Source organism: Arachis hypogaea, chromosome 3 (assembly GCF_003086295.3).
Source record: "Arachis hypogaea cultivar Tifrunner chromosome 3, arahy.Tifrunner.gnm2.J5K5, whole genome shotgun sequence".
Classification (NCBI taxonomy): domain Eukaryota; kingdom Viridiplantae; phylum Streptophyta; class Magnoliopsida; order Fabales; family Fabaceae; genus Arachis; species Arachis hypogaea.
This window is the reverse complement of record NC_092038.1, coordinates 8505833-8577921: the sequence shown is the minus strand read 5'-3', so window position 1 is coordinate 8577921 and position 72089 is coordinate 8505833. Positions and strand designations below refer to the sequence as shown.

Below are 72089 nucleotides of genomic sequence, written 5' to 3'. Positions count from 1 at the left end.
ATCGTGATTATGTTTGGTTTCTTGTTACATGCTACTCTTATTTATTTATTTTTTCTCATTTTCCTCTGAATTCCATTGATCCGATTCAGGTTGTGATGCTTGGTCTTGATGCTGCTGGAAAAACAACTATACTCTACAAGCTGCACATTGGAGAAGTTCTATCAACTGTTCCTACAATTGGTGCGTTTTCCTGTATTAATAGGATCCTTATTATTATTCCTTTTTGTTGAATATAAATTGAATTTGTTGTTTGGTCCTCTTGCATCTACTCGGTAGTTGCTAAAGGTAAAAAAATGTGTGTTTTTTATAGGCAAACAGTGTTAAGCTTCTTCAATGTTATTTATCTTATCTACTGTTTCAAGTAGCATGTATATGTGAATTTTTTTGGGTAAAAAACTGTTTGGTGAATTTTTTTTCTTTTGGTAATGGAGCTGGCTGGTTTCAGTATAAACAAGATTTTGTTGCAATCACTATTGGTAGGGATGATAACTATAAGTAGTATGTATATGTGAATTGAATGGATGGAAGCATGTTTGAAGATTTCAGTTTAATAATAATCTATACATTATTTTGGACTTATAATTTTGCATGGCTTTGCAGGTTTCAATGTGGAGAAGGTTCAGTATAAAAATGTTGTATTCACAGTTTGGGATGTCGGAGGTCAAGAGAAATTAAGGGCACTTTGGAGGCACTATTTTAACAACACAGATGGTCTGGTAAGGATTAGTTTACGTTCGTGTTCCATTTGGTTTCTCTTGTGAAATGTTACTTTCTGTTACATTTATGGAAGAGGACTGACAAGCAAGCTAGGCGTTTAAAGTGTGATACTGATATGTGCATGTTTATGCAGATATATGTTGTTGACAGTCTTGACCGAGAGAGACTTGGGAAAGCAAAGCAGGAATTTCAGGTGATAAAAATAAAATCCAATACCATACACACAATGTTTTTCCAACTAGAATTTGAATTGATCCATGGATTACTTGCAGACAATCATAAATGACCCATTTATGCTCAACAGTGTCATCTTGGTGTTTGCCAACAAACAGGATCTGGTATGTCTTTGTTACTTATTAAGCTATGGTCTTTAGGCCGAATGACCCCACATTTAAGGGTAAAAGAAGTAAAGATAAGTTAGAACCAAAGCGTTTAAATTGGTCGAGTTTGTTGATAGTCAATAATAATAATTATGCTATAGTGGTTAGCAGATTGTTCTATATTGGCATGTGCACAATGTAACTAATTCATATATCACTGTTGCAAGTATAGTAGTCTTCTTCATTTACTGGTATTAGTGAAAGTAAAAGTAGTTCAAATTAGTCACTCTGTGAAGGGTTTGGCTCTAAAATCATTTCCAAAAATTTTTTTGATTTGAATGTGGGGCCAAACTAATCTGATCTCCTAAGATATTTGGCATGGTGGGTTATCCTTTTGTAGGTTTTCTTATGTAAAGACTGTTAGCATTGATAGTGTATACGACTCCATCAAACTCTTCTTATCCCAGTATCTGTAGTCTCGTTAATTTCTTCACTTTCATTGAAATCGACCTGCACATCTATACATTTATCAGTTTCATATAATCTTAGACTACTGTTCCTGTTGAACTCCAACAATTTATGGGGTTTTGCCTTTTTTCTCGAGTGAGTTTATAATTGTGAATATCTTATTTTAATTGTTCAGAGAGGAGCAATGACACCAAGGGAGGTATGTGAAGGATTAGGTCTCTTTGACCTCAGGAATAGAAAATGGCACATACAAGGCACTTGCGCGCTTAGGGGAGATGGCCTTTATGAGGGCTTGGACTGGTTGTCCTCAACTTTGAAAGAGAGACAGGCTGCTGGATACTCTTCAATAGCACTAGGAACCTCATCCTTCTAATTTTCCAGGTTTGAACTTTGATGAACTACCGTCTTTCATTCATGACTTGCTTTCGCATATATTTATCATTAACTTAAATTAAATGTGTATTTCTCTATTGCAGGTATTTTGGCCTTAGGCTTTGGCGATTGATGCCATGATGCATGGTTGTAGGGTTTGGCCAGTTCATTCTAAAATGTTGTGAATGTTAATCAAATTTTTTTTTAGACTCACATCTGGAGCTCGTGAGGTATATATAGTTGGTTCAACTTTTCAGGGTATTTGAGATATGACTTGCTCAAATTATAGTAAGTTTGTGAATTAACTAGATTAGGTTGCCGTATTTGAAACCTCTCATTTAAGTGCTGCGTGGATCATTTATTCATTCTCCCCTGATTTCCTCCTTGCTCTGATTCTGTGTGTGTGTGTCTGCGTTCCTCAAATATCATTACCCTATAAATAATTATTCTGAGTTTCTGACACAACATTGGGAGCTTGTCATGATCTCTTTGTCGCCAACGTTGTTAATAATTTTTCATGTTTTGCTTATCGGGTGAACCAGCCTCTATTTTATTTATTTATTTATTTTTGTTTATCATGTTATGCCACACTCTACTATCTCGATACTTAGTACTATCTAAAAGAACAAACATCAAGTAATCTTGATTGTTGGAATCTAGTGTAGAATGACACGCTCTACCGTAATTGAGCTTTTAATTTGCGCCGTGCGAGTATATATTTTGTTATTAAAGAGAGAAATAATGTTCCTCATAGGCTCATACAAATATACAATAATTTAGAAAATGTTGCTACAATAATGTGTGTAATTACTAGTTACCAAGAGCCTTTTTTTTTTGGTCGTGAAGACCTATATTAACTCATAATGTCAGAATGAATTGGTGGTTCGAAAATACAAGAAAAATGTTTAAAATGTGTAAAAGTCGTGGATTTCAGGGTTCTGAAAATCAGATTGATTTGGCCGGTCGGACCAGTCCGACCGTGAATGGAAAGTAATTATGGTTCGGTTTATCATATGAAACCGCCTATCCAAAAACCGGATGCGAGCCGTTGAACATGGTCAGTGACTCGGTGATGCACGGTCCTCGTGTCCTCATTCTCCTTAGTCTTCAAACGAAGCGTTTCCAGTTTTTCCTCCAAATCAAAAAAGAAACCCTATTTACAGTGGCCTCCCCCACCACCGACTCATTGATGCCGTCCGTTCGTCTAACCGTCGCCGCCGGTCGCGCGATTGCCACCTGGTTCTTCGTGCTCGAAGGCCCGCCACAAGTTTGCCAACGCCAGCATCTCCAGGTCCTGCTCCGCGGCTCTTCGCCCGTCGTCCTCCGTCGCCAGCGTTCTTCGCCAGCTTCCGTCGTCCGTTACTCTCCCTCGAATCTCTGCTCACTGCCTTCGCCGAAGGTAATGCCTCGATTCTTTCCCTTAGTCAGTCCTCAGTGCTTGTTCTTGGAATCTTAGTTTGATTGGATTTGTTGACTTGGCTCCCTGTTTGAGCTTGATGATAAATTTTAATTTGATAACCCCTGTTACTGATTGAATGGATAATGTTGTCTTACACACTTTTCTTCTCTCGTGTAGCTTCTGTTCTCCTACCGCTCTGATCATGGATATGATCTTCGAGCTCGGCTTTGTCTCGGCCAGCTTGCAGCTTGTTAAGAAGAGGAGCTATTTGTTATACTTGGTGCTGACGAAGAGCTGAAGAAGCTGGAAAGGATCCTGCTGAAAGTTCAGGTTCTTTTTGATAGTGTGAAAGCAATGCACCACTACCCTCTCGATTACAAGATGCAGCAACTATGGCTTCATGACACTCAGTGTGTGTTACTTGATGCTGAGGACTTAATAGATGAGATTGCCTTGGAAATCTCAAAATTTACTCCCGACGACCTCAGCTATCTCATGGGTGATGGCAACCGGTTGAGAAACTCTGTCTTAGCTGGGCTTAAGCTTAATATTCCATCTTCCATTGTTGATATGAGACAGCAACTGGAGGATATTGAGAGGAAGGCGGATGCCAATTTTATGAATGAGTTGTACAAAATCAACCAGTTTCAGTCTGTAAGCAAGCTGCAATCCAGTTCCCTGGTAGATGCATCCTGAGTAATTGGAAGGGAAAATGACATGGAAAAAATTCTATCATTGTTGTTGGCTAATGACATAATGAATGAAATTTTTTCCGTCATTGCATTAGTGGGAATGATGGGAGTAGGAAAAACTACACTAGCCCTACAACAATGATGATCAAGGTTCTGAAAACTGGTTCGAATCAGTCGGTCTAACCGGTTGAACCGTGAACCGATGCCAAATGCGATTTGGTTAGAAGCAAAAACCGTCAAATTCAAAAACTGACATTAGACCGTTGAACCGGCCGGAAACCGGTCGGTCAAACCGAACCGTGAACCGGCCGGTTTTTGAAATGGGACAAAAATAAAAATAAAAAAACGGTGCGTTAAAGCTTTGTGAACCCTAATTCCTAACATTTGCAAGCACCTCTCTCGGCCTCTCCTCTCCAGCACGCAGAAGTAGAAGTGCAGAACGCGAAGCAGCAGTGCAGCAGTTGGAGCTTCTGGCGCAACTTTTGTCAGCCACCGCCGCCGCCGCGCAGTCCGTGAGGCTAACGTCAGTCACCTCTGTTCGCGGCTTTGCGCAGCCACTTTCCGTCGCGCAGTGAGCTCGGAAATCAGAACCACCGCCAGCGCCGCTTTCCATCGCGCAGTGTATTCCCGCCGGCACCAGGTCTGTCAGCCACCGTCCCCGCCAGCTCTGTATTTTTTCAGGCTTCCAGCTTCTAACCCTAGGTATAATTTTTGTTCTAATAATAGTTGAAGTCTTTGTCAATCTGTCTCCCTCTTGCATGCTCTGTTGAAGGAACTGTGAACTGAAGGCGTCTTGGTCACTCTGCTCCTTGTCTCTGTCCCTCGTTACAATGATTGTTTGATTGAATAACTGTTGCATGTCTCTGTCTCCCTAATGAATATGATTTAATAATTGTTTGAATCTATGAAGCTCTGTGAACTGAAGTCACTGAAGTCTGATATACTAATAATCTGATATAGTGATACTGAACTGTGAAGTGTGAACTGAACTGTGAACTTCGTTTAAGCCTACTTGATTCATAAGCGTACTTGATTTATAATTCTACTTTCTTTGCAATTGTCTCTATGCGTACTTGATTTTCTGGATTTAGAGATATTTTTTATTGAATTTCTAGATTTGAATTTTGAATTCGTGTTTGATCTGCAATTTCTGTTTGATTCTTCTTATTGTTGTTGTGGTTGAAATTCAAAATTGAAATCTGATTCCTCTTCTTCGTCAATTTCATATTCTAGACTTGTTCATTATCTTTGCATTTAAGTGAGCAATTATAATCTGTTATCTGGTTATATTACTCTTCTAGGACAAACTCTAGCAAAGGCCCAAGGCAGGAGAAATATGGAATGACTAACAAACCCCGAGGAGAGCTTGAGGATGCGGTTTGTAAAACTGATTTTTGAATAGGTTCAATTTTTCATGTTTTATTTGTTAGTAAAGTAAAGTGATTGATTATAACTGGGTGTGGTGCTTTTATTAGCAACGATCGAACAAAGGTGAAAGAGGTGTCTTCCGAAGTATCAAAGTATATCCAGTGGTAATGTACTAATCTTATGCTTGTATTTGAGATGTGAATGAATCATTCTGTGTATGTTTCTTATTTGAATTCCTACCCCCTCTTTCTTTCTTTTGTCTTTATAGGATCCAAATGACGAGACTTAATTATGAACCACCTACGGATTTACTTAGCAAGGTATTTACAAACTGTATTCCATTTTTCCAATGTTAATATGATCCATACTTTCTTTGATATATATTTAGCTAATATTTGAGCCTGATTTGCAGCTATCCCTGGTTTCTGAAGTGAAAAAACACGCAAAACTACTATCTAAGGTGCAACCAATTTCCTAGGTTCAGCTATCTCAACACTCATATAACAACTTAAGATTCTTTTGAGTGGGTAAAGGTTTATTGAAAGAGATTCAGAAAAGCATTTTCTTTGAATGATATTTTAAAGCTTACATTAGACTATAATTATATTTTCATGTGTTTATTTATATTTTATTTATTATTTTATTATAAAATGGTTTTTTGGTTCAACCACAGTCGAACCGGTTGAACCTATGAATCAGTGAACCAGTAGTTAGAGCAGTTTGATGACTGGTTCGATTTTCAGAACCTTAATGATGATGTGGCGGACAATTTTGAATTAAGAATCTGGATCTTCATTTCTGGTGATGAAGATGCAAAAAGAATTATAAGGTTGATGGTTGAAGCTTTTTGCGAGAAAAACTGAGTCGTCTATATGGATCAAATTCAAGTTACACTTCAAAAGGTACTCCGGAAAAAGAAAGTTTTAATTGTACTAGATGGCATTTGCAATGAAGATGCAAATGATTGGGAGATTCTTTGCTTGCCATTCAATGTTGCGGCTAAGGGGAGCAAAATATTGGTGACTACACAAGGTATGTTTGTTTCAGAGATGGTTGACACAATTCCTATGTACCATGTACACATTTTATCTGATCAAGACTGTTAGAGAATAATAGAGAAAAGAGCATTTTCAAGCCTTATTCCGGATGATTTCAAACGCTCGGTGTTGGAGGAAATTGGATTCAAAATTGCACAAAAATGTAACAAATTACCATTAATAGTAAAGATGTTTGAAAATATTTTGCGATTTAATCACGATGAAAAGAAGTGGGAAGCTATATTGAAAAGCAAACTATGGGAACTTCCAGCATCTCGAAATATACTTTTAACATTGAAATCGAGTTATGACCAGTTGCCTTCCTGTTTGCAAAGATGTTTTGCTTACTGTTTTATTTTTCCACCAAATTATAAATTCAGCAGAGATGATTTGGTCAAGTTGTGGGTATCTGAAGGCTTCATTCAACAAAGCGGAGTAAGAAGAGCACAAGAAATTGGTGGAGAATATTTTGATATGCTAGTTCAGAGGTCATTTTTTCAACCCTCGCCAGTGGATTACGGTAACCATCAAGTATTTAGAATGCATAACCTCATTCATGAATTTGCTGAATTTGTTTCTGATAGTCTATGCATTAGAGTGGAAGATGGCATGTCATCTCTAATTTACAATCTTAAAGATGTCAGACATGCATCTTTAATCTGGGACGACGTTCAAACAGAACACTTGAGCATTTTTAGTAAATGTGGTTGAATGAGGACTCTTATTTTATTTTCTAAGGGTGGTGATACCCTTATCAAGATGATTCCTTCGGCGAAATCAATTTCAGTTATTTGAGGGTTCTAAACTTGAGTTTTTGCGATATCAGAAAAGTTACCTGAAGCTACTGGTACAGCAAAACACAACATGCGCCATCTTGATGTGTCCAGCACTCCTATTAAGGAGCTACTTGAATTAATTACAAATCTGAATGGGATGGAAACGGTTAAACTCAACTGCATGCAGTTGTTGAACTTAAGCATTTCCATATCATTCAGATTTATAATTGATTCAGGTGGCTCCTTAATAGGAGTGCTGGACACATCAAGATGGCGCATGTGTTTTGCTGTACCAATAGCTTCAGGGAACTCTCTGATATCGCAAAAACCCAAGTTTAGAATCCTCAAATAACTGAAATTGATTTTGCCAAAGGAATCATCTTGACAGGGTATCATCACCCTTAGAAAACAAAAGAAGAGTCCTCATTCGATCACATTTACTAAAAATGCTCAAGTATTCTGTTTGAACGTCGTCACAGATTAAAGATGCATGTGACATCTTTAAGATTGGAAATTGGGGATGACATGCCATCTTCCACTCTAATGCATAGACTATCAAAAGCAAATTCATGAATGAAGTTATGCATTCTAAATACTTGATGGTTACCGTGATCCACTGGTGAGGGTTAAAAAAATGACCTCTGAATTAGGATATCAAAATATTCTCCACCAATTTCTTGTGCCCTTCTTACTCCGCTTTGTTGAATGAAGCCTTCAGATACCCACAACTTGACCAATTATTCTCTGCTGAATTTATAATTTGGAGAAAAAATAGAACAGTAAGCAAAACATCTTTGCAAACAAGAAGACAATTGGTCATAACTCGATTTCAATGCTGAAAGTATATTTCGAGATGCTGGAAGTTCCCATAATTTGCTTCTCAATATGACTTCTCACTTCTTTTGATCGTGATTAAATCGCAAAACATTTCCAAACATCTTTGCTATCAATGGTAATTTGTTGCATTTTTGTGCAATTTTGAATCCAATTTCCTCCAACACTGAGCGTTTTGAATCATCCGGAATAAGGTTTGAGAATGCTCTTTTCTCTATTATTCTCCTACAGTCTTTATCAGATAAAGTGTGCACATGGTATATAGGAATTGTGGCAACCATCTCTGAAACAAACATACTTTATCCGTCTTTGCGAACTCTTACATTGTGCAATATGCAAGACTTAAGAGAATAGAGGACTTTGAAGGCGGGTGACATGGCTAAACTTGAGAATATAGAATTTTCTGAATGTCCCAAGCTTAAATGCTTACCAAGGGGACAACTACCAAGCTCGGTGAAATGTTTAATCATCAGAAATTGTATCAATTTAAAAGCTCGATGTATGGACCGTGGGAGTGAATATTGGAATACGATACAATCAATCCCTAAAGTTGAGATTGACCAGCAGGATTGTCAGGGCAACATCTGATATAGGACAGATAAATGCCAGGTAGTAACTACATATTTATCATCATGATTTTCTTTTAAATTTATACTTGTCTTCATTGTTAATACTGATGTTAAAAGATTTTGACACTCAAGGGAGCAGACCTTAGATAAATTCAAAGTTATTTGTATGTGCTTTGAATAAAAAACCTGATTTCTCTATAATCACCCTTCTCCATATCAGTTATGTTATCTTTTATTACTTAACCTTTGATTCTTGCTTCATCTTTATAGAATGGAGCATAGGCGTATAATTTATACAAAAAAAAACAGTATGCTTTTGAGCAAACCATACTTGAAACTGCATGTAGTAAGGGTTACAGACGTGACCTACCTTCCTCCACTCGATTGTTTGATGATCTTGCAATTGGGTAGTTTTATCAATCTGTCAATTGAATTCGCCTTTTACCCTTTGTAAAAGTTGCATCTGATTAATTGTCATTATAACTGCTGATTGTTCATGTTTTATATGGTGTAACTACAGCCTTGTTGGGTGGAGAATATGCTGCAGCAAGTAACTCTCTTTATTGGCCTAAAATCAATGAAAGACTTGTAGGATTATCAGATGCTGTGATGAATAACAGTTGCCCTGTACTTAAATGAACTTGCTGAAGCAGAGATGCTTGTCAAAGAAAGAAAAGGTTAGACTCCGATGTAACCACCCAAAATTTTTGCATAATTTGTGATTTATCTAAAATCAAGATGTTATAATCATTTTTTTTTGTGACTAGATGTTATAATCATTTATTTAGTGCATGTGCATATCTATATTACACATTTATTTTGGATCAAAACTCGTAAATATTAATGATAAATGTTAAGTGACTAACAACATACTTAAAATGTTTTGAAAATAAGTTAGTGTCTAATAGCTATATAAGAAATTTTCCTTTTGCTCTAAGTCGCCCAAAATTATGTCATATACGTGTATGCTCTATTATATTTTTATTTTCATTTATTTAGGTTTTTGTTTTGAAATATCTCCCATTTTCATTTTTCTATGTTATATATATGTGTGTTTTTTTTGGGACAAGTATTTTAAATGTTTTTCTGTAATATATTTTTTTGGATTACTCTTAATTTGTAGTTTTACATATTTATTTTTAATTATCTTTTATCTATCATCATTATACATCTGCTTATTGTCTACTTCTACTATGTATAATGTGAATTGAGGAAGGATTTGGTGCACATAGCATTTTTGAATTTATATTCCTAAAATACTCTCTGTCATGTATATTTATAAAAAAGAAAATAAATTTTCTAGCTATTGTTAAGATTGAAACCTAAGAACTTTAGACTCCAAAAGATAAAACCTAACAACTTTAGCATACCATGAAAAGTATCTACTATCATCTTAACTAAACTCACAGGTATTAATGTATACATATTTAATAAATGAACAGTTGAATTAATAGGCACTAATGGAGATATGTGAGTTCTGAGAGTTTTTGTGTACCGATTTCTTTTTCTAAAAATATTTTTCATCGTATATAACATATAAAATAAAAAAACTCACGATCTTATCTAATCCCACACTTGTAAATATCACACATATTTTATGACTAGAATTCTAGAAAGATGAATTAATAGACATGCTTGTGTTACATATATAATGGGGAAGGATATAGAAGGATTTTGGTGCTCAAATTTCGTTTTCTAAATTCTCATTCATTATAGACAACTTATAAAAATATTTTTCTACTATTTGATTCATGAAAAATACATTTCACTGTGTTTTTGTAATTGTTACACAGTGTTGCTGTTCATGCATTAGTTCCGTTACTTTTTTTAATTATATTTTTATTTTTAATATCAGGTTGAAGCATTTTGGTTTGTGATTATCGTTGTTGCGCTAGATGCAGGGAGCAATTATTGGTACTACAAGAGTACGGCATGTAAAAACTGTTTCAAAAAAGTAGATATTGGACAAGAATGTTATTGATTTTGATTAAATAAGCTGTGGTTACCATGTGAATTTCAAACTCCATTTAAAGTAGCATATTAGGGGTGTTCATGGTTCAGTTTTTTCGTAAACTGAACTGAAAGTGTAATAAACCATTTTAAATGGTTTAAAAACTGAACCAAATTGTTTTGTCACATAAGAAATTGGTTTTAAACCAGTTTACAATACAGTGTACCAGTTTAAACTAGTTCATAAAAATAAAATCAGTTTTAATTGGAAAAACCAGTTTAAACTGGTTTATAGACTAAAACTAGTTTTAACTTTTAACATATATAAAATTAGTTTTTACATTTTTTTTCTCCCTCTCTCTTCCACTCTCTCTCTCCTTCTCTGCCTCTCTCCCTCCCCCCTTTCTCTCTCAACTTTCCCTCTTCTTCCCTCCCTCTCTCCCCTCCTTTCTCTCTCTCCTACTCTCTCCTTCCCCTCTTCCTTTCTCTCTCTTCTTCTCTCTCTCCTCTCTCTTTTTCTTTTATCTCTCTCTCTTTCTCCTTTTTCTTCCCTCCTCTCTCTTTGTCTTCCTCTCTCTCTCTCTCCTTCTCTGTTTCTCTCTCCATTTTTTCCTTCTCTATTCCTTTCTCTCATTCTCTTTCTCCTATCCCTCTTCCTCTCTCTCTCTCTCCTTCTCTTTTTCCCTTTCTTTTTCTCTCTCTCTCTTTCTCTCCCTCTCTCTCCCCATCCTCACTCTCTTTCTCCTTCTCTCCCTCCTCTCTCTTTCTCTCTCTTCCTTCTCTCCCTTTCTCTCTCCTTTTCCTTTTTCTCTCTTTATCTTCTTTACTCCCTCTCTTCCCCTCTTCTTTCTCTCTCTCTCTCTCATTCTCTTTCTCTTTCTCTCTCCCTCCTCTCTCTTTCTCTTCTCTTTCGTTTGCCTCTTTCTCCCCCCTTTCTGTCTTCCTCTCTCTCTCTGCCTTTTCTTTCTCTCTCCCCCTCTTCTGTCTCTCTCCCTTGTCCCTCTTTCTCTCCCTTTCCTTTCTTTCTCTCTCCCTTTTCTCTCTCTCCATCCCTCTCTCTCCCTTATCCCTATTCCTCTCTATCTCTCCTCTCTCCTATTCCTTTTCCTCTCTATCTCTCCCTCTTTCTCCTTCCCTCTTCCCCTCCTCTCTCTCTTTCTCCCTCTCTCCTCTCTTCTTCTCTCTCTCCTTGTGCTTTTTACCCTTTCTTTTCTCTCCTCCTTCTCCTCTCTCTTCTCTTTCCTTGTCTCTCGTTCTTCTCTTTTTTTTTCTCTTCTTTTTCTCTCTTTTATTTTGGAGAAAAGAGGGAGAGAGAAAGAGAAAAGGGATATAAAGTGAAAGAAGGTTGAGAGAGAAAGAGAAAAAAGAAAAAGAGAGAGAAAGAAATAAGAGAAAAAAATGAGAAAGAGAGAAAGAGGAAGAGAGAGAGGAGGGAGAGGAGAGAAACAAAAGGAGGATGGGAGGGGGAGAGAGGGAGAGGGGAGAAAAGGAAAAAGAGGGAGAAAGAGCGAGAGAAAAAAGAGAGAGAGAGATGAGGGGTAGAAATAGGAGGAGAGAGAGAGAGGAAGAAAGAGGGGAGGGGGAAAGAGAGAGAGGAGGAGAGAGAAGAAGGAAGAGGGAGGGAGAGGGAGAGGGAGAGGGAGAGGGAGAGGGAGAGGGAGAGATGGGGGTACAATAGAAAACGTGCAATTGCGATGAAAAAACACACATGGTTTTTGTTTTGTGGGGGTACAATAGAAAAAATAAAAGAAAAAGGAATATGAAAAGAAAAACAAGAAATTAATTCCAATAACATAGTCAGCTACTCTAACTATTAATATTAAATATGAAATTTTCGTATCTAATAGTCCAATTTTACTAAGTAGTATTTGAAAATTATAAGAGAATGGGATCTCAATGCCACAATTTTAATTTGTCATTCTTTTGGGACCTTAACGTAAATTATAAAAGTTATATAAAGAATGACAACCACAAATAGAATATTTTGAGTTGGTCCTCCAAGTTCCAACTTTTAGATTTTCCCACCAAACACAATGGACTTTCAAATTTAATAATTAATAGTTTGTATTGTGATTTTTTTGTTTTTTGTGTTAGATGGATTAGATATCCCTCTTAAGCATTATAAATTTACCCACATTACACTCACATACGTAATACTTAAAAATTTCGTAATTTCGTCCACCATAATGATGTCTAGTCAAGTTTTAAATTGAGGTGCACTTATTGCAAGGAATAAATGATAACTATACTAGTAAGGATAAAGTGTCTTTAAGGTACTATATCTATGATGTACGGACACTTGAGACAAATACGAAACATTAAAAATATTTTTATTTTATTTATATTAAAATATAAATTAAAAATTTTAATTATTTTTAATGTCTTATTTTAATTATATCGAGTATTTAAAATATTTTTTGTTTTAATAAATAATAATATATATTATATCTAAATTTATTTTAAGAATATATGTTAAGAATAAGATTGGACACGCTGACACATGATGGTATTTAGGCGTGTTCGGAGAAAAAAATTTTATTTTTTATTAAAACACGGTTGAACACAGCAGACATGCGTGATTGCGTGTTGGACGAGTGTCAGTAAGTGTCGTATCCAAAATGTGTCCGACACGCGGACACAAAAACTCAACGAAATGTCTGTGCTTCATAGCACTATACACCGTGATGGTTTTTCAGTGGCTAAGAAAAGGGGGAGTTCAATCTTAGCCCCTTTTTTTCTTATTAAAACTTGCTGGTCGTTGAAACAACTTCTGCAGACTTTTTGATTTTGTCTCATACCCAGTCACGAGACTTTTCTTTTTATCTCGTTACCCGGCACGAGATATTTTTTGGTTTTATTTCCTATGCAGCAGAAATAGAAATGGAGTAGAAGAAAGAGAGAGAATCACAGCACGATATATCCTGGTTCAGCTGCCTAGTGCAATGCAGTCTACATCCAGTCTCCATCATAATAATGATGGAATTTCACTATAATCTTCATGATTACATACACCAATTCTCCCTAGAAACTACCCTTCATATCCGGGACAAGTCTAGAATCTAAACCCCAATCCTGAACTTGACTTGGTCACAGCCAAGCTTTCAACTACTAAGTGCTAACCCAACTTGCAAGGAGATTCTCACAGAATCATGAAACACAACAAAGATGTACAAAGGACCTCTAAGGACATCTATGGCTTTTTCTTTTAATTTTGCACTCTCTGCCTTTTTTCGCTCTATGACTTTTTCATACAAACCTCACTATTTGCCTTTTTTTATGAGACTCAAGACAGACAAAATTAAACAGAAAATTACAAAACAAAAAACATTGAAGGAGAATAACTTCTGTTAGCTTAGGTAGCTATGAGAACTCTGTGCCTTGTACTCTCACTCCTTACTTCAAGCCCTGACTGTTCTCCCTTATTTATAGAAGGGGAAGCCTCCAAGATTGAAGTTCTTGAACCGAGCCAACTTCTTCTTCTTCATGCAAACCGGTTCGGCCAGAGAGAGAGGTGAGGAAACTGAATGTAAAACCCAATATGCAATTACCTCTGTGTCTTTCTTTTACACCAAGCTTCATCAATCCGAGCCATCCATCTTGACTTGCACTCCAAGAAGGATCCCTAGCCCTTGATGAGTTCTTGATGATGACAGTTTCTTCTGCTCTAACTTCTGCATCTTCTCCACGTAGCCACAGTGCTACCTCCTGTGGTGGTTGATCAAAAGCTGAGACAAGCCTTCCCTTAAGGATCTTCTTCCTTTGACCGAATGGATCTTCTTCCATTTTTTGTATGGAGAAGTTGAGATCTCTTCACCAAATCTTACCATTTGTGGTGAAGATTTCAGCCACAACATACTTTTTATTTTCTTTTTCTTGCCATCATTACAATGGTCTTGTTACTTGCTTCTTCTTCTCTTCGGTAGCTTGCCATAGCTTTCATACTTTCTCTATGAAATGACCGAGAGTGAGAAGAAAGAGTAGAGAGAGAAAAAAGAGAAGAAAGAAAAGCATTCAATAGATTTGAACAAATGAATTAAACTAAATTCATTTTCTTCCTTTTTTTGCTTTAGGTAGCGTGTAGCATTGATGATCACAATCAAATCAAATGCTAATTTCTCTCTCATGATTTCAATGTCTGCATTTAACTCTTAATAAAAATTTGAATTCCATCAAGTAAAGGGTGTAGAATCTATTGGACAGCATTATTATTAAAGAAAATGGATTTCATTAAATTAAAAGAGTAAAGAAAGTATTATGCCCCATTTTCTTTTCTTTACTTTCGGACCAACTCTTTTGGTCTTGTAGCAAATAGTAGTTCTTGGGCTTGTTTAAATCAATCTAACCCAATAAACAAAACAATGATTCAGCCACACATTTTATTGCAAATTTTGGACAAAGTTAAATGTTTCGCTTCATGTTGGGCTAGTCAATTTTTCGGTCCAACAACAAAATCTGCACAACAAAATTACTAATTAGTAAGTGTGAATTAAAGATTAAATTAATAATTTTACAGTTAATTATGTTAATAATATTTGATCATCATTAATTTTAATTTAAAATTTTTCAAACTCATCACACTGGATTATCAAAACAGTCAGAATTTAGGAATTTCTTCATACACCAACTGTATCCTATAATGTTCTTCGCCTTGTCTTTCCCTTGCATCCAAACTACGTACAGCAAATTGCTTCACCGAACCTGGAGATTCTAGACAAAAATTGCCCCTTCTAATTGTTATGCTACATTAGCATCTAAGGCTTGGCTTGATAAAAAAAATTTAAAGAGGTATTTGTGTTTTTTAAAAGACAAGCTCTTCATCTATATTTAATAAATTAAAAAAAATTATGTATTTTTATTGGTTATTTTTAAAAGATAGAAATATTTTTAAAATTTGTGTTTATCAAAACTAAAAAATCTAATATAATTTTATACATTAAATAATTTTTAAATTTAACTTTTATATTTATTATGGTCCTTTTTAAGGAAAAGTCTAAGGGGTCAGCAATTTTATTGCATTTTGCCCAGCATGTAACCAGCAGAGAAAGGTGAGCCATTAGATGAAATCTCACACCAATCTCACACCATCAAATCATCATTGATGGCTAGTTGATGGCTACCAATTATAAATGTTACTGGCCCCTAGCATTGCTCCCTTTTTAATTTTAAAAGTTGTTTTACTCAACATAATTATGATACTTGTACTTATCGAAAGTTGTTCAACATAAAAAATCAGGTCCAAAAAGGTTGAAAGTCCATCCAATAAAAGTGGTTTCTTTTAAGGCTGCTATAGCTTTCATAAGCCATTTTCAAAAAGTAAAACGTGTATCAAATCAAGTCTTAGGGTGTGTTTGGCAAACGCGTTACAAGAGAAGAAGCACGTCTTGAAAGCTTCAATTTTTGGTTTTGGCAAACTTTTGATTCACGAATGCAGAAGTGATTTTGCTTTTAAAATCACGTTTACAAGAAGCTACAATTTTGAGCTTCTGCGTTTCACCAACGGGCTTTTAGTCATCAATATCCTTTATGCATGTTACTAAAAATATACTAAAAAATAAGAGTAATAAGAGTACTAAAAATATACTATATAAAAAATATCATAAAATTTTTTTGATTTATTTCAATTACTACCAAGATAAATATTTAATTTTTTTATTATTCTTAGTACTCTCTAAAATTTATATTTTGTTAGTTTTAATTAAATATATATTTTGCCAATTTTTATATATTATTTTTATTTTAATGTATAAATATTAATTTTATCATAGAATTAATTAATAAGATCTATTCAAATATCTAAATTAAAATGATAAGATAATATACAAAAATTATTTAAGTTGGTGTCTATTTTAGTAATTTTCTTATCTAAAAGTGATTTTGAGTAGTATAATCCAAACAACATTTTTTTTTGCTATAATTTATTTTGATGCAAAGATTGCCAAATATAAATCACTTTAACACAAACTTATTTTTCATGGTAATCAAGTTTGCAAAATCAATTTTATTCAAACTCCCATTTGTAAACTGTAATCCAAACACACACTTAATCGTATTAATCGTTATGTCACTACTTAGGGTCCGTTTGGAAAAGCTCGAAAGTTACTTTTTTCGACTTTTGACTTATAAAAAGTTATATTAATAGTGTTTAGTACAATTTTTTATATATATGCTTTAACTTCCCAAAAAGTTATTTAAGAGTTTTTGAAAAAGTTAAAAAATTTGACTTCTCTCTTTTTTAAAAGCTATTTTATCATTCTTATTTAATACACAATTTTAAAATAAGTACTTCTATAATAAATTTTCAAATACAAAATAACTTATTTATAAATTACTATTAATAAAAGTTCTTATACTTTAAACTCTTTTTTCAAAAGAGTTTATTTAAAAAGTTTATCCAAACTGTGTCCTAAACTTAGTTTAGTAAAATTTTTACTTTTTACTTATAAAAGCTAGTTTTTAAAAATTAGCCTTTTGAAAATTGTAGTATCTGTGTTTGATAATTTAAATTTAAATAACTTTTAATAAACACAAATAATAATAAATGCATTTGGTAAAATAACTTTTTAAATTTAAAATACTATAACAAATATTAATGTAAGAATTAAATTTAGATATTAATTAATGTATGAGGTTATATTAGATTTTTTAATTTTGATAAGTATAAATTAATTTTAAAAGTTTCTCCTTAAATATTTTTAAAAATACTCCTAATTTTTAAAAAATGTAAGTATAAATACATAAACTTTTTTATTTACCAAACGTAAAACGAATATTTGTGCTTTTTAAAAACACAAATACCTCTACCAAACCAAATCTTAATACGAGAAAAGAAATAATAAAAAAAAAATTTTCGAAACCAAAAGTATTTTTCTCCCTAGGAGAAACTTATTTAAGCTTTTGCAGAGAATAGTATTTTTGTGATTCTGTGACCTGATACCATTCTGTGACCTGATACCATTCAACCACCCGAAACTAGGAAAACAAATTTCAAAGGCAGAAAGAGAAAGAATTCTTATATTATTATCAATGATTGAATCCTAAGAAATTTTGCTTTACATCCGTAAAGTACAAATCAATGACTGTCCCAACTCCCAAGTCAGAACACCCAACAAGGGAAGCACCGCTCAAAAAACTACAACATAATTTTGCCCCCTCCTCTTTTCTTCCCTCACTGTGTGCGTATGTATAATTTGAATGTATACACAAACTACAATGTTACCAGCCTAGAATTTGCTGGGTTAATCAAACCAATCAAATGTTACATAAGCAGAAAAATAGAAGAAGAAAACAAAAAAATCACCATCTTTCATCTCCTGTCCAATTGTTTTTCTCTTTTGGCCCTGTAGGACCTTCCTCACCATACAGCTCCACTGGAAGCTTGTTAAAGAAGTTCTTCACTGAGAACCGAAGCATTCGCGGAAGCGCATCGATTATCCTATCAATCTCAGTTCTCGAATCATAAACGATTTTTGGCCCCCACTCTCTCATATACTGCAACCACAGAGGCTCCTTGACAGCATCTCCAAGATATTCAGCTGCAACAATCTCATAGTGAACACTTGAATTCACATAAAAGTTGCTTCGACACGCATCGTTTCTGATCCCAACTCCAAGTTTTGAAGAACCTTGGATAAAGGTTCCAGGATGAGGGTAACTAGCATGCCCATTTTTTGAAGAGTAAACAATAGCTTTGTTTCCATCAATGTATTCTAAATCATATGCATCAACCCATTCTCCCCCACTATGCTGTGAGTAGTATATACTGTATAATTCTCCATTGAAATTGCATATTCTAAGTGTGAAATGCTCCCAATCACCAACATGCTCTCCAATCTTGCTTAAAGGTATGTTTTTCATTCCAATTTTAAGAGTGGCTGGTCCATTGAATGGACAGAAAATCCACATTGCAATGTCTGTGAAAGTTCCACCAAGTGCCGGCTTCACATGAACATAAAGCCTTGCACTTTGCAAGTCCCCACGTTTGAGAAAGTCCTTTCTATCATCACTTGGCAAGTCTATCCAAAACTCCTTGTCATTCGTTCCTCCACGAGGTAGATTTGAGCCGGTTTCATCAATTGCCTCGCCTGTAGTCACACCCTTTCTGTACAAGCAAGCTCCATTGTTGAAATACCAGACCACAGAAGATGGCAAGTAAACTTCTTCCGGATGAAAGAAAATGGTAGGACCATAATGCTGGATAAGTGCATGTATCTGTTCCAGGTTTGGCATTGTTTGTTGAACAGGATTTAGGTTCCTCAAGCATGCAATTGGAAGCTCTTCACCGATGTTCCAGCATCCGTTACTACAGAAAAAGGACCCAACTGGAACTCCTTGCCCTTGCACGCTGCGATCACAAGGTCTCAAGTTCCAAGCCTGAAAAGAAAGCTCTGGAATTTTAGAATTTACAGCGAGTAATAGGCGGTAAGGCTCGCATTTATCAGTGAGGTCAGAACGAACACAGCAGATTTCATCCAACTGAGGCTTATTAGGATTGTCAGTAACCAAGTATCCAACTGCCTTGTAACCTTCTGGAGGCTCAGGTATCCAAAAGTAACCACAACCACTCAGAGTTTCACGATTTCCTGCATTCGAACTCCAAACTAACTCAAAATTCAGGGGATTCCTCAGGGGAGGTAGCTTGTCGTGATCATCGCAATGATTAGTTTCAACTTCCTTAGCAACAAGCACAAAACCCCTTAAAGGCTTGTTGCTAGGTTGACAATAATGGCCAAGGATGTGGAAACCCTGAGGTATTTCGACAGGCTTATAGAACACAACAGCATTCTTTTTGTCCTGCATAGCATTGCTGCTCCAAATGAACTCAAAATTAGAGACCTTGAAAGCTTCTATTTCACCAAGATTTGCAAATCCAGAAGCAAAACTTCCTCCTGTAACCATAGATTTTATAGAGACCTAAGTTAATTTTTCCTTTCAAAAAAAAGGTCCTTCCTACTAATATATGCTATTGATTTATATAATGCATTGTTAATCATAATAATCTAGTACACAACACCGAATAGAAGTGAGGAATTTGATTTCTAAATCAAGGAAGGGTAAAAGAGGAAAGTAATTTCATTGGAAGGCGCATACAATGAAAAACGTGAAGAGAAGGATGTTACCGTGAGGCCAATTCGGGATCGGAGAGGGAAGAGAAAAAGTTTGAGGCTGAGAAGTACACATTATTGCGTTCGTATTCCGACCGAAGCATGAGAAAACGAGCATCTATCTCCCTTCTTCTTCATACGCGCGCATTCTGTGTCTTTCTTTCACTTTATCCAACACTCCTCTATCATCATCATCATGCGATCCATCTTCTCGTGTTTGATTGTTTTTAATTTTTTATCGATGTTTCTTCTCATTCATAATAAGCTTTTCCGAACCAATCTCTCTTGGCTCATAATAGTGTATCTAAATGCAGGCAAATTTGTGCATGGATCCTTGAAGGAAATAAATAGTAAGCTAATAATCTTTCAATTTGGCATAAACAGGTTAATAATTAATAAATGGTTAATTCGTCAACGTCAAAATATTGATTTCGTCAAATTTTTTAAACATCGAAATGATTAGGTATTTTTCAAAAATATTAGTAATTTTTCTATTTTACACCTACGTGAAAATTTTGATATAAACACAATTCGACATTTTGTATTTTACTACTTTTAATTTTAAAAAAATATAAAACAATAATATTATTTTGTCATTTATTACTTTTTAAATTTTTAAAAGTAAAATAGTAATGTTGTTTTATATTTTTTTTCACGACCGTATACAACATATATATTCAATCATGTCTGGCATTACACCCCTTCAGAGTCAATACATTAAAAAATAAGTTGTCATTTGTCAACGTATACTGCATCCAAATTTTGATTTTCTTCCCTTCACACTCCTTTCGACACGTGGTTATTTTACGTCTTGGAGTGAGAGCTGAAGTAAAATCTATCTATTATAATGAATTTTGTCTATTTTAATATAAGAAGTATACTACTTTGGCTATTTTAGTATAAGATAGTGAATTTTGTCTAGAATACTATGTAATATGTTAATTATTTGTTTATAGGTCCTGAATACTTGAGCATTGGAGATCCAATGCATCAATGTGAGTATTGTAATGCACTCTTTTGGTATGATGAACGCACAAACAAGCACTACAAAGCAACTGAACCTAAATACACAAATTGTTGCAAAGGAGGCCAAGTTCAAATACCCCATTTACAAGATGCTCCAAAGGAACTATACAATTTGTTGTATGAAGATAGTCCTAAAAGCAAGCACTTTCGTGACAACATTAGAGCTTATAATAACATGTTTCAATTCACTTCAATGGGTGCAAAGATAGACCGAAGCATCAATCGCAGCAAAGGACCGGCTACCTTCATTCTCTGTGGAGAAAATTATCACTTGATGGGTAGCCTCATACCACCAGAAGGCAATGTCGCCAAGTTTGCTCAGCTATATGTGTATGATACACAGAATGAAATCCAGAATCGTATGAACATTTTCAGGTTTGTAACAAAATACTAAAATTTAACGACAAATTCCTGTTAGGATTCTATAATGGAGAGTATAGAGACTTCTTATTTAGAAAATGTTAAATATCTTATGTACATTGTTGTTGGTGTACAGCAGAGCAGAAAACCAGTTAATTCATGAAGATATTGTAAAGGATTTAAAGAAGATGCTAGACGAGCACAATGTCCTGGTAAAGGCCTTTCGTATGGTTAGGGAGTCGATGAGAGTTGACTCACGTAATTCTGTGAAGCTTAGGCTCTTGGGTAAAAGGGGTAAGGATGGTAGACGCTATAATCTTCCGTCAACAAATGAGATTGCTGCATTAATAGTGGGTGATTTTGATATTGATAACAATGACAGAGACATTGTCGTAGAGACACAGACTGGGAAATTACAACGGATTAATCAACTTAATCCAGCTTATCTTGGATTACAATACCCTCTTTTATTTCCTTATGGTGAGGATGGTTTCAAGGAAGATATCTCTCTCAGCAAACCTACATCTAATGATGGAAAAGGGAGACAACACATGTCTATGAGAGAATTTTTTGCTTTTAGAATACAAGAGAGACTAGCAGATGGATCTCCATTGTTGTATTCAAGGAGGCTCTTCCAACAGTTCTTGGTGGATGCTTATTCAATGATTGAATCATCTAGATTGAATTATATACGTCATAATCAAGACAAATTTAGATGTGAAATGTACAAACAAATAAAAGATGCTGTTTTGAATGGTGAAACTACACCCTCATGTAAAGGGAAGCGAATTATACTACCTTCTTCATTTACTGGTGGTCCTAGGTATATGATACAGAATTATCAAGATGCAATGGAAATTTGCAAAGTTGTGGGTTATCCAGACCTATTTATTACATTTACATGTAATCCTAAATGGCCAGAGCTTGAAGATTTTTTTGACAATAGAGAACTACGTGCAGAAGATAGACCAGACATGGTTTGCAGGGCTTTTAAGGTGAAGTTGGATTGTCTCATCAAGGACATCAAAGCAAATCGCATTTTTGGGAGGGTTAGTGCAGGTGACTCACTGACTATACTCCAAATTATATTTTTTTAGCAACTTTATTTTACACCTGTTTATAAATATAGGGTTAATTTTGATATGCAGAACCTGAAAAATAGAGATATTTTTCTATGAATATAAACCTTTTATTTGAGCAAGTTATATGTCTTTTGCATTAAAATGTGATCATATTGAAAGTGAATAGAGTGCTTTAGAGCAGTTTAGATGCAGTCACATGTTAATTTATTAATGAGTGATGATTTTTATCCATTTCATAGCTTATAATAATGAGTCATTAGCTATTAGATAAACAATCATTATACCAAGTAAAGGCTGACATAATAATTTTTTATATTTTTAGTGGTGTACACGATTGAATTCCAAAAACGCGGATTGCCTCATGCCCACATACTAATTTTCCTACACCCAGATGATAAGTATCCCACTGGAGAAGAGATAGACCAGATTATTTCAGCTGAGATTCCAGATAGAGAAAAAGATCCTGTTTATTTTGATGCCGTTGAAAAACATATGATGCATGGTCCATGTGGCAATTTTAGAAAACAATCACCGTGCATGGAAAATGGAAAATGCATAAGGCACTTTCCAAAAAGATTTGTTGATGAGACAACAGTTGATGAAGATGGCTATCCATTATACAGGCGCAGAGATGATGGGAGAATTATTAATAAAAGTGGTGTTGATCTCGATAACCGTTACGTAGTCCCACATAATAGGTTTTTGCTGCTGAGGTATGGTGCACACATTAATGTTGAGTGGTGTAATCAATCGAGATCAATTAAATATTTGTTTAAGTATGTGAATAAAGGGAATGATCGTGTAACTACTGCATTTTACAAAAGTGTTGGTGAAGACGTAGAAAGTGATGAAATCGATGAGATTAGTATGTACTATGATTGTAGATACATATCTCCATGTGAAGCAGTTTGGAGGATTTTCGGTTATAGCATTCACTATAGAGATCCTTCAGTCGTTAGGTTGGGGTTTCATTTGCCGGATGAGCAAAATGTGATATTCAAAGACCATGACAACTTAGATGAGGTAGCTAGAGAGGCTTCGGTAAAGGAATCTATGTTTCTTGGTTGGTTTGAAGCAAATAAAGAATATCGAGAGGCTAGGTCCCTAACATTTGCTGAGCTTCCTACTAAGTTTGTATGGAAAGCCCAAGAACGGATATGGGTTCCACGAAAATCGCATGCAGTCATTGGAAGAATTTTTTTTGTGCCTCCTGGATCTGGTGAAATTTACTATTTAAGACTACTGTTGAATTTAGTCAAAGGCCCTACTTGCTATGAAGATATCAGAACTGTTGACGGAACTGTGTACTCAACTTTCAGAGATGCATGTTATGCACGTGGCCTTTTAGATGATGACAGAGAATATATTGATGCAATACAAGAAGCAAATAATTGGGGTTCCGGAGAATATTTGAGAAAATTGTTTGCAACACTTTTGTTTTCAAATTCTATGACAAGGCCAGAATATGTATGGGACAACACGTGGCATATTTTATCTGATGATATTCTACATAGGCAAAAGAGAATTCTTGACAATCCAGGTATTCTAAAGTTGATTTACCCCTAAGTTATCTGACATACTATTAATTTGTACATAATACAACTGGCCAATACATATTAATAGGTCGGATTAGGTTTATAATGTTGTTTTGGTTGGTTTATTACATTAGTGTTTGGTTAAAAAAATGTATTATAGAATAAATGAGTGGTAATAGAGAATAAAAAGTTCTCATGATATAAAAATTTAGTTGAACAAAGTCTAATTTTTTTTGTAAATTAGGCATTAACAATGACTACTTCATACGAGACAGTAGGATTTTATGATCGAAAAGAAATTATTATCAACAATGTTTGTTCATATTTAGAATGTATACAATCAATATTAATGTAAAGAAATAGAAGGAAAAAGATATTTTACTCTGTATAACTACTCAAAAAGTTAAATTACCATTTAATGTGTTTATGAATATGAAATCATGTATATTGTAAAATTATAATAATTTGAAAAGTGATCTTGATAGTAGTTTCTTCTATGTGTTTTTACACATTTAACTTTCTCCATTACGTTGGTGTCTTTCACAGATTTAAGTTTAACAGAGCAGGAATTGAAGGATCTAACTCTTATAGATATTGAGAATAAATTGAAGACTTACAACAAGAGTCTAAAAGAGTTCTCTTCCATGCCATTTCCAGATATGGAAATGTGTTCCTCTCATTTGGTTTCAAGCGGCATCAATCGGTTAATTTCTGATGAGCAACAATATGATAGACACAGATTAGCTGATGAACATAGCCTTTATTTACAACAGCTGACAGATGAACAACACCATGTTTATGATAGGATTATGCAATCTGTCAATGATGGAGTAGGTGGTGTTTACTTTTTATATGGATATGGTGGAACAGGAAAAACTTTTGTTTGGAAGACATTGGCATCAGGGTTAAGATCAAGAGGTCAAATTGTCTTGACGGTGGCTTCAAGTGGCATAGCTGCTTTGTTATTACCGGGTGGTAGAACAGCTCATTCAAGATTTGCAATACCACTTAATGTTGATGAGTTTTCCACTTGCAATATAAAACAGGGCAGTGCATTGGCAGAATTGATCATAAAAACAAAACTTATTATTTGGGATGAAGCTCCCATGGTCAATAAGCATTGTATAGAAGCACTTGATAGGACAATGCGAGATTTATTGAGATTCAAGAATGTTCATAGTGAAGAGCAACCTTTTGGAGGGAAAACAATTGTGTTTGGTGGTGACTTTAGACAGATACTCCCTGTTATACCCAAAGGAAGCAGGCAGGATATTGTGAATGCGACTATCAATTCATCCTACATTTGGAATAGTTGCAACATGTTGAAACTAACAAGAAATATGCGGCTACAAGCGGATGATGCTAATGTACATTCGTCTGAGTTAAAGGATTTTGCAGAATGGATACTAAGCATTGGCGATGGTAAATGCGGGGAGTCTAAAGATGGAATTGATACAATTCAAATTTCCAATGACATTCTGATAAAAGAATGGGAGGATCCTATAGCTGCTATATGTAGAGCAATTTATCCCGAGATGTTTTGGCCTTCAAATTCTGTCTATGAAGTCGAAGATCGAGCTATCCTTGCCCCAACATTGCAAATAGTAGATGAGATTAATCGATACATGATGAGTTTAAATCCATGTGAATCACAAACATACTATAGTTCTGACAAAGCATGTCCAACAGAGCCATCTAATGAGTTAATCGCATCAATACACACTCCAGAATTTCTAAACACAATTAGGTGTTCGGGGATTCCAAACCATGAGTTGACAGTCAAGGTAGGAACACCTATCATGTTACTACGGAATATTGATCACTCGGCTGGATTATGCAATGGAACCCGATTGTTGATAACAAAGCTAGGAAAACACATTATTGAAGCTAAAAGCATGACAGGAAAGAATGCTGGTCAGAAAGTTTTTATTCCAAGGATGACCCTTAGTCCATCTGACCATAGAATACCATTCAAGTTTCAACGCAGACAGTTCCCTATAATGGTATCCTATGCCATGACAATTAATAAGAGTCAAGGACAATCCTTATCAAAAGTTGGATTGATTTTAAAGAAGCCTATTTTTACCCACGGACAATTGTATGTGGCTATTTCGAGAGTTACAAATAAAAAGGTCTTAAGATACTCTTATGTCATGAAGAAGAAAGGAGCAATGAGACAGATAATGTTGTTTTCAAAGAAGTGTTTAGGAATGTTTGACAAAGGCTATATGTCTGCCACATTTTATATCAAAGTTCATCTCAGGTAATTTATAAATTTGAAGAGTTTTATTTAAGCATTCTATATTATTTTGGATAGACTCGCCCAAATCAGCACAAATTTTATATTGAACCACGCTATCTTTATATATTCAATTATTGATGTGCACTAATGAACATTTTTATCTTTAGGTGCCTGGTGTAAACAAATTAATCGAGTTCAGTTACTATTGTGTCAGGAGACAATTCAAAAAAGAGAGACGGAGAATGTTATGTCACGAGAGGTATTCTCCATTAGTTTTTAGAGATTGCAGTGGATAATTCTCAACATATTTTTGCTCTTAGCTTATATTTTAATAAGCTGAAAGATCAATTATTTTTTCATTATTTAAAAATTTCTGGAATTCGACATATTTTTTTGTTCTAATCATGATTATGATTTTCATGTTATTTGTAGCAAGTTTTTATTTGAATAGTGCATATACATATATACTAAAACAGTAACAATGTGATCAACTATAACAAGAAAAACACTACTCACAAATCAATTATTAGTCAGACTAAAACAAAATTATCACCTAAATCTGAAATCAATTATTAGTCAGACTAAAACAAAATTATCACCTAAATCTGAACTAATATATACATAACTAATAAAACACATAATTATTGTCCACAATACACAACAAAGATAACCCAATCCAATGCTCAAATAATATTATGAAACATCAAGACATGAAAAATACAAGTTAAAAGATGAATATTATGAATCAGTAACATACCTGGTGTGCCAGTATAGTTCTCACCATGAGAGAAATGTAGTTAATGACAGCACCTTCTATCAAAATAACAATGTATTCCCATTGTTCCTCTTAATTATGTTGTAAAACAACACTATACACGCAAAGAAAATTTCAATTAGGCCTAAAAAATACACTCACACATGGATGTAACAACATCTAAAGAGAATTAGCAATAGAATCGTTATCCAGCGAGTTGCATTGATTAGTTGGCTGAAATCAATTTATTTAAAAATCATCTACCTTAAAACAAGCAATGACTATTTAAATATCAACATTTATAAATATGATAAATAAACATTTCAAATTTAAAAGTGATTATTTACACTTCAAAGTTACAATAAATTTATCCAGATGATAAGTTTTGGCAAAATATCATTACAAAACCATCTCTATGTAAAATTGTATTATTTTACATGGAAGCAATATCCCTAAAAAATCTCTTACATTATCAGTTGTTCGAACATATGAGATTTCACAAATTGGATGAAGCTAAATAGAAACATAGAAGCATATAAAAAGGCAAATAGATAAAAGTATGCAAAACAATTAAGCCAACTGCCATTATCATGTATAACAGATAAAAAGGCAAATCAATAAACATATAATCATACAATTGTAATAAAAACTATCAACTATACTCACAAAAAACATCATGTTGTTATATTGTTTACTTTTTTAATTACCTCATAGTATGAAGCTTCTGTCATGAGTGGTCACCACTTTGTTAACAAAATTTTATCTACAATCTTGCCAATTTTCATCTAAATATCATCCTATCCACCATTGTCAGGAGCAGGACTCTCCACACAAACTAAGAGGGAAACACGTAATAAAAGTAAAAAAAAAATTATATAAAATTTACAGAAACATTAACAATAGATTTAATTTAATTTGTTAAATTTAAAGATGGAGGCATAATCTATTAATTTAAACAGATCAAGTTATGCAGGCGCATTTTGAGAATCTCACTAACTTACTTATAATCTGGTGAAGAAGTAGATCGACGCAAATCCCATAACCAACCCGTCAAATTCATCAGTATGATCTATAAATCTGCAATATCTCTGCATCAGATAAACTATGTTAGTGAAAACCAACATGTGTAAAACTAAATCTATTCAACAGATTTGAAAAATCAAAAACAAAAATAATATAATTTGGTGATCTCCGAAAAAAAGATACACCTGTTATTATTAGAAATAGAACGCTCTTATAATCGGAGACTCTCAAATCAGATCTCATAAGTACCTTTATATTTCAGATGGCTGCTCATGGGGTAAGCTACAAATCTCCTGTAGAATTATGGCGGATGGCATGGTAAAAGAATTGTAGAAATTGCATCATCAGCTGCACCGTTATTAGCACCGTCAACACCATCAACGGTAATCCTTTCCTTGACAAGGTCAACAACTCCAAGAAGGAGAAGACCACTGGTGACAAGAAAGTGATCTATTTCTCTTGATTTTTCTTAATGCGTGTAATTAGTGAGGAGAACTTCTGATCTAAATCCACTAAGACTCAAGAACTATAGTTCCTGATCTGATCCAGCTTTCTAACTCTTGAGCATCCCAAGTTCCCAACTCTCCTGACTGTTTAATATTCTAACCTATTAAAAGTTACATCTTTTTCTTGATTGGTGAAAAGTTAGGTGCCAATTTAAATTTGAATGGTAGTAATAGTAAATGTGTGTATATCTGTATATACAAGTGGGAGTGGAAAAGAGAAAGATACGTTTTTTTATTATTATTAAAATATTTTATTCATGACAATAAGTTTGAAAATGATTTTTAAGCGGGAGTTATGATCTTCTCTAATTCAATTAGTATATATAGTATTATAATAAATTTAAATATTTAGTTGACCAATTATTAGAAAGTTATAATATAGTTATCAAACAAAAAAAATAAATTAAAAAAATTAAAATATATTTTTTATTTTTAAAATATGTAAATTTTTTTAAAAAGATTTTATTTTATTTTAATTTATTTTTATCTCATCAATTTTTAATTTACATTAAATATATTCTTAATTACTATTTTTTTATTAAATTTTGAACTAATTTAACAAAAAGTTAACAAAAATAATTCTTAACACAAGTTAATCAAATATGGTTGTCATATATTATTATTGGATAGATCATAATTTTTTTTAAAAATTTTAATTGTCAAGTCTATACTTTTAAGATAAAATTAAAATAAATTAAAATTTTAAATATTTGATTAACTTTTAAAAAATTTTAAAAATAAAAAATACATTTTACTCTTATTAAAATATATCAACTTAAAAATTATTATTTTTTAGTTGACATAACAAAAAGCTTATAATTCTTTTAAATAATTATTTCTTATTAAATATTAAAATTATTTCAAATACAAAAATCTACTGTCCTTTAATTTTTTTTCAAATGATACATGTGCAATAACGTTAACTAATATTTTCAAATTGTTAATTATTTTATTAATATACTTTATATAAATTAGACCATTTACTTGAATGAATTTTCTATGAATCGAAATCATCGATCTAACGAATATTTTAATGTATACATTATACCAATTATTAACTTATACGAAATAATATTTAATTTGGAGTCAATTTTGAGTCATTGTTTTTAAAATTTATTCTTATTAAATCATATCATTCCATTTCACAATTTATTTATATATTTATATATATAATAATTCAATTATATAATACGATGAATAGTTAAATACATAAACCGCGCATAGCGCGGGCACTAAATCATTAGCAACAAGAAAAGTGTAAAAAAGAAGTAAAAATAAAATCCATCAAGAATGTGAATTACAATTAAATTTGTATTTATCCAACTCAATCATATATTATGATGAGAGTTTCTTGCTTGATAATTAAGATTAGTCCTTAGTTCACATAGAACAATATTCTGATAATTGTTATATCAAATTAGAATCAATTAAAGAGAGACTTCTTTGTCATTAGTCTTTTCTTTGACATGCATCAAAAGAGAAATATTTATTTAGTTATACTATAGAAATTGAAATCCTCTATCAACCTTTTATGCACTTATTTATCAACAACTAATTGCTTAGTCATATCAAATTTTAATTCGATTGTTATGAAAAAAAATCTCAACGGTTGGAACTTAATTAAAAAAATAAAAATCATTTTCACTAATAAGCTTTGAGAATAAAAATACTCACCTTTATTTTGCTCCCATTCACCAGCATTATCATGTATATTGGCATGAAGAGCTACCTAAAAAATAAAAAATAATTCAATTGAACAAAAGAGTATAACAAACTTTATTAAAACAAAATTATAAATTCTGACAAATAAATTTTCAGACTTTAGCCTTCTATTTTTCATTTGCAAACCACTTCTGTCGTTGATGGTGGAATGCAGAAGAAAATTTTTTGTAGATAACCGTATCCACTCCACAACAACAAATTCATTCAGCGACAAACTTCATACATTTTTGTTCGAATAGAAAAATGGATTGAGACCATTTTCTAATACAGAATAGAAAAGTATTATCAGAAGTTGTAGAGATTCAATAGAATTCAATGCAAATTACCCACTTTAGGTGTGTGAAGATATGGCTATTAAATGTTGGTGATTTGGTAAAGGTGGAATTTGATACTCTAATTTTTATATGCACAGATATTAAATGGATACATATGTGCCATCAAATTTTAATTAAAGAATTGTGTTTAGTGTGTATACAAACACGTGTATTTTAGTTTCTTAAGTGATCAACACGTATCATATTAGGTGGCTTCAATAGAGTTTTTTTAGTCAAATTTAATTATTTTTATTACATCAATTAGTCTTTCTTTAAAATTTTACTCTTGAATTAATCTGACATTTTGATACATTTAATATTTTAAATTGGTCAGGCCCAAACTAAAGCACATGACTGAATGTAATAAAAGATTGGATCGGATATAAATAAATGTTGATATTTTTTAATTACTGATACTTAAAACACATATTATTAGATTTTTTTACATATTTAGTTAAAATGTATTCTAAATATTACTAACTAAATAACAAAAGTGTAAATTAATAATATTACTTAAAATCTTAAAAGATATTAACTACTTTACATTTTATATATTTATCTTTTTAATCACTCATATGTTTAACAAATTTTTTTAATCAATATATATATTATTTTTTTGATAAATTAACTATTTATATACATTACTATAATAAAATAAATTAAAAAGTTTTTAAACATATCTAAATCATTAGTATACTAATAATTTTAACTGCTATTTTTAATTTATATATTATAGATTTTTTTAATTAAAATTAATAATTAAAAGTATTAATTTATTAATGTATCAATACACTTAAATCTTTTTAAATAAATTAACTACATGACTCGCGCGCAGCGCGCAGCGCGCAGCGCGCAGCGCGCAGCGCGGGCCATACTCTAGTTAATATATAATAGGAGAGTAGTAGTTGGTTTGTTGAACGACAAGTGTATAGGTTTGTTGAGTGACAAGTGGCGCTTTGTATAATCATAAGTGGCATCAGTAAATAATAACCAAAAATCTATTCTCTCTTTTCTTGACCTTTGGTCCTTTGCTGCATTTAGGTCACACGCCCACCGTTTTATCTATCGTATAGAGCGGCAAACCAAATTTCAGTGAGAATTCAAATTTCAAATCTGGGATTTATTTTTCTTCGAAGCCCGTCCCTTTTCTCTCCTCTCACACGTTCTCCTTCCAGCCCACTTTCCCATCGTAGCAGTGAAGAAGAAACCACGCCGGTGAAGGGAAGCGCAATGGATGAAGCAGAAGAGGGAGACGACGGAGGCGACGACCGTCGTGAGAGAGGTTGTCGTCGCTACTGAATCAATTGAAGAGAGAAAATAGAACAGTCAGGGAGAAAGGAAGAAGAAGGAGGTGACGACAGTGATGGAAGCCACCGCCGCTGCTGCTAAATCTACCACCGAAGAAGAAAGTCATTAGAAAGAGGGGAGAGCAAAAAAATTGGAAGAAGAAAAGTAGAGAGGAAGACCCGAAGCAGAGAACGTGGAAGAGGAGGAGCCCTTCAGCTACGATACACTGCTGCTTCACCGTCGTCACCGCCGGAAAGCACCATAGCCAACGTGCCATTGACCTGGTCTTGCTTTTGCCCCCCTTATCTGTTCTGCCTCTGCCATGGTTTTATAATTGCTATTTTGCTATTTTTTCTTTCTGCTCTTCCCTGCCATTAAAAATCATGAGACAGAAGTTAAAGTATGAACTTAAGGTATTTTTCTTTCATGCAATTTATGTTTTATAACAGTGATAACGAATATGGTGACTAAAAGCATATATCATAATATTCACTTCTAAAGTTCATACATTTTCTTCATTATTAATCCAAAATCGTGTTTTGAGATCCATCTTTTAAAGATCTTATTTTTGAGAATCAATGATAGTACTATCAACATTGAGAATCTCTGATCTGTCTTCTGATCAAATGATAATGGTATATGGATAAATTTTAGTTTGTTCAAATCTGTATTGTAAAATCCTAAATTATTTCTTGCAAAATACACTATTTTTGCCAACTAAATTTATTTGAAGCATACTATTTTATCTTTGTATTTTGGTCTCTGGTCATTAAGTTATTTGATCTATACTTATTTTGGTTTATATGTTTGATATTTGATACTGACAGACATGTTTACATCCCAAATTTCTCCTCTCTTGCAGATTCCATGATGCAAATGCCATGTCACTAGCATTTAGTATTCTTGAGAAGCTTATTGAGCTTTTAGGGAGCAAAAATAGCCTCATTGAACTAGGTTTTAAACTTCACATGGTATAGTACCACTGTTCTTTGCCATTGGGTTAGTGCAAATTGTTGCCTTTTTTTTATGGGATCAGAATTTATATCTTTTGTTTGATACTAATTATATCTAGATGAAAGGTCAATTTGTAGTTACTACTTTACTTTGACAAAATGAAAAGTCAGAAAAAAATTATATATTTGAAGTTTGGTTTCTGATTTTACTTTTCTTGAAAGATTAATTTGTAGTTTATTTTTTTATTTTAATTGATTTCCAAAATTTTTATTTGAACTTTTTTTAAAAGTTATTTGTTTATCTGCTTCTTTTTTCCTTTTTTTATTTTGATTTTTTCAGAAATTTTCATCTCTTAGTAACATAATGGTGGTCAATTGTCACAAATGAATGTGCCTTCAAGAATTTATCGATATGCTATTCATTTCGAATTGGATGATGATGCCAATAGGTCATTTAACAATTCATAAGAGATCCAAAATGATAAATTACATGAACTATATATAAATTTTATGAGATCTAAAAAATTGATTAAACATTTTTTGTATTTTGGTTAACTTCAATAAGCAAGTTAAACCATAAAATTTGAAACTTCTTGAGTTTGAAATTTGATCTAGAAGTCTTTTTTTAAAGGTGGTTATTAAGGTGTTGAGTCCAAGAGATAAATACATGATCTTTTTTTATACAATGTTACTAATTAATTAAGGTGGTTATGATTTTGTCAATCTAAAAGTTTCTCCAATAATTCCTGTGATACTAATGTCAAAATTCTTCTTATTTTTAAAATATTTTTGCACATTTTCTTAGTGTTGTATATCTGTGTCATGTGTGTGCTTCATATGCTAAGTATTAAGGATGACAACAACTATTTTTCCATATATTCTTATTCTGAATTGTGAATTCTTTGCTGAAATTTCCTTTTTTCCCTTCTAGCAATATATATGTGCAACAATCTCATAACTGTATATGATTAATTTGTGATAATTCACTTGCTCATACCATGTTTGTGTATTTCTCTATGTGAATTTTGGGGATGAATTAATGCTAATATTTCATTGAGCTGTTAATTTTCTAGAGGCTACTATTGCAAGAGTACGAGATGAAAAGTGGTTGTTCCTTTTTCTTTCATGCTGCTCATGACTGACTTTGAACTTGAATGTAATGAAAAACGGCTGCCAGATGCACCAGACAGGACACCGGCTGCCAATGTTGAAGGTGGCTGAAGCATTGCATTTTTAGGTACTCCTTTTCTTTGTTATTTATTGTTCTTTCTGCTTTTAAATGATCCCACTATACATTAAGCTTCTCAATAACTAAGCAGAATATTATTTTGATGGGCACCAACACAGGCACTGTCTAAGTCTCTAAGACATTAACTGTAGACAAACTGCTTTATTTAAAGGAGGAGTTTACACTTTTGGAGCCAAACAAAAATGAAACCATTAGCCTAGAAAACATCAAAGCGGTTAGTTTTGTTTCAAATTCTTTTTATATACTTGGTTAATATGATGGTGTTTGCCATCTCACAAATTTGACATGGTCAGACCTCGATGAAAAATGCAACAAATGCTATGGAGTCACATATTCTTGACTTTTTTGGATCAGTAAGTTCTATGATTTAACTGTACCAATGCTTCCATACATTATATAAATAGCATTTGCACCAATAGTGCTTGCTGATTAAAATGAATTTGGGTTGTAGCTTAATGCATTGCAATATAGAAGGATAGATTATGATGAGTTTCGTGCAGCTACACTCAGTGTTCATTAACTTGAAGCACTTAATAGTCACCCCAAATATATTGCAATGCATTAAGCTGCAATATGTTGTACTTTTAACAAGTCTTTCTTCTAATTATTGTTGGACAATGCAATTTGAAGACAATTGTAAAATCTTTTTAATTAATAATTTAGGACACATTTTGTTTTTGTAGCTATAATAATTAGAAGAAAGACTTATAAAAATAGTTGATGGTGTGAAAAGTACAACTTATGTGATGCTGCTCACATCATGAGTTAGACTGCCACACCAATTTTTAAAATTGTGCTCGCTTTGTCATTAAGCTTCTCACAGCATCTCAATTTTGTAAGAGATACTGAAAAATATTATGTGATATTTCTACTGTTTTATTTTAGCGTGATCAACTATTTTTCATGTTCTATTTTAGCGTGAACAATTTTTTGCTCATAAATTAAAAAAACTGAAAGACAAAATAGATTAATGAAAGAAATTTTTTGCACTAACCCATATAGGACATGTGTTTTCCTTTAGACAAAAATGCCTTCTACTGAATATTTGCCACCATAATTTTCTTTGCTGTTGGGTTAGTTAGTGCAAGTTGTAGCCTTTTTTCATGGGATCAGAATTTGTATCTTCTGTTTGATACTAATTATATCTGGATGGAAGATCAATTTGTAGTTTACTACTTGAAATGGCATAAGAAACTTATAAATTGGCTGTTTGGTCACTGATTTTATCTTTCTTGGAAGATCAATTTGTAGTTTACTTTACTATTTTATATTTGCATTTTGGTGTTTGATACTAACAGATATATTTATATCACGAATTTTATTTGCAGATTTCATGATGTAAATTCCATGTAACCGCCGTTTAGTGTTCTTAAGGATCTCATTGAGATTTTAGAGAGCAAAAATAGCATCATTGAAGAGGCAAGGAGCTTGCAATGTCTCCAATCAAATTGGTAGGTATCAATACTGCTTGCTATATTAGCCAGTAGTATCTAAGACTTATTTCTTCATTTGAGATCTAGCATCATATTATATGGTTATGTTACCTTAATTAGCCTCCTAATAATTGTGGTTAACGGGTTATAGTTGTGTCCTACTTATTGATGGAGGGAAAGAACTTTTAAGATTTTCAAAATTAAAAGATAAAAGAACTTTTAATTCTGCGTTTTCTGTCTGCATCGTTGTTTTTTGTGCGAGGAAGAGATTCTTTTAGGATTTATAAGTGAATTTTGCAAATGGATGATTTGAATAAATTGTGAACTGTAATCTTGCAATTGTTGGGGTTTTGATCACTTATTTTTTTGTGTATTTTGTGTATCTCTATCTGATATTTCATGATCACATGATTATATTATCGTTATTAAAATGATTCTCCTCTTCATTGTGTTTAACCAACTTTTTTTTTCACAAAATTTGCAGATAGTTTTCGTTGATAATGGGTTTCAATTCAGTGTATAGGAGCTTGCAAGACATATTCCCCCAAGTATTGCTCTTTACCTTTAAAATTTGAAAGTTTAATTGAATTATGGTTATCTATTGTTGGATTTTAAGTATAATAATTGCTACCCTGTGATCTGGTGTTATTTATACTATATTGTGGCTACGAATCTTCAATTATGGATTGAATTTACATTCAAACAATTAACTAATTAAAAAAAATATTATTAAGTGATAGAGATTCTAGCTGCATATTAAACATACAGTAGCGGCATGTTTTTAGGTGAATGAGTAGCTTTATATGTTGAGATTTTCACCTGATAATCCTTACAAAAGACTACTAATTTCACCTGAACAATTTCTGATATTAGTTGTTTAACACTACGATTAGTTAAAAAGTACTTTCCCTTCCAAGTTTTCAGAAATCAACATTGGTAGTTTCCATTTACATGAGAACAAGCTTGAAAGATTTCTTTTAGCCTATGATTTCCAAATTTCTGAGTATTTTTGTGTGCATTAATCTGTGCATGCAACCAACATGTAAGCATGCCTCTTTCAAGATTTCAAAATAAACACTTTATCCCATTATTTTAAAGAATTTTTGTTCATACCGGAACATTTAAGGTTGTGGCTATTGAAAATTCAAATGATGCTAATCAAGCTGCTAAAATTGTTCTCAGTAAAATTATTCTGGCATCAAAGATTCTATCAAATTCACTCAATAAATTGCATAGAGACTTGATATGCATGTATAACAAAATTGGAATGGCTTCGTTTTTCATGGGATATTGGTCTTTTCTCTATGTATGTGCTTGGTCTGCAAATTGATAGTCTAATTGTATTCTTCGCAGGTCATGAGAAAGAATTATGTTTTTAATTTATTGTTGAAGTATCATTATGCTTTTAGTTTATAAAAGTATTGAAAATTATTCTAATTGTGTCTCTTCATTAGTAATTCTAAGATTCTTAGTGCAAAGTGATAAAAAATGAATAAATGAATGAACTATTAATTAGTGTCCAAACTCCAAATTATCAAATTCGTTAAATGAAAATTAACTTAAATTTGGTCACCGTTCGTACCTTGCTTTTTTTAAATTTTAAATTCAATTAATAAACAATAATTGAATAGGATGCATGTTTGCATGATATATTGGTTGATTGTGTTGTAACACTATAATTAACATTGCATTGTGTCATCATGTATAATTTATCTTCCCATGGTTACATGTAGAAGGGGTGATATCACAACTTAATTAATATGAAATTTAAGAATATTAGTATGGTGCTGAAAATTTGTTAATGTTTTTTAAACTTTTTCAGAAAAGGATTAGGAGGCACATATGAAAGGGACGTGCCATTTGCTACTGTCCTTGAAGATTTTGGGAGTGACCATAATGATTTTTATTTTGCTGCTTTAGGAGATAAATTTCAGATTTTTTCTTTTATCACAGCTTCAATTTTAAATCATTTCATACTGGAGTTTATATATGAATTGTGTGAGAAATACTGCTATAGTTACATCATATTGTTTAGGATGCTAGCAAGTATTATTACAAAAAAGTGTTGATTGTAATATATAAAATGCATAGATTTCTCTGTAACTCCATAGCATCAATGAAAAAATAGTGAGAAATTTCAACAATTCAAGTCTCATCTTTCAAAATACTGAATGAGCATTTTTAACTATCTATGAAAAAAAATATATAATTGTACTAAAAGAATTGATATATGAAAAGAACAAGACTCTTTCCTGATGAAGTAATTTCAGAATTAAAGCTTTTAAGTTATAACAAAATTAAAAAAAATAAATGAAAGAATTTTGTTTTATTAATTAATTGAATCTAAGAATATTTTCCTATCCAGCATCTCTATGTTTCATTTAACTCACAATATACTTATGAAGTCATTGTAATTTATGAATACGAAAAAATTTGTAATAAAGAACATGTGAAGATTGGATCGCATTAAAATTATTTGTTTTTTCATTTCTTCACTATTTTTTTATAATTAATATTTTTTGTCGTTAATAATAAAAATCCTTTTTATATAATAAAAAAATGATATTTAATCTCATATCTAATTGTTTTTTTGTTTTTAATTTTTTTAATTTTAAGATTTCTGTATGTGATGATCATGATTTATATTACTACTATTTTTATAGGTAGCGTTTTTATCTTTCTATCTTTAGATATTATATAAAAATTCTCTACTAAATAATTAAACAAATAAATAAAATTTATTATCTTATCTACTATCATGGCAAATAATAAATTAAATATTTTTTATTTTATTCAAAATTTTGGTGATAAAAAAACATTATAATAAAAGATATGATATATTTATGAATTTATTAGTAATACTATTTTGACATTTGTATTTTCTTAACAATTATACAAAGATTTTGTTTGTATTATTAATTAAAAATAATTTAAATTTGTGATTAATTAATTATTTTTATATTTTTATAAAAGTGTCAAAAGTGTTTAATATACGAATAGTATTTTTTATGTGTTTTATATTTTAATTAATATAATTATTTTTTATTAAAATATTAACATCTTTTATAATAGTTAATTTTAAATTTTCATAATAGTTAATTTATTTATTCTTTAAAATTTAGTTACAAGGTATTTTAAAGGTTACTATTTGAAAAAAATTATTAACTGAATTAAATATCAATATAACAAAAGAGATTAATAATTTAATTTTTTCAATAAATATATCAATCATTTTATAAATAAATTATATATAAATATAATAAATAAATTAAATACATGATTTACGAGTAGCACAAGTTATACACTAGAGATTAATAATATAAATAAATATCATTTAGTTAGTATTTGTTGTTTGTATGATTATAATATAAATTATTTTTATTAAAGTTAATATTTTTTTAAATGGTATAACAGTAACATATTTAAACACAAACATAATAGTTTTTATATTTAAATAAAATCTTTTAATATGAACTAGAAAAATAATAAAATTATTTTATTCTCTAAGAATATAGAATAAATTAATTTTATACACTGTATAATAAATTTTATAATACAATAGTGTTTGGCCCGGGCGTAGCCCGAGTTTTACACTAGTTGAATTTAATGGCAAGCAAGCATAATTGTTTGTACCAGATTAGAGGGAGAAGATATTTAAGCCGCCCAACATACCTGGACGGAATTTCAGATTAATCATCCCGTAAAAAAAATGTGCACAACCTAATCGTGTCTAATATTCATTCATTTGTTTTTACTATATTAAAAATCAGCCACTACATTTGTTTTTTTTTATTTCTTTTAAGTCACTAAAAAAATATAAATTTAATTATTAGTCAATTGTATATTTAATTATTCTACTACGTCAAATTTGATTATTCTAATAGATATTATTTAATTAAAAAATATATAAATAAAAAATATAAAAAATACTACTTATTCTTTAAAATTCAGTTTTTAATCGATCTTTTTAAGAATTTATTATTATTTAATTAATTTAAATACTCATTTTTACATTTCAATTGTTCAAAAAATTAAAAAAATTATTCGTTTTTTATTTTAATCTTTTTTAAAACCGAATAAAAAGACAATATTTAAAAGATGCCTAGTTATACTAAAAATATAAATATACACAAATATAAACTGATTTAATAATTAAATTTTAATATATAGATAATACTTTTGTTTCGTGTATTAATATACATGTAAAACCAATCTTATCGTGTATATATCTTTTATAATAAACATCACTTTAGCAATAATATTTCCTTAACAACCAATATGTTCTTTTGTTAATTAGAAAAACAATCCAAATATATAATTTAATTATAACCATATTTTTATATGAGTATAAAAAATATTTAGTGCACGAATAATATTGTAGAAGTAGAACCCAGTTCTCATTCCCTGATCAATAATAAAGATCGGGCCCATCAGAAAAATATTTCACATAAGAAACCCTTCCTCTAAAGATTCGGATTGTACCAGACCTAATTCAATTTCTTAACCAAAAGGAGGCATTGATTGCGGAAAAGTGAAAACCAATCAATAAAAAATGTAGCTTCGGAGTAATGAGGATGACAGATGTGTAAAATAGCTTCAGAAGATTAAAAAGCATGATGCACTGAGATCTTGATCCTCATGCCACCAATACAATCATAGCATCTAAGAGATACAAAGTCCTGATTTCAAGTGCTAAGAAATTCGAAAATATAAGGATTAACACTGAATGATCAACGTCCATAATGTCCTCATAGCAGTTCGTGCTCAACAGCAGAAAACATACGGATCAAATACTCATATCAAGTAATGGATTTAACATACAACATTGAACACAAAACAAAGGCTATGCATTATTAGCATCTGGCTCAGACTTTGTTTCTGATGATTTAGCGTCTTCCGAAGCAACTGTGTCAATGGTCATATCCTCACCTGTATCTGCCTCAGCCATCACTTCATCCTTGTCAGCTACCGGAGGTTCAGTGCCATTTTCTATGCCATCGAGTTGCAGCTGTTGTTTTTCATTTGCATTCTCTTGCTCATCTAGCTCGTGTACTGTTGTTGCTTGTGGAAATGGATCAGTAGATATTGTCAATGTGGATGTAACTAACAAGTTCTACAAATGAAACACCAGACATAAGCCGAGAAACATATGAGTTGATAACTGATTATAAAATGAATCATTAAACAGTTCCAAATACAGGATTTGATTTGCTTCGATGAAGGATACCTTTTCCAGGGCCAAAGCAAGCTTCGAAAGATGTGGATAAATGCCTTTTGCATCCAATAGGATCTGCTCGGTGCAATATCAGACAAACATTATTTTATGTAACCATGTTATAATGTTGAACAGATATGCTCCAATATGCTATTGGACAACGTACAAAAGAACTGGATATACCTCACAAAGCCTTTGCAATGTAAAGGGAGGGCCTTCAATGAAACAAGTAAGCGCTACAATCCAGATAAATTACCAAAATAGTTTAGTGAACCAAGAACAGAATAAACACTTAAAATAGGAACCTAAGTAATTAACAGACAGTGTACACATTCTGAAAAGAGATGATTTTTAGACTTAGGAGATTTGATGTGCAATATGAATGAAGGTGCCTGGGTTGAATATAGAAGTTTACCATAAAATAAGAAACATTGTACTAACAGCTAAACGAAGGCTACTTCATTATAGCATCAAATAAGATGGAGTGAATTTCATTTAAACATGTATGAATGAGTTATCAACTCAATGATCAATACAACTCATGCTAAGCCTTGGAAGCTTTTCTTTCATTGCTAATCTTCTACCAAACAACTGCTATAGGTTCGAGTTAAACCCTAGAAACAACAAATAGGCGTAATCAAAACTACTACAAGAATTTGAAAATTAAGAATTACCAGAAATTACGTAATTCATTAACATATTGTCTAACAAATTTGGTTAATGTTGTTGTTCTATTTTGGTGCTGGATAATCTATAAAATTGATATTTTTAACATTTCCAAATAATTCAGTTCAATAACTTTTATCAAAAGTAATTTCAAAGATTGGTCTACTCTATAGATTTTTGGCTAACAATATGGTACCATCATCCAACTTGTTGACCACCTCAGAGTAGGATTCTCCTAAAGAAGCATATTGCTGTTCACTAGTCATTTTTGCCTCAGGGTACTCTGCTAATACCTGTATTACAAATATGGTGAAAGGATTATTAAAAAGACAAAACACTTTAAGTGTAAGGTGACTATTAACAAACAAAAACAACGTCGCTTTTCATACCATGTGTTGAAAGTAAGAACTATCATGCTAGAATAACACAAGTTTAATAACATTATGAACCTTACAAAGTATAAAAAACCTACGTGCTAGCATACCACTAAGAACCAATACAATATACACAAGAATGCATGCTAGCATACCTCCCCATACCTGCTTCAGCTGAAAAGATAGCATAGTCTTGAGCTTATCCCAGTCATGCCTGTCATTCAGAAAGCGCACCACATTAGCACTCAAAAATAAAGGTCCATTTCCAAGTCTAGGTCCACTGAAACAACCAATGAACCAATAACTAGAGTGATGGTAAGGTGCCAAAAGACGGCCTTAGCACCTAATTGATGATGGGGCAAAAGAATCCCTAAAATCTCAGCCATCTAACTCGGTCGCTAACTATGACAATCAAACACAAAATAACATGAACTTGATCCTTCAGGAATCTTATCATCAGTTCAGGGTTTGGTACATCACAGATCTTAATATTTAATTTTTTGGAACTATCATCATGCACAAGCAAAGATTTCTGTGGAGAATCAATGCAAAATAGTACCACATCAGTTCACATCTTCTTATTCCATTGTATTGTATTGTATTTCACATCTATATATTTAATTTTTACCGTGTGCATTAACAATGTTCAGTTACACACAAAACAATAATCATATTTCTCACATAAACCAGCCATAACCTAAAGGAACAAAAATTCAGTTACTAAAACGACTCGCACCAGAACTTCCCCGTAGATGCAATGACTTCTAGAACCTTCCTCACTTCTTCCCGAGAAACATCATCATCCCTTTGCTCACTATCTTGCTCACCATCCCTAAAAAGGAAATGAATCAGAAAAACGAATCAAGGAGAAACAAGAAGTCTCCGGTAACAATGAAGTACCTGTGGTTGGAAGAATCAGGTACCACATCATCACTGTGTGGATTAACGGCGTCGACTGAGGAAACCGCTGTTTGCTCTAAATTCTCATTCAATGGAACCTCCATGAGAGTCTCCTCCAGCTGCACTATAAAAGTAGGGTTTCATACAGTGGCGGATACGTACCTTTCTGAAGATGTGTACATACGAAAGAAGCACGATGAGAGGGTAGATACATACCTTGTTAAAAATTGGAATACGGAAAGAGTGTTAGGTTTTTTAGATAAGTGAACGATGAAAGTGTGGTATTTTGAGGGCGGAGAAAAGGAGCAGGGGCCTCTGTGGTTCTGTACTGTATGAAATCACGGCGGAGGCTCCGTCGCCGTCTGCGGAGGGAGCAAGTGTCAGTATGTTGAGCTGTGAAAACGGTGAGCTCAAGTTCAGATCTTCCTCGGTATTGCGCTTTGCAATTTGGGCAGATCTTCCTCGGTATTGCGCTTTGCAATTTGGGCCATCTAGCCCACATGTCTGGGCTTTTTTGTAGTCTAATTGCTCCATTCTAAGTTGCATCCATGTATTTGCAGTTTGTGATACTTTTTAGCTGATTATTTTTTATTACACAATAATATTAAAATTTGAAATCTATATACAACGTATAATTTATCTATTCTAGAATTAAATATATTTTTACTATAATTATTATTTTTTATTTGTTAATGGTATATTGCATAAAATTAATTTGATGTATATCACAAAATTAATATTAAAAGGAGGGGGGTGTTAATCCTATTTTTGCACAAAATTCTTTTTTTTGTCATTAATATTAAAAAAAAATTCTTTCCTGTATTTACATTCAAATTCAAATGTGTAAAATTTAAAAAGAAAAGGAAATTGAGAATGTTTATAGGACTGTCTTTATCTTTTGTAAGAGATGATTGCTATATCGATCGTTGTCCATATTGAATTTACATAAATGATGTTTTTCATATTAAAAGAGAAAGATGAACTTCACAGTAAAATAGATTACATTAAAATAGATTACAGTAGGCGAATGGTAAATAGGTGTCATAGATACTAGACAGAAATATTCCATTAAAATGATAATAAGAAAAACATAATATCTAACAGAAATTGCAATAAAAATCTGCAACTTGACTGAGAAAAGCAAAATATAGTGATATGAGGGTCAAAACCAAGAGTTTGGACCCTCCCCTCGTATGTTGTATCCAACTATCTAAGCAAACATTATTTGGACATTCAAACTGCTTCCTAAACTACATAAACGTGCATATAAACTCTTGTGGTAAACAATTTGTTCAAGCCAACGTCCATATAAAACTCTTGTGGTAAACAATTTGTTCAAGCCAATCACTTAGCCTTTGGAGTATTCTGGTTCTCTGGCAGCACCTGCAGTGCAGTTCTTTTCCTCTCCACTTCCTGCACATGTTGAACAGTCAACACTTAATAAGAATGTCACTTAAATGCAAAATTGATAACTCAAATAGATTTAAAATAAAATGCAATTAACAACTGATATAGAATAAGAAATTCAGCCTCACCTTCCCAGCAACATTATTATTATTCAGCCCTAACTTCTTTAACATCTTCCTTAGTTCTCTCACACTCTTTTGATGCAAATCATCGGTTCGGTTCTCCTTCTTACCAACAGCACTGTCCACTGTTTGAATCTCATTTGCAACACCCTTTGTTTCTTCCTGTGATTGTTCAACAACAACAGATTGTATTGGAGTATTACAAGCTTTCACCAGCGTGTTGGAGTTGAAACTCGGCATATGCATTGAAGCATCCATAGCTGTTTCTTTTGCAGCTGAATCATCATTAGGTTCTTCATTTTGTTCTTTATCTTCAATGAAAACTTCTGATGAAGCATCACCTTCTACAGCTTTGTCCGAATTGAAACTCAGCACAGACAATGAAGCATCATCAGTTGCAACTTCTTCTGCAACTGCATGAAAATTAGATTCTTCATGTTGTTCTTTATCTGGAATGACAACTGATGAAACATCACCTTCAACAGCTGTGTCACACTTGAAACTCAGCACAGAGAGCGAAGCATCATCAATGACAACTGATGAAACATCACCTTCAACAGCTGTGTCACAATTGAAGCTCAGCACAGAGAGTGAAGCATCATCAGTGGCAACTTCCTCTGCGACTGCATGAACATTAGATTCTTCATGTTGTTCTTTATCTGCAATGGCAACTGATGAAACATCACCTTCAACAGCTGTGTCACAATTGAAACTCAGCAGAGAGAGTGAAGCATCATCAGTGGCAACTTCTTCTGCGACTGCATGAACATTAGATTCTTCATGTTGTTCTTTATCTGCAATGACAACTGATAAAACATCACCTTCAACAGCTGTGTCACAATTGAAACTCAGCACAGAGAGTGAAGCATCATCAGTGGGAACTTCTTCTGCGACTGCATGAACATTAGATTCTTCATGTTGTTCTTTATCTGCAATGGCAACTGATGAAACATCACCTTCAACGGCTGTGTCAAAATTGAAACTCAGCACAGAGAGTGAAGCATCATCAGTTGCAACTTCTTCTGCGACTGCATGATGTTGTTCTTTAACTGCAATGACAACTTCTGATGAGAGTTCATCTTCAACTAGCTTTTCGGGATTGAGAATCGGCAGAGACAATGAATCATCATGTGTTGCAATTTCTTCTGCAGCTGCATCATCATTAGAATCTTCATGTTGGTCATTACCTTTCAATTGATCAGATTCATCCCTTTGTTCTTCTGCTTCTCGTACAGCTACATGGACCAATGATGATTCAAGAGTAACATGGTTAACATGTGCGGAGGATTCAATGCAGATCTGAGCAGCACTTGCATCCTCCTTTCCTTCTAAATCCTCAGATGTTTCTTCTAATTTTCCTTGATGATTTTGAAGAGTGATATCTTCAAGACGGTTGCTTTTCTCAGTAACATCAGAAGAGTTCTCAGAATTTGGATTTGCATAACCCTCTTCTGAAGCATTACTATCCATTTCCTCAACCTCTGTCTTGGATTCTTCAGCAGATGATGCACCGATAACATCAGAAGCACCATCAATTAATTTCTCTTCCTCCATGGTGGAGGATTTTTCCAAGAGCTCAGAATTATCAATAACAGTTAGATTTTCTGAGGCTTGAGCAGAAGGCACATCGAAGAGGTCAGATGCATTGACCTTTTCCAATCCCTCTTCCATGGATTCTTCACAGTTCTCCAATTTGATTTCAGATTCTTCTTCTAGATTCTCACCAACTTCTGATGATAATTCTTCAGAATAGTGCAATTTGACTTCACAATCTTCTTCTTGGGGCACATCAGAAGAACAAACATTGGATGAATTCAGTTCAATAACTGCATCAGAACTTGCTGAGTCCTTTTCATCTTCAGATTTGTCACCGTCCTCTATTTCAGATAACTCAGATCCTGCAAAGTGAAGACCACCATGCTCAGATAACTTAACAGAAAGATTCTATCATGTAGATGTACAACAATAAGAAAATCTATAAAAAGAAAAGAACAAACCTTCATCGCCTCCATGCACATCATTCTCCTCTATTGCTTGGTCCACTGTATTCGAATCTTCCAGTGCTTCACAACTTCCTTCCAATTTCACATTTGTTTCACGTGGCACGGAATCAGCTTTCAAACTTGACCCTTTGTGTTCTGATTCAGCCTCCAACAAAGGCTCAACATCAATTTCTTCCACAGAAACTGCTTGCACTTCTGAACCCAAATCATTGACCAATTCAGATTCAGTTTTCATTTCCATAGAGCAGACCTCTTGTTCATTGGTTTCTCCTGAAACCACATCAGTCACAGTCTTCCCACTAGCCCCTGCATCAGACACTGTACCAAATACAACATATATCAAAATCATGCTACAGAAGTTGAGATAACATCGAATTAATCAATTTACACAATTTAACAACCAAACATTACCCTCTTCAGTGTCTGCAGAGTCTTCAATTTGCTGAGACACACTAATGATTTCCTCAGATACATCATCAACCTTTTCAAGTCCATTGTCTTCAGCATCGATCAAGCTCATGTTGGACAGGTTCTTCTCAAGCAACCTCACCGACCTTCGAGTACTATATCCTTGCTGAACCGAAGTTCCCTTGGTCTTCCGGCCAGTGGCCCTTGTCCTACTGCTTGGAACAGCAGCAGGAGTCTTAGTCAAATCAATGATCTTTTCATTGCCCCTATTCTTCTCTTCATCATCTTCAACCGCCTCAACTTCCTTCTTTCTGCGCAAAGAAACTGCAGGAGCCCTTTTCTTTGCAGCAGGAGTAACCAAAACATTGGCATCTTTATTCTCTTGCTCAGATGCTATCAGTCCGTCACCATTTCCTGCTCTTCTAGTCCCACGCTGAGGCCTCTGCGAAGACACCACCTTTGAGCTTTGTGGTTCTTCTCTAACAGGTTTGTTTCGGGTTGCGGTTCTAGACGCCGCACCACGATGAGGAACGGGGGTTTCAGCTGCTTTTTCAGCTTCAATTGGATTAAAAAATTCATCCAATCCTTCAACCTGAACCAATTTGGGAAAAAGAAATTCATTTAACAAAAAACGATAAATGAAATTTTGGTTGATTGTGCCCTCTTTACATAGTCACAAAAGGGTATTTCGGCATAATAAAAAAATCAAAATTGAACAGAACAGAACAGCAATAGAATTTTGCAATGACAAACAATTGAGATGATCTAAGGAGTAATGAAAGAATACGAAGAAAAAGGGCAGAATCGTTACATGGGGAAGAGCCGAAAGAGCGTTAGCCATGGCAACATTGGTGATGTTAGCGGGAATCTTGTTCTTCTTGCAAAGTGCTTGAAGCTCCTTCCTTGAGAGGCTGTGGAAGTCCATGATCCAGTGAAAGAGAAAACAAAACAAGGTGTTTTGGATTGAGAGAGAGAGAGTTTGAAAAGAACGCGAAAATCAACGAGTGAATGGTGATAGTATAGCAGATTGTCGTAAGGAAAGGGTGTGTCGTATTTGTACAGGGTAGTCGGCGGTTTAGCCGTTAAGGGTAGAGAAACGTTAAGGAATGTGACCGTTGGGAGCTTGAATTTGAAATTTGAATTTTTTTTTTTGGATTAAAAGGTTAAAACATTTAGTCATGGTTGGTGACGGTGAGTGGGGAGTTTATTTTCAGTATACCAAGATAATAATCTAGAATTAATTTTTCTCTTTTACGAGGAAATTCGAACTCGCAACATTTTAGATAGAGTATGAAGAAAAAATGTCATTTGAATTATAACTTATTGGAAATAATCTAAAATTAATTTATTTAATTTTTTTTATTAAAGATAGGGAGATTCGAACTGGTAATCTCTTAGTTGAATATGGAGAGATTATGTCATTTGAGCTATAATTTATTGGCTAATTTATTTAATTTAATATTTATAATTTTATATATATAATATTTAATATTATATATTTATTTTAAAAATAATTAATAAAAATAAAATAAATTAATTTTAAATTAATTTTTATTGTTTCTTAAATATTTTTATTTTGTTTCTTTTCAAAGTTATGGATAGAAGTATAGAACATAGAAGTAATTTAATACCATGAGATACTTTACCTATTAGTAATATTAAAAGTTAAAAATAAAATTGAAAAATCAGCAACCTCTCAGTGTGATACATTCATGGCAATATGGCATGATAGTTGAATTCATTGATATTACTTGGTAACTAACCATTATTAATTGTGAATAAATAAATAAATCACCATTTACTCACAATAATATCTACTATTTCTATTTCTACTATATATATATATTTGTGTGTTTAACATTTTTTCTCTTCAAATATCTTTATCATTATTCATATACATTAAAGAAAATAAATAAATTATCAAAATGATCTCTTAAATATTATTCATTAATCAAATTAATTTTTCAATTTTTTAAGAATTTAATTTTTATAGACGGATAAATTTTAAAATTAAACTCAATTTTTATTCAATCAAATAAATTATCTAGATTTCTAGTCTTGAAACTTGAACCCAAGAACAAGAAGTCAATTTCCGATATCACATTTGTTATTATTATACTCATAAGTATAATTTATTAATTATTAGTGAACAAATTCCACCAACGTTAGATAATGGCAATTTTTTGCCCTGAGTGATTAAAGGGTATATATAAAACATAAACAAGGATTTTAAACGTGGCCCTGGATATAATAAATACTAAATACTCAATAAAGTAAAAATATATTTTAAATATACCAATAAATAAAAATGGATATTATCATAAAAATTTTACAATTATCTTTATGTAAAAGATATATTTTTTATCATTAGATAATAAATTATAGAGTTTGATTTAATATACTATAAAAGTATTTTTTTTAAATATAGTCAAACAAACAAAACACAATTTTAATACAAAACTCTTTATAAAAAATACTTTTAATATTTTTATTTGAGTAGATGCCTTAAATATATTAAGAAAGATCAATTCCTCATACATATGATGTTCGGACTTAAAAGTTAAGACATAGAACCTACTAAAGATCAATTCCGCATAAATTTCTTAATCCATAATAATCGCATACATTGGTCTATCTTCTTGGATTTTATATTTTTATAAAATAAATAATTATATTATTTATCGATATCTATCATTTTCAACGTTTTTATCGAAATTTATTTTTTAAATATATTTTATTTACAGTGTAAATAAAATACAGTACATTTCGTTATTGTGTAAACGAAATATAGTAAATATCATGAGACATATATATTAAAGTAAATGAAATATGTGTAAAACACACTAATACGAATACATGTAGTTATAGAAAATATTTAATTTTTATAAGTATAAAAATATCGTTTTTAAAATAATAAAACGGTATTAAAAATATAATTTTGACTGATTATAAAATAAAATTCGATATATGTTTGTTACTTTTAGATCTACCTTAATTAATTTATATCTCATTTATGTTTTAAAATTTAAACTAATAACTTTCTCATGTTGTTATTCTATAAATAGAAATGTTTCAATTAATGAGCGGTTTTAATTGAAATCCGTAATTTAAACCTGCCAATTTAATAAAACAAATTTTATAAGATTTTTTATGTACTCTCTGTTATTTAAAATGTTCAAATTATATTAAAATTTTTTAATTTAAATTATATATTGTTTAAATTTTGTTTATCAAAATTTTTAAATTTTTTATGTTTTTATTTTGAATACTAATTTAAATGAGATGGTTTTTAGAAAATAATGTGATGGCCGTTTTAAATTATGATTTTATCACTACAATTTAAATTGACAGATTTAAATTATGTGTTTTAATGAGAGTTTTAAATTACGTGACTTGAATTGAAACCACTCATTAAAACCGTCTATCTCCCATGTTAATTAAAAGGTTTGGAATAACGTGAGAAAGTTATTCGTTTAAATTTTAAAATATAGATAAGATATAAATTAACAAACATATGTTCGAATTTTATTTTTTAAATCGGTCAAAATTATATTTTTAATACTATTTTGTCATTTTAAAAATTATATTTTTATACCTATAAAAATTAAATTTTTTATAATTACAGGTATTCATATTTCGTTTACAGTATATTTTACACGTATTTCGTTTACCCTATAGACGAAATATACACGAAATACGTATAAACGAAATAGGTGCAAAATTAATTTGTTTACACTGTAAACCAAATATGCTTGAAAATGGATTTCGGTAAAAACGTTGAAAACGATGGAAATTGGTAAATAATATAATTATTTAATTTATATAAATAAAAAATCCCTATCTTCTTTCTTCGTAAAGCCTTTTTTTTGGGCTACTTCTCATAATGCATTTGAGTGAGGACTGAGGAGTGTCACAGAACTTGGTTTATCAAACACCCAAAATGGAAAGTTACATTGACTTAATTAAACAATAGGCAATACTAGTATATTATAGACAAAATTGAATGTTTATCTCAATATTTTAATTAAATTAACCTATAGTTATATAAAAATTGATAACCTATAGTTATATAAAAATTAATAGTATATTCTACATGGCTACACAAGAATTAGATGCGTCTGCGTATTGATATCAGATTACTAATTGCTAAAAAAAGGCCTATGTCTGTTGCAGTGTTGCTATATCCCGATTCTAAGTTAACGATGCTTATGCACCAAACTGTCCTTTTTGTGTTCTATTTCACTTATTTTTTTATATTTTAATATATATTTTATACAAATAATTAATTAGTGATTAATTTTTAATGTACAAGCTTAATTTATGTCATTTTAGATTTAGATATCTTGCTGCATTCACACCTTTATTAAAACCCTAAAACGTAAAATATCCAGTGGTACAAAATCTAATAGAATCATTCTGTTAAATAAAATTTTCTCATTTGAAGGGGTAGTTACCAAAAGAAAAATCTTGTATCGTAGAGTTAAAATTTGAGATGGTATCACCATCGAACAATTGATGGCATAGCTTATTCAAATAATGTTTTATGTAGAAGAAAAAAACAGGCCAATAGCTGGGCACAAGGCGCTTATTCTTCATCAAGCATCCCATATTCACACCATCGGGTTCTTCAGCTGCAAAGGCCTACCATTCAATATAATGAAAGCTTCACCATTTTTAAGCTATCAGAAAATGCATCAGTGCAAAAAGGTAAAAGTAAATTAAATTAGATAACAACAATGAGCAACTTTCTCTTAAGTAGTCATGGTCAAAGAGTTCAATACTAGAGGAATGAGTTATGAGTGCCCCAATGTTTGGCACTGTTTATTGGAGAATCAGCAGTTTTACCTATATATTATGGTAGGACAGAGGTTTTCAAACCTTTCCAGAAACAAAGCATGCCAGAGCTTCCCATACATACATGTATGACCACGACCACCTGCTTGCCCTTGCACATAGACCCCAGTTACAGTTAAATTCTTAATAAACTAAATTCTAAACCAATATTTCAAACCATATGTGTTATATATTTCTCATCAAGCATTCCAGTTGCAATCTACAACTCGGAACAACTATAACAAGCACACATTCCCTGCATAAATCACAACAGGTCAACATAAGATAAGAATATCAAGTAGCAGATGCTACATTTAAGTGAAGAAGGACCACTAACAACCAATCCTAGAAAGAAAAAACTGAACTCATTAGTTCCCATACAAGGTACAAGCAATAGCTGTCAATATTAAAGCTATTGAGCCTATAAATATGATAGTTTAGATGCCTGTTAAATGGAAAACTTGTAAGGTATCCTGTTTTCTACATTTGATGAAATTCAAACTATGACTATGGCTAATGCATCAATCTTCCCCCATCACATCTTTTCTCTTTTTGATAAAGTATCTTGTAACCAGAACCTGAAAGATAACATTATAATTAGATGAACGTATAGAGTTTAATAGTATCATGGACCCTACAACTCATGCACAAAGTGACAACACGCATCAAAACAAGAGTCTTGAGATCCTTGCTTCAAATTAAACAGGACCTGGATGAAAAAAAAAAGAAACCGCTGCTGCCGTGCCATGATTGCCACCATTGAAAGCCACAAATCAAGTATGGGAAATGACAAAATTGAGGATGTAAGCAAGCCCCAGAAGGCCCATCTGCCCAGTAACAAATGAAAAACAAGAGACTGAAGTTAATAAAACTTAACAGGGCAGAAACCTTGTGCAAATAAATTAATAACAAACATCTGGAGATCATAACAATATCTAGAGTGGAAAAATATATTAGAGGATAGAGTTCAATGCTTGAAAACACAAATAAACACTAGGGACAAATGACAGCTGAAATTTACATAATAATTTTAGTTTACACATACATTCACAAGAAGGAAGAGGAATTGAGCAGGATAAGGTACTGACAACATGGTCCAATGTCTGTGAGAAAGGGGAGGATTACTAACTGAAGCATTTAGCCTTGACACCAAGTAGCAACAGAAGTACACCTATGAGTTCATATCTTGAGAAAAATTAGGAAAGGATAATCTATTGCTATTTGCTAAACAAATATCACCTGTTTGCTGCTGAATAGGTCTGCTTATACACCAAATCGAGTCTATAAACTTAAAACTCAAGAAAAGAATCATATAATAACTCTGAACTAAAGCAAAATCTATAAAATATTATGAAAACAGAGAAAAACCATTAAATCAAATCAGACCATCCAGCTGAGAATAATTGGCGTACAATTGTATATTTGTATGTAAAAAGAATGAGAAATTAAGAGCAATAATCATTACTAATCTGGACTCACATCATTACCATTACTAAGTATGTAACTTAATGCATATAGAGTGCATGAGACATGATGAAACAGTAACTAATAGAATGATTTCACTACAAGCTGAGTGAACCAAAGGATATATCTGTGGGGTATTATCAAACAAATATGCAAGTAATAATATGCTCAAATAGGCCAGATCGTACCCTTTAAACAACAGAGTATTTGCCAGGTTGAGATCCACCAGGAAGTTGTAAAGCTTGATTTGTGATGTCTTCCAAAACACGCTTCAACTCTGCTTTAGCTCTCTTAACAGACTGCTCACTAGGACCCTCAATGAACAAGTAGAGCTTGCGTTCCCCAGGTCCCGCGATTTTACCAGGTGGGAAATATTGTCCCCTGGTGGTAATAGCGGCTCCTGTCCACTCAGAAATTGGACCCAAAGTTTCCTTGTGTGTGACTTTCCACCGAGCACTTTGGGGGAAATCATTTATCTCTAGTTCAGCTTCATAATGCTCAGGCAATGCTTCAGACTGTATCTTAGCTAAGTTGTGCTGCAGGTTAATAGCAGCTAATGCTGCCCGAGCTGCCCCATCATTTGTAGTAAGGGGAAGCCCTGTAGGCAAAACTGTAGTAGTTTGGAGATTACCAAGAACAGCTGGCAACGGAACAGTTAGTCCACCATTAGAAATCAGCTGAGCAGGAGAGATGGGGCTAGGTATAGCAGGGACAGTGCCTTTTGAGGCAGCAAGAATATGAGCAAGCTGTGAGATGTCACCTCCCGACTTCCTAATATTTTCATCTTCATCTTCCGAATCTGATTTATCCTCTTCAAACCCATATCCCTTGGCTTGAGCTTTCTTCGCTGCTCTCCTCTCCTCATCTTCTTCTTCATTAAATTTAAAGCCACTGCCTCCATAACCAGTTCCATGAGCCTGCTCAAGCCCTTGTTTCACTTTTGCCATAAAGCCATCAGCAAGTGCCTTCAGGTCATCAGGAACAACTTGCTCAGATAGCTCCAATGCTTTTGCCAAATCAGGTGCATATCTTGCTTCTTCCTCTGAAATAAAAGTAATAGCGCAACCCTTTCGGCCTGCTCTGCCAGTGCGGCCAACACGATGAACATAATCTTCATAGTGATTAGGAACATCAAAATTGATAACCAATTCAAGCTCCTTGACATCTAGTCCCCTGGCAGCAATACTAGTTGCAATCAACATGTTGCAGACATTGCTTTTGAAATCAGCAATTGTGGATTCACGATCTGTCTGGTCCTTAGCTCCATGAAGAGATAAGCAAGGATAACCAGACTTTAGCAAATCCTTGAACAAAGCATCACATTTTTCCTGTGACTGGACAAAAATCAAAATCTTTCCTTTCTCATACCATTCACCCAATATCTCTAATAGCCTATGAAATCTTTCTTTTTCTGGTCTCAACTCCACCAGCTGTGTTATGTCCTTGTTCACAACACTTCTGCCACCAACTTGTATTTCAACAGGTTTATTTAGAACCTTGCGGGCGAGAATTTCAACCTGGCGGGGGAAAGTGGCAGAAAATAGAACAGTTTGACGATCTGGTCGGATATTCTGAACAATTCTTGTGATTTGGGGTTCAAACCCCATGTCAAACATTCTATCAGCCTCATCCATGACCAAATAAGTAACCCTGCGCAGGTTAGTTATTTTGCCACCACTGGTACATAGTATGTCAATCATCCTACCTGGAGTACAAACCACTATCTCAGCTCCACGCTTCAACTCACTAATTTGTTGAGCAACACCAGAACCTCCATACACAGGTACACATCTTAGACCCAGTACCTTCCCAAACTTCTTTATATCACTGTAAATCTGTTGAACAAGCTCCCTTGTAGGAGCCATGATAAGCCCAATTGGTCCATCTCCAGTAACAACTGGTGGCTGATCCTTGATGTGCCTCAACATAGGCAAAACAAAAGCAAGTGTTTTGCCTGATCCAGTTTTAGCAATACCAATGCAGTCTCGACCACTCATTATTACAGGCAGTGCCTGGGCTTGAATAGGCATCGGCTTTTCATAGTTAAGCTTTCTTATTGTCTCTAAAATTTTGCTAGTAAGTCCAGTCTGATGCCATGATTTTACTGGCTTTGGAACATCCTTTCCATGTATCTTCAACTCCAGCTCCTTCCGGTATGCAGCAACTTCTTCAGGAGTCATCCTCGAGACATCCTTCACTTCAATGTAGAAATTTTTCTTGAAAGGTTGATAATCAATCTTTGAATGGTCAACTATAGACAGCTTATCAGCTTTTGACTTCTTCACTCTTTTCATAAACTCCTCATCATTTTCTTCAATGTCGTCATCGTCAACTTGAAGATCTGAATAATCAGAGTCAGAGTCTTCACCAGGAATTATTCTTCCAATCGATTTATTATTGGAAACTTTCCTTGCCTGTCCACTACGACCCTGCTCATCCCCTCTATCCTTGAGTTTCTTGTCATTAGTTTTATCAGGTATTGAAGAGCAAACAGTGTTGTTCAGCTTTTCAACTTCAGGTAGAACCATAGAATTCATGAAGGCATCCAATGGATCAATTTCCTCATCCTCAGGAGCACCAGCAGTTCCATCTTGTAAATCAGACGTAACTGCCCCATTATCACCATCTGCCACCATAGGATCCCCAGGTTCTTTATCAACAGGTTTTTCATCTTCATCTACATCCATCGCAGTATCTGGCTTCCCTGTACCAGTTGCTTCTTCATCGTCAGATTCCCCTTCAAGGGTCCAGGCCTTTCCCAACTTTGGTTCACTAGCACTTGCTTCACCCTGCTTTTCTCTCTCAGCTTCTTCCTTCTTCCTCCTCAGCTCTTGCCACTCCTGAACTCTTCTCCTCCTCTTTTCCATTTCTTCATCCAATCTCTTGTGTTCTTCCTCTATCTCCTCTTCATGAGTAGGTTTTCTCTCCTTCACCTTGGCATCCGAGTCATCTTCCACACTCTTTCTTCTTGGGCTACCTTCAATATCCTCAGTATGCTTATGTGACTTGCCAGAACTCCTTTCCTTGTCTCTCCCCTTATAATCATCATCCTCTTTCTTGTGCCGCTTCCTGTCTCTCTCCCTCTCCCTGGAATCATCATCACTATAATCACTATCAACTTCCCTACGCTTCTCCCGGTCGCGCACTCTCCTCCCCCTTTCTCTTTCATTTTCCTTCTCTCTCTCACGCTCCCTTCTATCCTTATCCTTTTCACGCTCACGTTCCCTCTCCCGCTCCCTCTCTCTATCTTCCCTCCTTTCTCTTTCTCTTTCTCTCTCTCTTTCTTTCTCCTTCGCCCTTTCTCTCCTTTCCCTCTCCTTTTCTTCCCTCTCCCTTTCCTTTTCCCTTTCCCTTTCCCTTTCTCTTTTCTTCTCGCGAGCTCTTCTTTCTTCCTTGTCTTTATCTCTGCGCTTCTCCTTCTCCTTCTCCTTCTCCCTCTCCCTCTCCCTCTCCCTCTCATACCTATCATCAGACTCATCACTACTATGATCTCTATCATGCCTTCTGCTATCCCGGTCGCGGTCCCTCTTCTCCCTATCCCTATGCTTCCCATTGCTTCTATCCTTGTCCTTTTCCCCGCCCCTGTCACGGTGGCTCCTCTTGGAATCATCTTCCTTCACTTCGGAATCTTCTCTCCTTGATTTATGCTTTCCATCTTCCATCGGTTCCCTTGAGTCCCTTCTCCTCAGATTTCACGCTGCAAGCAAAAGCAAACATTTTAGACACACAAAAAAAACCCACAAAATAATCCCAAACCCTAGCAGGCAAATTGGGAACGTTTGTACGCGCTATTAATCGGGTGGCACATGCATCCAAGTAAATAACGAATTAAGAACAGCACGAACATATTACGTAGCACGCAAAAAAATAATTGAAGAAAAAAATAAATAAATGAACTGAAATTGAAAGAGAAGAAGAAAGCAAACCGCTATAATTGGTAGGGCTAGGGCACTGGCTTAGCGATTGATAAACAAAAACGTCTTTACTCCAATCGATGGAGAATGAATCGCAGCAAGAAATGCAAAACGGAGATACAAGAATTCAAGGATGCAGGAGATGGTAACCTAGTGAGCGTGATGTGTTGTTCAGGCGAAACGGTTTTCGACTCGTTTCCGCTAAGAACTGACAAGTTGAAGGTTTTGAAGCAAGCAAGTAGCCCAACAAAGAAAGAGAAAAAAAAATAAAAGAATAAATAAATATAGACTTAAATACCTTTTCTTTCTTTCTTTTTTTTATGGAAAAGTGTAAGGGCCAGAAGTTTTATTGAATTTTGGCCAGCATGTAACCAGCAGAGGAAGGTGAGTCATTGGATGAAATTTTACACCAATCTCACACCATCAAATCATCATTGATGGCTAGTTGATGGCTAACAATCACAAAAATTGCTAGTCCCCTAGCATTGCTCTTTTTTTATTGTTTGGGAGATTTTTATTATTGGATTTTGCTTGCCTCTTTTTTTTTTTTATGACTCAAATTCCAAATTCAAGCTAATCGAAATTGCTGAACTAAACAAATTCAATTTAATTTGCAAGCCAACAAAATCCCAAAATTTGAATTAAATGGAATCTTAAATTTTATAAATCACGTAAATTGAACTAGATTAGATATTAGATCAAATTTTTATTATCAATAAAATTTAATCAAAACCAAGTGAAGTTTATTAGAATTACATTTGATGTATTTTTTAATTATGATTTATAAATGTGAAAAGTAAGTATTTTCTTTATAATTAAATTAGACTTTTTATGTTTTTTATTTATCTTTTTAGATATATAGTCATTTATGATTAATAACAACAACTAAATATTCACTATACAAATTTTTTTAATTTAATTTTGAAATAATAATAGTGAATAAAATTTTACATACTTTTCTAATAAGTTAATATATTTAAAGCCAATGAGTTACAATTCAAATGGCATAATCTCTCTATATTCACCTAGAGATACCTATTAAATTGATCATCCGACATATTTATTGTTCACATTATTTAGTATTCTCATTATTTACTTATACTTTTCCAAAAAGTTAATATGTTTCGATATTTTTTATGTAGTGTGTGAAAATTAATTACTTTAGTTATATGATAAACATAATTAATTACAGTGTATAAAAGTGAACATTTATATTTTTAGTTAATAATTTTAGTCAAATAAATTTCAAAAGTTTTTTATTTTTCTTTACATTGCTCCTAATCATGATTAAACTTGTATCTACTTGTTGCTATGATGTAGCCTATATGTTTTATTCATGAACAGAGCAACGTCCTTGCCGGACATGTACCCAACTAAGTAACTTAATTCTCAATTCTTATACATATATTTCAGGTATAATCCACGTGGTAAGAAAGTAATTATTCCAATAATCAATAGCTTAGAATGGGTGCAAATTCCATTTAGAAGAATGCTTAGGCTGCATTATTCCACACATCTAGACTAGTTTTCCAAGAAAGGCAAATAAATTGTTGCTTCAAAAGTAGGCAGTATCAAATCTAGTTTGATACAATAAAGGAAAAGAAGGTAAGAAACAACGGGGTATTAGATCCATATATCCATGCAAGGAAATCAGACAATCAAGTCTTGTATCTACTCGAATCTCCTTAGCTCAATGTCGAGAATCTTTGATGTTCCAACCATTTCAAAGTTGGTAATATGGTTAATGCCATTATTCAGTAATTTTATTTTATTTTATCATTTTGATACTAACATGAAATAGAATGATATGGCAGAAGCTGACTAATTGAGTTATTAGATTCTTATCTTATATTCAGGATGTCACAGAAAAGGAGTTGATTTATGGAATGGTGCAATGTAGAAACTTTTATACTATAAGATGATTTTGAATTTGGTGCAATGGTTAAAATATTACAACCAATAGAATAACAATAAGTACATTAACAATAAACAAATGGCCAAGGATTGATTTTGGTAATAATAACAGTATGAATTGAAATGAAAACGGAGGCAACATCTTTATTCTGTATTGTATGTCAGAACCAACATAACTCCCTCACAAAACATTCTTGAGACAGATACATGTACATAGTTAATTAGTTGTTACATAAAAACAAAACTCTAACAAATACTATTTCTATGAATATGAATAAAGCTTGGCTTACCTTGGAAAACTAGATGATGTACATATCTCAAAACATAAATGATGTATTTTTTATACTATCTCTATATTTGAGTCCTACTCCAACTGCTAGACACAACAATAGAATTATAGACCTTTTTTTCTAACTATAAAAGAAATAGGGACTAGTGCTGATTATCATGTGAACTGTCTTCTGATGTATGTGTCTTCATGTACAAACACTGGGTCATGGCTAACTTGAGTTGGTGGTATCTGAGGTTGTCCCATGGCTATGCCCCCATGATTTGGATCCAAGGAATCACAAGAGTTGTTACCATTTTTTCCCTCAGCTAAGGTAATATAATAGACAATACCAAAGGCAACACTTGCAAGGGATAAAATTGCACACCCTGCAAACACCCTAGGCTTCACAATGTAGCATTAGTAGTTGCCAAAGTATATGCTCTCTTCGCCGTGTTGATCATTCAGGGCCGCAGCAGTTAGCAACAGAAGAAACGCAATAACAAATGTGAACCTGTTCGAAAAGAGTGTTTTAATCACAACAATCATTGACCTCGGTGCTCATGCATTGAATCACCAACATGGTTGAACTCAATACTTAAATTACATACAAGTTCTTATAATTATATATCAGAAGTAACCTAATCAAACACCACAGAAACAATGTTCTCAAAATAAAAACAATATAGGCCTAATCACTAATCAGGATACCAGCATAGTTACCAGGATAAAGAGAAGCTGATCAAAGCCACCTTCCAACTGGAATCAGGGATTTGAGGGAATTTCCGGCAACAAATGCAGCCGGCTGCGACGTTTATGACAATCTGAGATACCATGAGAGCCAGAGCTGCAGTTAAACCAAGAGGTAGAGCTGGAGTTCGAGGATATATGCATTGATTTGGGGTTACAAATTGAACTTGAGAACGCTGCACATATTACAAAGTAATAGTTATTATAATTGATATATAGGAGCTTTCAATATTTTCAATGTTAGTATGTCACACATACATCCGAACTTCCAAACAATTGTCAAAGCTAGAAATTGCAAAGCCAACATCATAAATAAGAAACAAAAGATACTAAATCTGCCAAAAGTTCCTTAACAAAAGAAGCAAAAGTAAATTGCTTAATGAAAACTATCACCAGTAAGTTTTATTTGAACATCATATCACTCTTATTTTGTCTCCTTACAGAAGATTGATGGCAAATCTTACCATCTTTCTTTTTCTCAGATACAATATTATCCATCCAAAATTAACAAAATAGAAAAGGATTATCCAATTAAGTTACCATAGAAAACAAGATTAGTGACAGCACCATAGAGAAAGCAAAATCTTCTTGATGAACAGTGTAATAAGCCAAAAGAAGAAACATTAAAGTTGTTAACTTCTCAATTAGACGGCTGAAAAAGAAAAGTATATAATAATGCTCAAAGATACCAAATTTAAAAATCTTGCATAATACACAAACACCTATTACGCAACAAAACTAATCTAAAGTTCGATTCTTTTTTCTTTTTTCTCATGTGCCAGCAAGGAATTGAACCAAATAGAACACTACAGACAAAGTTACCTTAATCCTTGTCGCTTCTGCACCAAAGCTAGTTGCAGCTGACAATAGACCCAAGAATCCAACAACACAACTCACCAACAGAACCTTTCTCTTCATTCTCTCTTCTCTACCTGTTTCTATAGTCTTCCTTTTAACCGTGAAATTATTTGTTAAAGTGTAAGTTGGGGAAGAAGTGAGTGGTGACTATGAAACTTTTATTCTGCCTCTGTTTAACTGTGCCATGATAGTACCTCACCATTATAAATAAATAAATACTAAGAGTGAAGTGGCTACAGGTGAATTTATATTTGAAATATTTTTCCTTAAAAAAATATTAAGAATATAATATTTCAAAAACTTAAATTACAAAATGATAAACTGCAAACATGGAAAGACGAAATGATAAAATGCAAAAACATACTGAGAAGAATTCTTATTTCAAATTGTTTATCATATTTATAAACGCAATTTCCTTATAAAAAAATTATCTATGAATAATTGTGGATCTGTTTTAGTTTTTTTTCTAATCTATTATCTATTATTAAAATCAGATTTTTTTCAATTAATAGCATAACTGACAAGACATATTTTTAAAGATATCTTTTAATATTTTATTTGATTCACTTAAATACATTAATTAAATAATTTAATTGAGATAAATATCAAATTATTTAATATTTTATTTGATCATATTAATTATAAGTAATTAATTACATTAATTATTTGATTTGGCTGAAACAAATAAATTTATTTTATTTTAATTTACATTAATTTTTTTGTCTTATGTATTTTAATTAATTATTTTTAAAAGTATTAAAATTAATCATTTATTTGATTTTGATGAGATAAATATTAAATTATTTAATATTTTGTTTGACTACATTAATTATAATTAATTGGTTATATTAATTAGAATAATCTCTTTTATTTTGCAAAATAACATGGATCACATAGTACATCATTATTTAAACATGAGATGAATAGATGTATTTTCTCTAATTGTTGTAATCTAGAAAAAATAATATCAAAGAACATTTTGTAAGGTGTGTGAAGTATGTTTGTCCTATTGTGCCATAATATGCAAAATTCTTTTTTTTTTTAATTTGCTAAAGTTAAATAGCTATCTTTGCTTGAGTATTCATTGTCTACAGCCCTCATTTTTTATTAGCAACTCTAATCATTTTTAAAGTAGGCCACTTCTAAATCTCACCATTTTGAGTATTAAACATAAAATAATAAGATAAAGCAATAGTAACTCTTGAAATAGAAATAAGATTACATTTAAAGCTTGACACATATAAAACTTTAAATAAAATTTCGTTGGAGAAAAAATGATTCCACATAAAGTTATAATAGCTTGTGAATCATTTGGCATGACAATTTTAGCTAGATTAATGTGTTTAAAAGAATGTAAATATTTAAGACTAAAGCAAATGTGAGTAGTTTGTCACGGCTCTGGACACATTTTAACGCTATCATGTCGATACTCGGACTTACTCAACCTCTTGAGTTAAGACCAAGTTAGTCTAACCCTCAATACTTAACAAAAAAAAGTTAAGAATACAAGAGTACACAAGAAAAAAGTTTTGGTGAAAAGAACACTTTATTATCTAAATGTTTATTACAAATGACACACACACCTAGCTCTAACTCTCACCCCTATTTATAGTCATCCACCTCCTCAATGGATGGTTAGGATTAAATTTAATGAACAGTCTAGATTGATCATCTAGAACCTTCACTATAAATATCTATCGTACCACATTTCTCAAAATATTTCTAGATCATTTTCATTCCATACTACTATTCATACTTCTATATACATCTATATATATCAACACTCTTCTATAATACTCTACGACCTTTCAGAGTCTCCTAGAATCTTCTAGCGTATTTCGAGACCTTCTAGAACTTCTAGAATGTTTCAGAACCACCTAGAGCATTCTCAAATATTCCAGAAAACTAAACGAACACAATTAAATTTAACTTTCTAAAATTTACAATGACATTCTTTTCCACCTATTACATAGACGTCCTCATCACGTTCTGTTTATGATAGCGTTCTAAGTGTTCTTGAAATTGCCACAAGTCTTTACGAGCTTTCCAGCTAACATCGGTTATCGGGAGTCATTTCCACTTGATCAAGTATTAGATACTTGGTGGTACTCTTCTTCGTCGCACGACACGATTAGCTAAGATCTCTTCGATTTTCCTATCAAAGGATCTAATCACCACAGTAGAGCATGACTCGAGTCACCTCTACTCAGTTCATCTTGGTCTTCATGATATGGTTTAAGCATACTCACATGAAAAATCGGGTGGATCTTCATAGAGGGAGGGAGTTGTATTTTGTAAGAAATCTCTTCAACATGCCCAATGATCTCAAATGGCCTTTCGTATTTGTGGATCAAGCCCTTATGATCCTTGTGAAAGGCTTTGAATTGTTGTGGAAGAAGTTTAATCATTACCTTATCTCTCACTTGATATCTTTCATGCCTCTTCTTCTTATCTGTTAATTTTTTTATCCTCTTTGCAGCTTTGTCGAGATAAGAACGAGTGGCATCTGCCTATTCTTCCCATGAATTAATCATATAATAAGCTCCATGGCTCTTTCCTGAGTAAGAGAAAGAAAGAGAATATGGTGTAAGTGGCTGTTGTCTAGTCACAATCTCGAATGGACTCTTTTCTGTGGACTCACTCCTTTGCAGATTGTATGAGAACTGAACAATGTCTAGGAGTTTTGTCCAATCCTTCTGATTAGCATTTACAAAATGTCTCAAATAACACTCGACTAAAGCATTCACTCTCTCAGTTTGTCCATCTATTTGAGGATGGAAGCTTATCAAAAAATGAAGCTCCAATCCAAAAAGTTTGAACAGCTTTGTCCATAGTCATCCTGTGAAGCGTAGATCTGATACTCTTAGGTAATCCTCAGTACTTCACCACATTTTCGAAGAATATTCATGATGCTTCCTCTGCAGTGCAATCAGTATTCAGTAAGAGTAGGTATAAAGGTAGCATACTTCGGAAATCGATCCACTACCACGAGGATAGATCCAAACCCCTCAAACTTCAGTAAGGCAGAGATGAAATCCAAAGACACACTTTGCCACGGTCGCTCTGGTGGCAGCAGAGGTTCCAACAATCCACTTGATGTCTTGTTTTCAATCTTATATTGTTGGCACATAAGACAAGTATTCACATAGCTCTCCACTTCATCCCTCGTTTGAGGCCAATAATAGAAAAATTCAATAAGTGCCAAGGTCCTTTGTTGGCCTTAATGACCAATCTATTTGGTGTTGTGGCATTCCTTCACTAGCTTTCTCCTTAGATTTTTTCACTTAGAGATGTATAGTCTTCTCCCTTTGGTGTAGAAAAGGTTGTCATCTAACCAAAATCTTTTGGTCTTACCTTCTCTAGCCTACTCCACCTACTTTTTGTCCAATGGATCATGATGCAACCCCTCTTTGATGGTATACACAATATCTCCTTTGACCATGAAAATGGCTGCCAACTCATCCTTACGGCTCAGTGCATCTGCTACCACATTAGTCTTGCCAGGCTTGTATTTAAATTTGAAATCAAACTTGGCTAAGAAATCTTGCCACCTAACTTGTTTGGGGCTTAATTTTTTCTAAGTTTAGAAGTAACTTGTAGCCACGTTGTCTGTCTTGACGATGAAGTGTAAACCAAGCAAGTAGTGTCACCAAGTTTTCACACAATGCACCACCACGATCATGTCCTTCTCTTGGACAGTGTATCACCTCTCTATATCATTCAACTTACAACTCTCGAAGGCAATAGGATGTCCTTTTTGTACCAAAACTCCTCCAATAGCATAGTCAGAAGCATCAGTATAGACTTCAAACACCTTTGAGTAGTCGGGCAGTGCTAGTACTGGCCCTTCTATGATAATAGCCTTCAATTCATCAAAGGCCTTTTGATACTCCTTTGGCCATTTTCAAGAGTGATTACTCTTGAGAAGATCAATTAATGGTGCAGCCTTGGCGGAGTATCCCTTGATGAAAGCTTGTCGAGAAGTAAAGCTCCGATCCAAGAAGTTTGAACAGCTCTGAAGGAACATGAATATTTTTCAAATTTCCATCATGAAGAGGTTCTATGTTACTGGAATAGTGTAATAAGTGCTTCCTTCTGCCTATCTGAGAAATATCCCGTCCAAACTGATTTTTCTTTCATTTTTGATAACAGGTTAGGGGCTGCATTCTGCATTACTTGCAACTAGCATTGAGTTTACTGAAGTAGCTGAATATGGTACTCCATTAGAGTGATTTGTGGGAAGCCATGCTTCTAGTAACATGTATCCACAAAATGACCTTGTTTTTCACAATGCGAGCAAAGCTTGGGAGCTCCGCTCCCAGTACCGCTGCTACCTTTTACCATCACACCCCCTTCCTCTTCCTCTGACATTGTTGGCTCCAAACAGCCTTTTTCACCTTCAGTGTTGATAAATTTGGTTCTTTCTTGGCTACTCTGGTATGTCTCAAAGGCATTAGCAGCTACAGATTTTGTGTAAATAGCATTTACTAGCGCATTCTAGAATCTAGTTCAATGAGATGCATCATTTGTCTCTCTTGTTGAAGAAGTAGAGAGAAAGTAATATTCACATCTGGAAGGGCTTAAAGCAACATAATCTGGAAGCGTACACTTACATATCAGTCATTTAAAACTCTAGGAAAACAGATCATATAGGATTGCAACCTATATTGCTTCATTATGTCTAATTCACCATTACAATTACTCAAACAAGCACAAGTTGGTATGAGTATGAATTCATCTAGTTCTTTCTATATCTCTTTCAATTTGTATAGTAATAAGTGATGGATAACTCACCTTATTTTGTGTTGAACAGATCCTCCTCAAGTTCAGCAATCCGAAATAAATTACCCTAATAGAATTGATGTTTGAGGTCCTTCCATGTAGAATGCACAATAATAATTTTTAGGCTCAACGAGCCATGTAGCTATGACAGCACGAATGTGTTGTACCGGTCCCTGAGGTGGTTTGAGCAATGTGTCATCCATGAGTCAAATTTTGTTCTTTGAGTTTAGATAGATCTACACAAATTTGGATCAGGTGTGATAGTTTAGTGTGGCTAGTAGAGTGATTGCGAGTGCTAAGTGTCTCACTTGGATGGAAATATAGTAACAACTTGAAGAATCTTGAAGAAAATTGATGTTGGATTTGGAAGTGGCTTGAATTGGTTGAAACTGAGCAATTATCCTTTTAAAGTTTTAAAAATTTGTTGTAATAAAACTCATTGCACCATGACAAAGCTCTATTTAAACATGTAGAATTGGATAGTGAAAAAGTGGAACACCATATATATGAGAGAAAAATTCTAAAGGAAGAAAAGAAAGATAGTTGAAAGATAGAATCACACACTTTTGTTATTACCATAAACCTTAATTAATTTACTCACTACATAAAATCCTAAACACATAAACCTTAATTAATTTACTCTAACAAACTATACACATTAGAGTATTTAAAGATGACCTAATTAATAAGATAAAATACCAACCAAATTTATATAATTACATATATGTTAACTCTTATAATATTATTATTAATATATAGTCTCAATTACAAGATGTGTTAGGTAAACTTGAACCTCATAAGAAGATCAAACATTTAACCATAACAGAATATGGTGGCATCTTATTTTTAGTTTGGTGGCAATCCAACATTTTGCAAAGATTGAGAACATTGTTTGTAAGGATTGTATTTGTATAATTTTTTCTTTTCTTGACTAGCTTCCAATGCTAAAATTTTTTTGTTTGTGAATGTCCCAAACTTAAATGCTTACCAAGTTCTATTGGTTCATCTTTTTTTTTTATTTTGAGAGAGAGTTTTTATCTCACTACATAAAACTATATATACGGAATACCTAATTAACAGAGTAAAATACCAACCAAATTTACATAATTACATACTTATAATCCTATTATTAATATATAACCTCAGTTACAAGATATATTAGACGACAAAGTTGAACTTCACCATAAGAGTGTCAAACATTTAACCATATCATATCAGGATATGGTGGCATTTTGTTTAAAGTTGGGTGAACAATGCAGCATTTTACAAGATTGAGAGCATTATTTTAAGGATCCCGCTAAGGAGACAATGGACTATTTATACAATATGTACAATGGGCTATTAAGTTACAAAATGAACATCCTCCATACTATCTAGAATAACCATCCGAATACTAGGGATAATAAATATCTTCCCAAAAAATTAAGCTAATTTTGGGATTCACCAAGAATTGAAGTCTTGACCTTTTGGATCTAACATTCTAATATCATGTCATGATACCATTCATTCCAAAAGCTTCAACTGATGGAAAAAAGTAACACTAATGATTATATCTCTAATACTTCATAAACCTCCATTGTACACATTGTATAAATATTCCATTAGCTCCTCATACTTTTCCTTATTTAAAGATTGCACCGAACAAAATAGTAAGTTGGAATATGTTGATGATGAATCTAATAAAGTCCTAACTGAATTTACATTTTTTGCAATCTCTTACTTTGCATAACATTTAAGACCTAAGAGAGTGAAGAACTTTGAATGAGGATAACATGCTAAGCTAGCTTTTCTACTCTAGAAATCCTTTTTACAATTGGATATCTTACCAGCCTTATATTCTTATTATTTAATATTTGATTTCTTTACATGTTACGGTACTTAATTACATAAAAAATTTTAATAATTTTTAAATTATATTTAGAATAATACTATAAGATCTCCGGTGGGAATCTTGTAGTGACTAAAGGTGGCCATTCGTTGACCTGTAAGTATTTGTTCGACACGGTATTTGTTCGACACGTAGTATTGGTCATTGCCGGAAAAGCTTTAGTAATCGATACTAATTAATGATGCTCTTAGTGGGTGCACAGGACCAGGAGTCTAGTTCAACGCAACCCTCACCAACGCAACCCTTCAATGCACGACGATAGCCGCTGCTCCTGTCCGCCACTACTTTTGCTGCCGACTGCACGCCGAAAATCACCCCCTACTGGCTTACGCGACCTAACCACCAACAACACTTGAAACTCTAGTTCATCCTCGATGCTTCATACTGTCGCTCTTTCAAGTTCCAACTTGCTCAATCTTACTGAAAATTTACAAATTTGTCTCCATGATTTGCTATTTTGGTTAAATTGTTAATAATTATTGGTTAATAACTATTTAATAATTCATAGATTTTATCTTAGCACATTAGCTACTTGATTACTGGGGTCAAATTATCAATTCATTCATGCCAAACTCTATCATGTGTCCCATTTAAATTTGTTGGTGGTCTTGGCCACCTTAGTCATTCAACCCACATATCCACTACAAACATCCCCATATTAAAAGGTGAATTCTACCCAACTCCCTCTAAAATAATATGTAAGTTACTTTTTATAATGTGTCAAATTTTAATTGGTCATCATCTTAACTATAGTTAGATTATTTTGTAATTTATTATTTGAGATGGTAATAATATAATTTCTTAAGATATCAAAACCCCACTTCCATTAAAACAACTTTCTACTCCTCCATCCTTTCTTCATCGCGTAATTTCCGTCCTTCCAAACATCGCTGTCGTGACAAGGAGCGCCAACGTCGTCGTCATCATTTCTTAACCACGTCGTTAAATTCTCGTCGTTCGTAACTTTACCGTCCTTCCCAATATAGCCAGTGCTGACTTTATCGTTATCTCCTATCCTCTCACTCGAACCTTCTTTTCGCAGTTGATCACTCCTTGTCAACATAATTAATGGTTAGTTTGGTTATTAAATTTTTTTATTAAAAAAATATATTTTTATTTAATTACATGATGGAACATATACTCGTATAATATAATAAAATAAAATCTATTCAGAGTACTTAAAAGTATAATTAAAATCAGGAACATATAAATATAATAATAAAATTTGTATTTTAAACAAATAAACATATTTTTTATCATACATAAAGTATTTAAAAAAATAAACAAATGATTAAAATTAATAACACAAGTTTAAAATGATAAAATCCAACTTTTTAACAAGTATTTTTTATAGTATTTTTATTCTTTTAAATTTTAATTTATTAGTACTTCATTATTTACTTAATAATTAAATAAATTATTTTTTGTATTATTCTAAAAAAGAGATCAATATAACAGTTTAAAAAATAACATAAAAATGATATTTTAAATAAAAAATAGTTAATATTAAAATTTTTAAATGTAAAAATAAATTGTATAAATATTTAAGAGATAAATATGAAATACATTCCTAAAATAAATAAAATAAACAAAAATAAATTTTTATTTCTCAAGAATAATTCTATTTATATGTTTTATTTATTTTAGACATATATTTTATATTTAACTCTTAAATATTTATACAATTTATTTTTGTATATAAAAATTTTAATATTAAATATTTTTTTTAAATATTATTTTTACGTTAATTTTTTAAATTGTTATATTAGTCTCCTTTTTAAGATAATACAAAAAAATAATTTTCATAAAAATAATTTGTTTAATCATTAATTAAATAATAAAGTACTAATAAATTAAAAACTAAAAAAATAAAATATTATAAAAAATATGATAAGAAAGTTAGATTTTATTATTTTAAATTTTTGTTATTAATTCTAACAATTTATTCAATTTTTTTAAATGATTTATGTATGATAAAGCATATGTTTACTTGTTTAGAGTACAAATTGTACTATTATATTTATATATTCATGATTACTCTAAATAGATTTATTTTATTATATTATATTCTACATATGACTATATGTTCTATTATGTAATTAAATAAATATATTTTTTAATAAAAAATTTAATAACCAAACTAATTATTAATTATGTTAATAAGGAGTGATCCACAGCAGAAAGAGGGAATTCAACGACGTAGTTAAGGAATGATGCATTCGAAAAAGAGAGATCGCGTGAGAGGGCAGTAGACGTCAGCGCTTCTTAGCACGACCGCGACAATGATGCTTGAAAGGATCGAAACTACGCGATGAAGGAAGAATCGAGGAATATAATAAAAAGGTGCTTCAATTAATGGGAGTGAGATTTTGATATTTTAAGAAATTATATCATTACGTTGAGTAGTATTCACCATATTAAAAACATATAAAATATTACTTACTTCAATGGTTATATCGCATTTATTAGGATGTTAAGAGACATTATTTAAATTTATTTATACCACACTAGAACACACACTCTTTGTATGTAGAAACAAACTTGCTATTTATTAACAAAGTAAAATATAAACTAAATTTATATAGCCATAAATAAATATCTCACTACACATAGTCATAAATACCTAAACCTTAATAAATTTGTTCTAACAAGATATATACATGGAATGCCTAATTAATAAAATAAGATACAAATCAAATTTACATCATTACAAACTTATAATACTATTATTAATATATACCCTCGGTTATAAGATATGTTAGACAATTTGAACCTCATAAGAGGATCAAACATTAACCATATCATATCAGGATACGTGGCATTTTATTTTAGGTTATTGGATAATGTAGCATTTTACAAGATTGAGAACATTATTTTAAAGATTGTATTTGTGTAATTTTTTTTAATATTTTTTAATGTTAAAATATTTTTGCATTGAACAAATTAGTAAATTAGAATATGTTGATGACGAGACTAGTAGAATCCTAAATTAGTTTTACATCTTTGCAATCTCTTACATTCATAATATGTAAGACCTAAAGGGTAGAGAGCTTTCATGCTTTAGAAATCTTCCCTACAATTGGATATCTTATATAAGTCTTGAGAATATAGAGATTTGTGAATGTCCTAAACTTAAATGTTTTTTATTTGTTTACCTTTTTCTTTCTTTATGAAAAAGTTTCTTTTTCTTAAAAAAAAAAAGCTAAACCTCTTACAACAGATACTTTTTCACTAATAAAAATAATAAAAATAAAATCTCACTACATAAACCACATAAGTATCTAAATCCTAATAAACTTATTCTAACAAGCTATATACATGAGAATACATACGGAGTACCTAATTAACAAAATAAAATACTAACCAAATTTATATAATTACATACTTATAATACTATTATTAAAATATAGCCTCAATTACAAGATATGTTAGACAAATTTAAACCTTATAAGAGGATCAAATATTTAACTATATCAAGTATTTTGTAACATTAAAAGCATTATTTTAAAGATTGTATTTGTGTAATTTTTCTTTTTTTTTAACATCTTTTAATGCTAAAAGATCTTTGCGAACAAATTAATAAATTGGAATATATTGATGAGTCTGGTAGAATCTTAACTGATTTTAAATCTTTACAATATCTTAAATTACATAATATGTAAGATCTAGGAGAGTGGAGAGGTTTAAAGGAAGGGAACATGCTAAGCCATTTCAGCTTACCATAAGCAAATGTTCTACTCTAAAAACCTTTCATACAATTGGATATTTTACAAAGTCTTGAGAATATAAAAATTTGTAAATGTTTCAAGCTTGAATGATTTGTCCTACTCTTACAATAAATATTTTTATCTTAAGAAGACTGATAAAAATAATATCTCACTACATAAAATTTTAAACATCTAAATCCTAATAAACTTATTCTATCCAACTATATACATGAGAGTACGCACCGAATACTTAATTAATTACATACTTATAATACTATTATTAATATATAGCTTCAATTACAAGATATATTAAGTAAACTTAAACCTTATAAGAGGATAAACATTTAACCATATTAGGATATGGTGGCATATTGTTTCAAGTATTGGGTGGGCTATCCAACATTTTGCAAGATTGAGAGGATTGTTATGAAAATTGCATTTGTGTAATTTTTCTTTTTTTTTATCATCTTTTCATGCTGAAAAATTTTTACATTGAATAAATTAGTAGTAAGTTAGAATATGTTGATGATGAGTTTGAAAATGTCCATAACTTGAATACTAAATTTTATTTCTTCACTTTGTCTTTCTAAATTTCTTTTCTAAAATAAGATCGAACCTCTCACTATAAATATTCTATCATAAAAAGGATTATAGAAATAATATTTCACTACATAAAGTACTAAACACTTAAATTTTAATAAATTTATTTTAACAAACTATATACATTAGAGTACTTAAAGAGTACCTAATAAATAAAACAAAATACTAACCAAATTTACATTATTACATCTGTTAATTCTTCTACTACTATTATTAGTATATAACCTCACAAAATGTGTTCGAAAATCTTAACCTCATAACAGGATATGGTGGTATCTTGTTTCAAGTTGGGTGGGCAACTCAACCTTTTACAAGACTAGATAAATGACTGCGCATCTTTACCAAACATATAACATTTAACTGTACATACATTTGTAAAGAGTAAAGACATATATTTTTAGTATTTATATCATTTTTAAAAAATCTAATAAATAAAAAATATAATTTTAACAAAATAATTTAATAAATTATTTTAAAAAATTCCTATATAATAGATCTTTTAAGAAACAAATTTTATGTAATATTTCATACTGCTTATTTTGGAAAAGAGTAACGTGTAACAACCAATTTATATTTAAACTAACCTAATTTTACAAAAAAAAATAATGAATAATTTTATTATCCAAATCAATAAATTTATTTATAAAATCATGTAAGTAATACCTTTTTTTTATATAAAATTTTTAGAATTAATGTAAAAAACATAAATATATTTTTGGCTTCCTGTTTTACTAGTGTTTTATATATTTAGTTAAAATCTATCAATTATGTAAATTTTTTATTAAGTATATGTTCGGTAGCTAGACTTCTGAACGAAGTAGGATATGCCAAATGTCTGAAAGAGGTAGGAAAATTAGATTCGGTTCACTTTCGTGCGTCAGGGTCTCCCGGGCCAGCATGAAGGGAGTGAGGTGGAGGCGTGAGGTC

General features: G+C 32.4%; 6 protein-coding genes, 1 long non-coding RNA gene and 1 pseudogene across 27 annotated transcripts in view; 3 read left to right on the top strand and 5 right to left on the bottom strand.

Moving 5' to 3' along the window:
• LOC112789290 (uncharacterized) overlaps positions 1-2342 on the top strand; it is a 2997-nt gene extending 655 nt beyond the window's left edge. Inside the window, exons 2-7 of the mRNA XM_025831136.3 lie at positions 90-180; positions 601-716; positions 851-910; positions 990-1055; positions 1681-1886; positions 1982-2342. Coding sequence (XP_025686921.1) covers positions 90-180; positions 601-716; positions 851-910; positions 990-1055; positions 1681-1878 — 531 coding nt within the window. The 3' untranslated portion in view covers positions 1879-1886; positions 1982-2342. The remainder of the gene's footprint in view (positions 1-89; positions 181-600; positions 717-850; positions 911-989; positions 1056-1680; positions 1887-1981) is intronic.
• A 15142-nt stretch (positions 2343-17484) lies between these two features.
• LOC112769456 (hypothetical protein At1g04090-like) lies at positions 17485-28370 on the bottom strand. Of its 2 annotated transcripts, XM_072232324.1 has the most exons (6): positions 27875-28370; positions 27604-27690; positions 27310-27437; positions 26606-26717; positions 19619-19936; positions 17485-19387 (listed from the first exon to the last, which is right to left on the bottom strand). In XM_072232324.1, exons 5-6 carry the CDS (start codon positions 19719-19721, stop codon positions 17796-17798), a joined length of 1695 nt encoding a protein of 564 aa, XP_072088425.1. In that variant the 5' UTR covers positions 19722-19936; positions 26606-26717; positions 27310-27437; positions 27604-27690; positions 27875-28370; the 3' UTR covers positions 17485-17795. The 2 variants fall into 2 exon arrangements, with proteins under 2 accessions (XP_072088425.1, XP_072088426.1); XM_072232325.1 differs by lacking the exon at positions 19619-19936 and having other exon boundaries at positions 27875-28369.
• LOC112772484 (uncharacterized) lies at positions 20589-26028 on the top strand. The gene is made up of 5 exons (XM_072230909.1): positions 20589-21004; positions 21126-22048; positions 22463-23611; positions 24153-25869; positions 26016-26028. The coding sequence occupies exons 1-5, from the start codon at positions 20589-20591 to the stop codon at positions 26026-26028; spliced, it is 4218 nt and encodes a 1405-aa protein (XP_072087010.1).
• Positions 28371-31155: 2785 nt separating the features above from the next.
• Positions 31156-37233, top strand: LOC112789287 (uncharacterized). 6 transcript variants are annotated; one of them, XR_011879496.1, is made up of 8 exons: positions 31156-31867; positions 32317-32425; positions 33585-33644; positions 33755-33870; positions 33950-34009; positions 34985-35107; positions 35574-35637; positions 36912-37233. It is a non-coding gene; the product is annotated as an uncharacterized lncRNA (long non-coding RNA). The 6 variants fall into 6 exon arrangements; XR_011879493.1 differs by having other exon boundaries at positions 33481-33644; XR_011879495.1 differs by having other exon boundaries at positions 32317-32453; positions 33481-33644.
• A 2438-nt stretch (positions 37234-39671) lies between these two features.
• LOC112789285 (uncharacterized) lies at positions 39672-42771 on the bottom strand. Of its 2 annotated transcripts, none has more exons than XM_025831131.3 (8): positions 42461-42771; positions 42245-42363; positions 42081-42176; positions 41510-41558; positions 41167-41263; positions 40488-40540; positions 40317-40379; positions 39672-40202 (listed from the first exon to the last, which is right to left on the bottom strand). In XM_025831131.3, the coding sequence occupies exons 2-8, from the start codon at positions 42346-42348 to the stop codon at positions 39933-39935; spliced, it is 732 nt and encodes a 243-aa protein (XP_025686916.1). In that variant the 5' UTR covers positions 42349-42363; positions 42461-42771; the 3' UTR covers positions 39672-39932. The 2 variants fall into 2 exon arrangements, with proteins under 2 accessions (XP_025686916.1, XP_025686917.1); XM_025831132.3 differs by having other exon boundaries at positions 42245-42368; positions 42461-42733.
• Positions 42772-43263: 492 nt separating this feature from the next.
• LOC112789284 (uncharacterized) lies at positions 43264-47217 on the bottom strand. Its single transcript, XM_025831129.3, has 5 exons — positions 46996-47217; positions 46188-46776; positions 45771-46094; positions 43780-45671; positions 43264-43657 (listed from the first exon to the last, which is right to left on the bottom strand). Exons 1-5 carry the CDS (start codon positions 47107-47109, stop codon positions 43589-43591), a joined length of 2988 nt encoding a protein of 995 aa, XP_025686914.1. The 5' UTR covers positions 47110-47217; the 3' UTR covers positions 43264-43588.
• A 3381-nt stretch (positions 47218-50598) lies between these two features.
• LOC112789282 (DEAD-box ATP-dependent RNA helicase 45) lies at positions 50599-56684 on the bottom strand. Of its 14 annotated transcripts, none has more exons than XR_003816011.2 (5): positions 56408-56684; positions 52670-56178; positions 52063-52188; positions 51030-51844; positions 50599-50825 (listed from the first exon to the last, which is right to left on the bottom strand). XR_003816011.2 is itself a non-coding variant. In XM_025831128.2 (3 exons), the coding sequence occupies exon 2, from the start codon at positions 56141-56143 to the stop codon at positions 52673-52675; it is 3471 nt and encodes a 1156-aa protein (XP_025686913.1). In that variant the 5' UTR covers positions 56144-56178; positions 56408-56684; the 3' UTR covers positions 50599-51844; positions 52670-52672. The 14 variants fall into 14 exon arrangements, 1 of the variants encoding a protein (XP_025686913.1); XR_011879502.1 differs by having other exon boundaries at positions 50599-51595; positions 51727-51844; XR_003196229.2 differs by having other exon boundaries at positions 52063-52120.
• A 1743-nt stretch (positions 56685-58427) lies between these two features.
• LOC112789283 (uncharacterized) lies at positions 58428-60039 on the bottom strand (annotated as a pseudogene).
• Positions 60040-72089: the final 12050 nt, after the last annotated feature.

Excerpts from the sequence above, each read along its gene's own strand:
- LOC112789285 (XM_025831131.3), bottom strand. The coding sequence starts at position 42,348 with ATGGAGGTTCCATTGAATGAGAATTTAGAGCAAACAGCGGTTTCCTCA. Across the intron at positions 42,177-42,244 it reads CCTGATTCTTCCAACCACAG|GGATGGTGAGCAAGATAGTG; the intron begins GTACTTCATTGT and ends TTTCCTTTTTAG. Across the intron at positions 40,203-40,316 it reads TTGCTTTGGCCCTGGAAAAG|AACTTGTTAGTTACATCCAC; the intron begins GTATCCTTCATC and ends TTTCATTTGTAG.
- LOC112789284 (XM_025831129.3), bottom strand. The coding sequence starts at position 47,109 with ATGGACTTCCACAGCCTCTCAAGGAAGGAGCTTCAAGCACTTTGCAAG. Across the intron at positions 46,095-46,187 it reads CTCTGCAGACACTGAAGAGG|TGTCTGATGCAGGGGCTAGT; the intron begins GTAATGTTTGGT and ends TATTTGGTACAG. Across the intron at positions 43,658-43,779 it reads ATAATAATGTTGCTGGGAAG|GAAGTGGAGAGGAAAAGAAC; the intron begins GTGAGGCTGAAT and ends CAACATGTGCAG.
- LOC112769456 (XM_072232324.1), bottom strand. The coding sequence starts at position 19,721 with ATGCTCGTTTTCTCATGCTTCGGTCGGAATACGAACGCAATAATGTGT. Across the intron at positions 19,388-19,618 it reads GATCCCGAATTGGCCTCACG|GAGGAAGTTTTGCTTCTGGA; the intron begins GTAACATCCTTC and ends CTATGGTTACAG.
- LOC112789282 (XM_025831128.2), bottom strand. The coding sequence starts at position 56,143 with ATGGAAGATGGAAAGCATAAATCAAGGAGAGAAGATTCCGAAGTGAAG.
- LOC112772484 (XM_072230909.1), top strand. The coding sequence starts at position 20,589 with ATGCATCAATGTGAGTATTGTAATGCACTCTTTTGGTATGATGAACGC. Across the intron at positions 21,005-21,125 it reads AATCGTATGAACATTTTCAG|CAGAGCAGAAAACCAGTTAA; the intron begins GTTTGTAACAAA and ends GTTGGTGTACAG. Across the intron at positions 22,049-22,462 it reads TTTTGGGAGGGTTAGTGCAG|ATGATAAGTATCCCACTGGA; the intron begins GTGACTCACTGA and ends TCCTACACCCAG.